General features: G+C 34.9%; 3 protein-coding genes across 3 annotated transcripts; 1 reads left to right on the top strand and 2 right to left on the bottom strand.

The window, feature by feature from the left end:
* Positions 1 to 10,148: 10,148 nt before the first annotated feature.
* On the bottom strand, positions 10,149 to 11,102 carry LOC127558692 (olfactory receptor 6P1-like). The gene has a single exon (XM_051991932.1). The coding sequence runs from the start codon at positions 11,100 to 11,102 to the stop codon at positions 10,149 to 10,151; it is 954 nt and encodes a 317-aa protein (XP_051847892.1).
* A 13,637-nt stretch (positions 11,103 to 24,739) lies between these two features.
* LOC127561308 (olfactory receptor 6Y1-like) lies at positions 24,740 to 25,717 on the bottom strand. Its single transcript, XM_051996590.1, is given in 1 exon segment — positions 24,740 to 25,717. A coding segment is annotated over 1 exon segment (978 nt).
* Positions 25,718 to 35,557: 9,840 nt separating this feature from the next.
* LOC127561307 (olfactory receptor 10R2-like) lies at positions 35,558 to 55,842 on the top strand. Its single transcript, XM_051996589.1, has 2 exons — positions 35,558 to 35,632; positions 54,874 to 55,842. Exons 1-2 carry the CDS (start codon positions 35,558 to 35,560, stop codon positions 55,840 to 55,842), a joined length of 1,044 nt encoding a protein of 347 aa, XP_051852549.1.
* Positions 55,843 to 72,089: the final 16,247 nt, after the last annotated feature.

Genomic DNA, 72,089 nt, shown 5'->3' with positions numbered 1-72,089 from the left:
AAGACCAGAGTTCAAATTCAGTATCAGACACTTATTAGTTGCATGACCCTAGGCAAAACATTTCACTGCTGTTTGCATTAGTTTCTTCGTGAAAATATTTGTAAAGTGTAATATGCTTTGTACCATGCCTGTCATGTAGTAGATGCTACATAACTGATTATTTCCTTCTCCCTTTCATAACATTGTTCTAAGGATCAAAAGCAATAAAATTTATAAAGAATTGAGCCCAATGATTAGCACATAGTAGATATTTAATAAAAGTTTATTCTCTTCCCTCCCTCCTCATTCTTTTTCTTCCCTGATAGGACTCCACCCTGAGCTATCATAGTAAAGGGGATTTAATAACATTTGAACATTCCTAAATGAGTAATGAATTCCTATCCATTCATATCTTCCTTAGTGATTCTGACCTTTTTTAAAACCAATATTCAAATTGTTTCCCCTTACTGTCCACTTCTTTATTCCTATATCCCTCAGCTTTTTTTGTTCACTGTGAAGTCCTCTTTCTCCTCTCCTTCTTTTCTCACATCATCAAGATGTCTTCTGCATTTATGACTACTTTCACTCCACTTCAGATAAAGATGTGGCCCTTCTCTTTCCCAAGGTATACTTACCTGCATAGGTGATTGAATTCTATCCTCACTTCTCTATTAGATTACTACCTGTGTTATTACACTTTCTCAATTATTTTTAATTCACTCCTGACTTGCTCCTTCCTGCCTGCAAAAAATGACCAATTAATTCCCACTCATCCTCAAAAACATCACTTGATCCAATTATCCCTAGTATCATTCATAATTTCAACTCCCATTTATGGTTTAAATTCATTAATAAGGTTGCCTACAATTGATGCATCTATTTCCTGTTCTCTTACTTTCTGTAGCTCTTTACATTTTGGCTTTTGACCTCATCATTCAACTGAAATTGTTCTCTAAAAACTCAATGAGTAAATAAAACATTTTAAAGCACCTATTGTTTGCCAGAAACTCAGTTGAGCACTGAGGATATAAAGAATATTAAAAGACAGTCCCTGCCTTTGAGAAGCTAAAAATTGAATAGATTAAATGACATATAACTGACAATGTACAAACATACAGGAAGAATTTGAGATAATATTTGGAAAAAAAAGTTAATAGAATGAGTAGGATTGGGGAAAGCATCCTGGAGAAGTTGAGATTTTAGATGGGGTATGAAGGAGGCCAAGGATGTCAGGGAATGAAGATGAGGAGGGAGACAATTTCATGCTTAAGGAACAGTCAGTGAAAATGTTTGGCATTGGAAGACAAAAAATACTTGGGGCATGATGGCAGCTGATGCTACACCCAGAGAATACCTAGAAGTCTGGTACCCAGACATGAACAATCAGCCAGTAAACCATCTGATGGGAGAAGGGGATTATACAATCAACTATCCAGGAAGCAACCTGATGGGAAAAAAGATTACAATTGGGGAGAGTAGAGTTGTATGCAGGTGGGACAATTGAGATACCGCCTCCCCCCCCCCCCCCACCCCCCCCGGTGAGGTGAATCTGTTCCTCTACAGCCTGTGGATCCCTTGCCTTCAGGCACAGTAGGCTTGACCATTTCACCTCCTGAGTGTACTTACAAAACAGTGTCCATCCATACACTGATGTGGGAAACTGGGGAATGTGTAGATAAGATGCCAGTCACTAATACAGGTACACAATGTGTGACTTATCAACCAAGAGAAGTAGTAGCATCAGGTTTACTGATACAGATTTCTAATAAGCAATCTGGTGATAGTTGCCCAAATTTCTGACTCCTAGCAACAAAATTCAGGAATATTCTAGACAGCAGCTGTGACAACTGACTGACCTATGTTCACTATCTATATAAATGGCATACTATTAGAAGGATTGGTAGACACAGGTGCAGTTCATAAAGTCATTAGAGGTGCCAACTGGCCCAGTCATTGGCCAATGATTAAGGCAGACACCTACATGTCTGGTGCAGGAGATCAATAACCGCTGAAGTTAGTGCTACCTCTTTGAGATGGACTTTTGAAGGCAAAACATGAGTTTTTACTCCTTTTATAGTTGAAAAAATCCCCATAAATCTGTGGGGAAGGGACATTTTACAATAATTAGGATTACACATGAGTTTTTCGGTTTTTTTAGGCAGGTTTTAGGCAGGGCTGCTGTTGAAGGCCTGCCAACACTGTTCCTATCCAACGGAAACTTGATACACCAGTGTGGATAGAACAGTGGCCCTTAGATAGCGATAAAATTCAGGCCTTATTATATATAATACAGGAGCAACTTGATCAAGGACACTTACAACCTTCTCTAAGTCCTTGGAATTCCCCAGTATTTGTTGTAAAAAAGAAATCTGGGAAAATGGAGGATGTTGACTGATTTAAGAAAGGTGAATGAACAGATGGAAACTATGGGAACTCTTTAGCCTGGGCTTCCATACCCTACTCCATAATAGACATTAAGGATTGTTCCTATCCTATCTGTCTAGATAAGAAGGATATGAAAAGATTTGCCTTTTCAGTGTCCAGCATTAACTTAGCTGAGCCTTATAAAAGATATGAATGGACAATTTTGCCACAGAGAATGAAAAACAGCCCTACTATGTGCCAAATGTATGTTGCTGCTGTTCTTACTCCAGTAAGAAAAGCATTTCCAAAAGTTATGTTATTACATTATATGGAAGATATATTAGGATGTGCACTTGAGGAATGAATGTTAGAAGCATGTCTACAAAAGACCATGGAAACACTAAAGAACTAGAAATTGCACATAGCTTCAGAAAAAATTCAAAGACATGCTCCTTTTCAATATTTCGGATATGAAATATACTCTAAGCTGCTTACAGAACAAAAGCTTTTATTAAGAATAGAGAAAAGCTAAACACCTTAAATGACTTTCAGAAATTGATAGGCAATATCCAAAGGATGTGTCCAGTGTTAGCCTTAACTACCTATCAATTGCAACCATTATATGACATTGTAAAGGGAGACAGTGCTTTAAACTCACCATGCCAGCTTACAAAAGAAGCTCAAGAAGCTTTGAGAGAAGTTGAACTGACTTTATCCAATGTGGTTGAAAGAGTCACCCCAAAACCCTTGGAAATTTCAGTTTTTGCTACAAAAGAGGCACCCACAGCATTCCTTCATCAAGGAGATGGTGTGATAGAGTGGATGAACCTTCGACACAACCAGAACATAGTCTTACTTACTTACAGAACAAAGCCCAGTGCTTGTGGCTAGAATTTTATTAAAGGCTACTAAGTGAGCAGTACAATTATCTGTGATAAGACCTGACAAGATATACATCTTTTATACTAATGCACAAATTAAGGTATACTGTGAAACGATCCCAGAGTGGCAAATTTTATTAGCCATGGCTCCAAATTTTATACATGGGTCTCCATTAAAGATAACTAGACTATTACATAGTTCACAATGAATTCTTGAAGAAAAGGTTTCTAAAGTTCCTCTTAAAGGACCAACTATCTTTACAGATGCATCCAAACATAATATTTGGGCTGTATACTCTCATGACTTAACTATAAAGAGAGTAGTCAGAACTCCTTTTCAGTCCACTCAGCAGAATGCGATCATTCTAGCTCTTACTTATTATTCAGGAGACATAAATATAATATCTGATTCGGCCTATTCAATAGATGTGGTACAAAGAATTGCCACAGCCCAAATAAAATTTGCAGCCTCTAATATATATCAGCTCTTTAAGAAACTTTAAGAGCAAGTGAGAAAGCATCCAGGTAAGATTTATATTTTGCATGTACATTCTCATAGTGGACTTCCAGGTCCCATTTTTGATGGTAATTCAAAGGCAGATAGCCTTCTAACCATGTTGTTCAATACTCCTTTATTCCAAGAAGCCCAGGAATCTCATTAAAAATATTATCAAGCTGCTCGAGCTTTATGTTTACAATTTGGAATAACAAGAGAGGAAGCTAGGAGTATAGTAAAAGCCTGTACGGCTTGCCTTCCTTTCCACGCTCCTACGCTGCCTCCAGGGAAGAACCCTTGTGGTTTGAGACCCAATGAAATCTGGCAAATGCATGTGACCCATTATAAATCTTTTGGTTGTCTGTCTTTTATCCACTTTGTGGTAGACACCTTTTCAGGATTCACTTTTGCAATACCAGCAGCAAAAGAGACAGCCCAAGTGGTCAATGGATTCCTCACACAAGCATTTGCAATTATGGATGTGCCACAAGCAATGAAAACAGACAATGGTCCTGCATATACCTCCAAACCTTTTGCACACTTTTGTGCACAGTATAAGATTTTACACACCACTGGCATACCTTTTAATCCTCAAGGACAGGCAATAGTAGAGAGGAGAAAGAGAGACATTAAAACACTGCCCCAAAAACAAAAGAAAAGGGGAGCCACAGGTACCCTAGAGAACTTTTAAATCTAACCCTTTATACTATTAACTTTTTTGATTTTTGACAAAGATGCACTGGCTACGGCAGACAAGTTTTATAACCCATTAGAAGGGCAGTGTCCAGTGCAAGCGGCTCCACTATCTTTAAATAATCTCCAGGTGATGTGGAGAGACCCAGAAAGTGGAGAATGAAAGGGAACAGATAGGCTAACTGCTTGGGAGATAGGGTTTTCTTGTATCTCTACAGGTGGAGAAGGAATCAGATGGGTGCCAACGAGCTGTATTCACCTTGTCCATCGCAGAGAGACAGAGCAGACCCTTGAAACAGGAGAAGACCCAAGAAATATTGGGTGGTTCTGTTGCTGATTGTGCTCACCATTGAAAGAGCGTGGCAGTTATGGCGTTTGACTCATGGACATTGAAAATTGTTTGACTTCAAAACCCTCAGGAATCTTTGGATTCTCTGAGACATAAGATTGTTGTAGGACTTGAAAACCCTCAGGAATAATTGGATTCTTTGAGACATAAGACTTGAAAGCCCTCAGGAATCATTGAATTTTCTGAGAAATGATAAGACTGTTACAGGACTTCAATATCTGCTGGAATCATTGGATTCCCTAACACATAAACAGACTTTTGCAGGACTTCAAAAACTTGGGAGGATCATTGGATTCCCTGTCATGTGAAGCAATGGACAATAGATTGGTTTTGGACTATCTCTTGGCTGCTGAAGAAGGCATAAGTGTGACTGCTGTTAACATACTCTCCTTCTAAGACTTCTGGCAATCTTTTACAACACCATGTTGATTTATATTGTTTGTTATACCATTACTTTCATGTACAATTCATGTTTGTTCCATCACAAACTGACTGTGGGGAGGGTCATCACTAATAGCCTCTGCATTATTGCTATGTGCTTGTGTAATACCTCCCATGCTGATGGGTTTGTGCATAATAAGACCCTTCAGCCCAGAAACCTGCTAGTAACCCCCACTTCCCTTTGGTGCTTTTCATCTCCCTTCCTGAAAAGTCAGGGAGGGTGTAATTATCTCCTTTTTAGTGCTTTCACCTCCTTTACTGAGAAGTCAAGAAGGGTGTGAACACCTCCCCTGGGGAGCTCTGACTTTCCTGAGGAATCAGGGATGGCATGACCACCTGTGTTCTAAAACAAAAGAAAGTGGGAGATGTAATGGGCTGAGGCTTGAGTTGATGCACTGAGGTCCAAGCACGTGAGGCTAAATAGTAATTGGACCATACTCTATTAATATATATGCTTGGAGAAAGAATGGCCCCCACCCACTCTTTGTGTAAGTCCTGATGTGTTGTATAGGAAATGACGATTTTGGTGGGTGGAGGCAGGGGAGCGGAAAGGGAAGTGAAAAGAGAGACTGCTGGCTGGCTTCTTGACATAGCTGCTCGCATTGCTATTGTGACCCCCCCTTCACCTCCAATCCCCCTTTCACCTGCAATCCCCTTTCACCTCTGCTGGCTGGCTTCCTGTCGCAGCTGTCCATATTGCTATTGCAAACCCCCTTCACCTCAAAAAGAATAAAGGTTGAAGATTCTTCCCTTAATCTGAATTCCTGACTCTGGTTGATTTTAAATACACAATCATCACAGGTTTATATCCCAAGGGGACCAAATAAAAGAAGAATGGACCTATCTGTACAGAAAAAAATTAATAGCAGCTATTTTTATGGTTGCAAAGCATTGGAAATTAAGAGGATACTCTCCCATTGAAGAATAATTAAATATTTAAATATGTTGTCAGAATGTAATAATATTGTGATATAAGAAATGACAAGGACAATGGCTTCAGAAAAATCTTAGAAGTCTGATATGAACTGATTAAAAGTGAAAGGAACATAATCAGAGACAACTGTATACAGTAATTGCAATTGTGTAACAATGATCAAATGTGAAAGATTTAGCTAATTTAATCAGGACAATGATTCGAGACAATTCCCAAGGTCCTATGATGAAAAATCTATCCATTTCCAGAAAGAAAATTGTTGAACATTTAGTGAAGATAGTAGCATCCTCTTTTCACTTATATATTTGTGTTTACATGTGTGTGTTTTTTTTTTTTTTTTTGGTAATATGGAAACATGTTTTACATGGCTTCATAATATATTTAGATTTATATTGCTTGCCTTTTCAAATTGTAGGTCAATTTCACTGGCAAATAATTGGGTAAAATAACTTTTAATAGTGGTTTTAATTTCATCTTCATTGATGGTACATTCACTTTTTTTTCATTTTTGATGCTGTTAATTTAGTTTTCTTCTTTCATTTTTATAGTTAAGCTAACCAATAGTTTATCAATTCTATTGTTTTCCCCCATAACACTAACTTCTATTTTATTTATTATTTCAATGGCTTTTTAACTTTAAATTTTGTTAATCTCTCCTTTGATTTGCAGGTCTTTCATTTTGGTGTTTAATTGGGTATTTTAAATTTGTTTTTTGTTTTTTTTTTCCCTTTTTTTAAGCTGCAAGGCCAATTCATTGATCTGCTCTTTTTTTTTCTCTTATTGATGTACATATTTAGAGTTATGAATTTTCCCCTAAGTACTACTTTGGCTGCAACCCATAAATTATGAAAAATTGAATCATTGAATCATTTGGTTTCTTTCTCTTTAATGAAATTATTGATTGTTTCTATGATTTATTCTTTGACCCAGCCATTCCTTTAGTTTCCAATTAATTATTTTAATAGTACTTTCCCAATTACATGTCAAAACAATTTTTAGCATTCTTTTAAAAAAGATTTTGAGTTCCAATTTTTTTCTCGCTTCATCTTTTCCCTCCTTTCTTAATAGAAGGGTAGCCAATTTGGTACAGGTTTTGCATGTGCTATCATATAAAACTTATTTCCATTTTAGTCACAGTTGAGAAACAAGAAAGATATCAAAATAGGGAAACATGAAAAAGAATAAAATAAGTGAAAAAAAGTATATTTTGATCTGCATTCTGTTCATTAGTGCTTTATTTGGATATGGATAGCATTTTCCCTTGTGAGTCCTCTGTACTTTTCTTGGATCATTGTAATGCTGAGAAGAGTTAAGTCTTATTCACAGTGGATCATCACACAATATTGATACTCTGTACAATATTTTCCTGGTTCTGTGTTATGGGCCAGAACTCTCGTACTTAAAACAAGGATTCTTATAAGGTGCTAACTCCGTGGAATTGATAATACAATGGTTATCTAGTTTAGTATGGTGATTAATAGTTCTCTAAGTTCAATATGATTGATTTAATAATTTACTTCCTAGTGATATAATAATTGGTTTATACTCAGTGTAGAGCATATAAGCTGGGACAAACTCAGACAGAGTCAGAGCCAGAGTCAATTCTATCTTTAGTCAGGCTCCTGGTGGCTCTCCTTGGGGACCAAGAGGCTTGGATACTGAACCAAAGAAGACAAGAGGACGAGGCAGGAGCTCAAACTCTGCAGCCAAGGAGAAACAAATTCATTCCATTTTCATCAGCCTTGTGGTGGCTGTCCTGTCCTCCTGCTCCCCCCACTGAGACCAAGGCTTGCCTGAAGGGCCTCAAGAAAGCTAACCGGGCCCCAGTCAAGGAGACAATAAAGAATTTGGACTTTAATACCTATTCTGGCAGTGATTACTCTACTGAAACAAAGGCTGCTCTAAGACCTCCAGAAAACCAACCAGGAACACTACAATTAATTTTTAATCTATGCTTCCAGAGTCATTCACTGAATTAACATTCTGAAAAAGCTCTATCCAATATTTCTGCTTTGTCTGCACCTCACTATGAGTTTTTTAATGCTCTAATATATGGTCATTTTTTATGAATATGTCATATAACAACTGAAAAAAGCTATACTCTTTTCAATTCCCCTTCATTTTTCTTCATATAGCTATCATATTAAGTTTTCTAAGATTCTATTCATTTCCTTAACTCTTTTCTTATTTATTTTATAGATTTATCTAGCTTTGAGAGAGGAAAATTGTTTTCACTACTAGTATAGTTTTATTCTCTATTTCCTACTGTAATTAATTTAACATTTTCTTTAAAACTTTGGATGTTATGCCACTTGATATATAAATGTTAATATTGATATTACTTCATTGTTTATGGTACCTTTCAGTGCAATGTATTTTTTCTATGTCTTTTAATTAAGTTTATTTTTATTTTTGTTTTATCTGAGATCATGATTCCTACCTGTACTTTTCCCACATTGTTCCAAGTTTAAGCCTCTTCTACACTGCTGTTTTCTGAGCTAGTTCTATGGAATTGAACATTTTTGGTGGTGTGATTAAAGGAGAATTGTAAGTCACTTCTTTTGTGTTCTGTGCATTGCTTCTACCCAGGAAAGGTCCTTAATCTCTTGACATTACAATTAATACTGATTTTTAGGGTCCCTGTTGCTTTTGGACTAGAAGTAACACTGCTTTTCAGAGCCTCTGATCTCTTTTGAGCAAAAGTGTTCCTCTCCATGCTTGAACAGTAACCTAGAAGGTTTATTGCCAAAACCTAGGATATATTTTGTTTCAGTCTGTTGACTTGTGTTCATTTGAAGCAGTTACATGTCCCCATTCTACCTTTTCTTATCCTGAATTTACATTTCCTATTAACCACTTTGAAAAATTATCAATTCCAGCCTAAAGATAACTCCATTTGAAATGGTATACTTCTTATTCATTGAAAATTTGGTTGTTCAGTTGATTCCTTGATAGATTTCCAGTCCCTAAACCCAAATTTCCACCTCAGAAAAACATTAAGAGATAGTTAATTGGCATGTTCCTTTAGCAAATCCTGGCTATGAGGAGGTATTTACTAAGGATCAGAATGGATAATGACAAAACTTAGTAACCTTTAGATGATCCTGCTTTTTAAATTTAAACTATGTGCTTGAAATTTGTCTTGGCTACATTCAGTGTCTATATTCAGAAAGGATGATCTTAATCCTGGATTGTCTCAGAATTAAGAAGATAGTGTTATTTTGTATATACTCCATCCCAACCAGACCATATATAGAATAAACTGTTTTTTTTTTTAATAAGACCCCAAGTTGAAAAGACACGGAGAAGCAAGAGTCATCTAAAGAAAAGTGACCAGGATGCTGAATGAGTCTTGAGATTGTGTGAAATGAAAATCTGTTGAAGGAATTGAGGATGTTTATCCTAAAGAAGAGAACATTTATCAGGCAAATTATAGATTTATTCAACATGAAACTGACACTGTCACACTAATGTGGAAATTAACATTTTACCATATTGCTTGCCTATGAAAGATATGTGGCTTAATTTTCCTGATGCCAAGAGAAAAGAATTTAAAGTAAATAGGGCTAAAAGTATGGGGCATCTTTCCATAAACTGGGGAAGAAAATTTTCAACATTTCATGACACTAGATAGTAATTAGGAATTAGGACTTTCCACCATTTGTCTGTCACCTCACTCAATAGGTAGCAGAGACATTCTCTACCTTGCAATACATACATCTCTAATGAGGAATTTTCCATTTCTTTCAGTATACTTCCTTTCCCTTCACTTACAGTGGGGGAGTGGAAATTTCTTGGTTAGTGGGAATAGATATATAAAAACCCATCCATGTATCTAAAGTACAATCTTACTTTACACTTTTTTTTTTCAGGACATGAGGAACAGCAATTGTTCACACTCCCAAGATCACCACCTGACAATGGGAATTCTCTCTTCTTGCTTTGGGGAGCTTCTCTCTTTTATCTTTTGTCCTTTTTAGCTCCTCATTCCTTCCCACAATGTGTTTACTTTCAATCTCGAGAATCCCCAAGATGGTGACACCGTCCCAGTACTGTTTTCTTTAAAGCATCTTTTATTTCCTTGTTCCTCAGGCAGTAGATGGCAGGATTGAGGAGAGGCACAATAACAGTATATAAAACAGATATGATTTTATTGTAGTTAAATGCATACATAGCCCGAGGTCGAGCATATGTGAAGAGGCTGGAGGAATAGAAAATAATAACTACTGCCAAGTGTGAAGCACAGGTTGAAAAGGCCTTTTTCCTTCTCTGAGCAGTAGGAATCTTAAGGATGGTCATAATGATGACAGCATAAGAGGATGCAACTGCCAGCAAAGGAAGCAAAATCATTATCAAGGCCAGGAGGAAATCTACCATCTCAGCTTGTTCCTTGTCTGTACAAGTGAGGTTGAGAAGAGGAGAGATGTCACAGAAGAAGTGGTTGATGACATTGGGTCCACAATAGGATAGCCGAGAAATGAATAAGAGCTTCACCATAGAGCTAAAAAAGCCACTGCCCCAGGAAGCTGCTGCAAGGAGGATAGCTAGAGTTGAAGGCATGAGGCTGGAGTAGCGAAGGGGCTCACAGATGGCCAGGTATCGATCATAAGCCATGACAGCTAAAAGGACACATTCAGTGCAGGCCAGCCCGATGAAAAAGTAGAGCTGGGTCATACAGCCCACAAAGGAAATCCAAAGATCTTGGTTAAGGAAGGCTCTCAATAGGCGAGGGACAGTAACATTGATGTACCACATCTCCAAGAAGGACAGATGCCCCAAGAAAAAATACATTGGACGGTGGAGGGCAGGTGTGAGCCATATAGTAGACACAATCAGAGCATTCTCCAGCACAGTAATCAGGTAGAAGATCAGAAAGAGGACAAAGAGAAACAGCTGAAGAGGTTGTGATGTAGGAAAGCCCACCAGAATGAATTTCTCTACATGGGTTCCACTCCAATTTCCCATGGTCTCTCACCTCATGAATGTAACTGGGAGAAGTAAAAGAAAAAGCAGGTGAACAAATAGATTCTCTGATGCTTTCCAGATATAAACATCAAGGAAGGTCATGGGAACAACTTTTAAATTAAGAGTTGTAATTGTCTATTGTTCCTGTTATAGTTCCTTTACTGCTACAAGAGGATCCTACTATGTGCATGAAATTAGACTTAAAATAAGAGTATGATGGAGTTGGTAATCATGCAAAAAGGGTTAATATTAAAGTGTGTCTTCTGCATTTTCTTGTATGAAAACATTCTCATTTCCATGCAACAAGAGACTGATCAATACATGTTTTAACATTTAACATTTATTAACAACTGACTCAAAAAGTAAAAATAAAATAAAAACATACCCAAAAGACACTTTAAGTTTAATTTGCATTATTAACGTTTTCTTCATCTCATTCTTAACAACAAAATAATCAAAGAAGCCTGATTTTCAAGATTTAGTAATTTCTGATGTATAAACACTCATACTGAAAATTTAACAATCATGCTTGTGACAGATTTCAGCTGATTCTATTCATTGTACCACAAACTGCCATTCTTTACCTATACACTTTCCTTTAGTCTTCACAACAACCCAGTAAGGTAGATGCCATTGATATTCCCATCTCACAGGTAAGGAAATATTGCATTTATTGAACAGATTACAAAATGTTTCTTCTACTCAATGTCTATATGGTACCTTCTAATCACACTGAGGGCTAAAAAAATGTATTTCAAAGTCTATGTAGTTTGTGCCTATCTCTAAGTTTATGTCTCTGGACAAAATAATAGTTTTTGATCCTTAAATTATTATGACAATATGTGGAAAATATTTTTATGGCATACTAGGTAAAAGTCAACTTTTACCTAGTCCTAGGTTCAAATCCTACTTTTCATACAAACTGACACACCATAGAGGGGTCACTTAATTTCTCAGTGCCTCAGCAAAATCTGTAGAATGTTAAGTTTCAAGTCACTTATTTATCTATGTTGGCTGAGGGGGCTTCCTCAACAGGCATTCTTTATAGCAATAAAATCATTCCAAAATACTGTATATGGGAGAAGGGAATAAGCATTTATTAAGTGTCTACTATGTGCCAGATGTTTTCCTAAATGAGGCAGGTACTATTATTAGTCCTATCTGTCAAGTGGAGAAACTGAAACAAACAGCAATTAAATGATTTTACCCAAGGTTATACAGATAAAAAACTCTCTGAGTCTGCCTTTGAATTCAGGTCCTGATTACAGAATCCACATTCTACCACCAGCTGCTACTTCTAACCTTCACAATCTTACTTAGTCTTCACAACAACTCCATGAGGTGGATGTTATTGTTATCCCCACCTCACAGATGAGGAAACCTTGCATTTGCTGAGCAGATTACAAAATGCTTCCTTCACTGCAATGTCTACATGGAACCTTCCAAATTTAAATCTGTGATGATGTAATTGACACTCTATGGAAAGGGAAACTATGTCTCAGAGAGACTAAATAACTTGGATGAACAGAGAGCTGGTAAAGCAGAATTTGAACACGTGTTTTTAACCTATCTTTCTGAGGTGTCTTCCTGTTATTGTGAATACATCTATCATTCTCTGTCTTTCTTGTTCTCTTATCTTGGACCTACTCTTGAACATTTGTGGGGTGGGGAGAGTGGGGATAAAGAGGAGAAGACATGGTCTCTTCAACTTCCATAGGGCATCATTTAATACCACCTGCTTTGCAAGTAAAAAGTCTTCCTGTCTCCAGGACATTATTCCTCTTCTTGACATTATGGCTAGGCTTACTATCCTAATTCCTGAGAGAGACACTACAGTAAAGAGGAAAACCTTCAAAGCTATGAATCAGCAGACATGAGTTTAAGACCACATGATTATGGGCAAGACTCTTGCTGCTCCAAGCTTCAATTCCTTCATCTATAAGATGGGGACAATAACACTATGGCTATCTTCCTTTAGTCTCTAGAGAGAAAAGTATTTTGCAGTCTTTATATGATGGAGAAAAGTGAACTGGAATTTTGCTCCTATCATTCCTCTACCTTGATTCCTTCAGGTATCATCAAATTGTTGACCAAGCAGTCCAAATGCTAGTATTTAAGACCCTCTAAAATCCAGCCCCACTTCATCTCACCAGTTTGATTTCATACCAATGCTTTCCACATAGCCCCAGACAAATTATACTACTCTCTGTTTCATATAGGTACTTACCTATCTGGGTTGACAAGGGGAACTTCCATATTAGAAGTTCTGTATAGCTATAAAATCACTTAGAAAATATGATGGGAAGGAAATAAACATTTATTAAGCATTTACTACTATGTGCCAGACACTTTATGAGGCAAGTAATATTATTATTTCCATTTTATAGTTGGAGAAACTGAGGCAAACAGCAGTGGCAAGACTTGCTAGATAAAATGTGTCTGAGAAATCATTTAAACTCAGGTCCTGATTCCAGGGCCACATTTAGTTCGTATGCATGCATGTGTGTATATGTATGTATGTATACATAAATATGTATGTATATGTGTGCACATATATACATATATGTATGTACATATACATGATAGATATATTCTGCACTTTTCACTGCCAAGTCTTTTCTCCTAGAGTTATCTGAACTCCCCTCTCTCTCCATATCTGAACTTTTGAAATCTCACCCAATCCAAATTAAATTACCCTCTGTTCTGGAGAAACCTTTTTATTAGGCAGAAACTTGATGTAATATAAATAGTGACAGACTTGGAATCAGAGTTACTGAGGCTGAATCTTGCCTTATACAATTTCCTGCAAATAATGTATAGTTGGATTTGGTTTTTTAAACCATTCTGCTATCTTCTTTCATTTTAAATGTACTTAGGAAGGACAGTGAACCAGCTGGTTTTGACTTCAAATTTAATCTCAGATACTTTCTAGCAGTGTGATCATGGGTAACTTATTTAAATACTCCTGGCCTCAGACTTCTCATCTGTAAAATGGGACTATTAAAGAATCTACATTTGCAGAATTGCTGAGATTTAATTGTAAAACAGATGCAAAAAGCTTTATAAATGCTAGCTATAATTATTATTATTCCTAACTTATAGGTACAAATATAATTTACTCATAGATAACTCAAAGAAGTACTTATCCACTCAAATAATTTTTTGGATGGCAGTTCTACATAAAGGGTTTCATGCTGAGTAGTTACATAATAGTCCCTGTTTTACCTGGGGGTTAGGAAGTATTTCTGTAGCTCTTCTAGCACATTTATGAGATTCAATCTCCTCTCCTGAATGAAATTTCACACACAGACACACACACACACACACACACACACACACACACACACACTCACACAAACACATATATATGGGAAAGTACATAGATATACCACACACACAACAGTAGTATCAGTAATAAAAACAAAACAATTCCCCAAGTAATTAATGGAAAGAGAAACAAGAAGCAAAATAAAGTGAGAAATTTTATTTAGAATAGTTTCACACATTCTCAGTATTGTTATTTTCTTTTTGAAAATCTTCTCTCATTCTAATAGAAAGGTTAAAAACAAAACAAAACAAACAAACAAACAAACAACAACAACAAAAAAACATGGCATGCTGTTCTGCTTATTATCTTCTTAAGATACTATCACATGCTAGAATTAAATTGACTTGGCTTTGGGCTTTGTAGATGCTGTAGTTGTGACTCTGGATGTGGCAATGAGGACAAAGTCACAAGGTGAACATTTAGGATATCTATAGGCATCTTGAACTCCATCTGTCAAAAACAGAACTCATTAGGAGCAGCAGGGTACAATGACTAGAGAGCTAAAGATGTTTTACTGTTGAAATGAGCTGATTGAGATTGGTACAGACTCTGAACTAGGTCATTGAGGTCTGTCAATCTAGATTTGTTGTCAAGGTAGACCAGGTAACCTATTCTGATAGTTAACTTTCTATCTCATTGGATGGTCTATAGGCATGACCTAATCTCAACATTGCTGCCTCTCAAGGAATAAGTTTCTAAAGCAATGACTACAGCAAACACATAATCCCCAAGTCTCACTGTTAATTATGTTTTCCACTTGAAAAGGCCCGATTCAATCACCAAAGAGTGGTGAGAAACCATATAATCAGGAACAATGAATAGAAGTTTTAAAGAGTCATATTTAGGCTTGATGTGAAGATAACTTTCCTAATAATAAGATTTACCCAAATTGGAAACAACCACTTGGAAGGTAAATACTTAATCCTCAATACAGGGTTTCAAATGATCAAATGAACAGACAATGGCTTCTTTTCAGTAATGCATAAGAGGGAATTATTATTCAAGCTAAGATATAGATAAATGAGTTGTGTATTTACTTCCAATGTCAAAATTCATAATTGTGTATTTCTCTGTGTGTGTGTGTGTGTATGTGTGTGTGTGTGTGTGTGTTCCCATTGATTTCCATAGTTGGCATAAAGACTGAGTAATAAATGGGCTCCAGCATGGTCGACTGCTTTTGTAGTTAAGGTATTAGACTGGGCCTAATAGCTGGTAATTACATTGCATTTAATCATATATAATCATTTTATCTTATCAATATTCAGAACAAGTTTTCAGGGAGATAATGTGGCTGTTATTTGCCTCATATTCAACCGAAGCAGATGCTTCTTTTGGTTTGTTTATTCTCAACTCTTCTGACCCCAAAATTGAATATTTGATAATGTAAAGATATTTGTGAATCAGAATGATCCAGTTGAAAAGTGTGAATTTGGAACCAGTTCAGTTATACATTTAAATCCTGCCTCTGACATTTATTGATGCCTTGTCCTTAATAAAATCATGAATTTGACTATCAATACTTGCCTTTCAAAGTTGCCTTGAAAATCAAAGATACTGTGTCTAGTCTTTGTAAACCTTTCACTGTTATCCAAATCTATAGTGAATCCAACTTGGCCATTTTGATAGGAAGAAATCTACTTTTTCATCTTGACAAAACTAAAAATAAATGACCCTGAAAGGAAAGAAACTGTGATGGTCCATCTGAATACCAGTCTCCTTCTTTCTGTGCTTTCCTTGCTCTATAATGCATCTGAACCCCAGATCTGCTGCTGCTGATACTACTTCTGTCTTTCCTGTCATCTGTCACTACCTTATCTCTACAAACAGTGATTCCTCCAGCTCTTTTTGAACACTGGTGAGATTCAAACCCTTCTCCCAAATGAAAGTTCTCACACACTCATAGACATATACCCTCACACATACACAAACACTTAAAGATACACATAGGCGAGTGCACACACATATAGCAGCAGCAGCAACAACAACAATAGCAACAACAAAACAGTTCCCTGAAAAATTAAGGGGAAAAGAAATAAGAAACAAAATAAGGTGAGAGAATCTAAGATAAGATTCACACAATTATAGTGTTGCTGCTGCTGCTGCTGCTGCTGCTGCTGTTGTTGCTGTTGTTTTTATTGTTATTGCTGCTATTATTGTTGTTAAACTCTCTCTGATTCTCCCTGATCCAATAGAGTGGTAAAGAGGAGTATGGAATACTATTCCTCTTTTTATCTTAAGATATTTCTTGATGTGGTGTCCCCCACTAGAAATGATCAGAATTCTAATTGGCCTTGGATTGTATACATGCTATTCAAATAAAGGATGTGATTGTGACACTTAAATATGGGGATGAGGGAAAAGTCACCAACTGAGCACTTGGGATAGAATTGTAGGAAAGAGGGGAAGAAGGGACTTTTCTTCTCAGCCTGATATTTGTCTTTTGGCATTTCCTTGAATTATTTGATACCCTCCTCCCCTCTCTACTTCCCCTTTTTCTTATCTGCCTCCCCCCCTTTTTTTTTCTCCTTCCCTTCCTTCCTCTTCCTTCTTCCTTATACTTCCCCTTCTTTTCCTATTTTTCTCCCTTTCTCCCCTTCCATCTCACTTTATGTTCCTGGGTCTCTGTCTACCTCATCTCTTTTCCATAAGAATCTAGACTAGTAACTATTTTTTGCCTAAGGCAGTCCTTAGCTCCACCAAATTCCATTTTATGCATGGATTCCTCTGCATAATCCCAGCCACTGTCTGCCTCAATGAAGCTTAATGTATTGTCTGAGGTTCATGCCATTCTTTAGCTAGGTTCTTCATCCCACTTACCAGAGTTCTGCTCTGTCATTGAGAAGTTCTGGGGCATACACACTTGAATTGATGTAATTGGCTCCAATTCTGAATCAGTTAGGACCTCAGATCCCTTCTCCTAGTCATTTGGGCCATAATCTGTTGGGAACAGAGATAGAAGGGCCAATACTCTTAGTTTATCTGCAGGGATTATGGCTCCCAAGGGTCATTGCTATGGTCCACCCAAACAAAAAAGTGGTCACCTCAGGGACCTAAAGCAAAGAGTGGCTCAGATGCACAAGAGGGAAGAAGTGTAAAACTTCAGAGTTGAGAGAATGACCATGTGATCTTGTGCAATGGGAATCAGTTTGCATCAGCAAATTCATTTCAAGGGCAATGAAGGGGACTGTTTACTGCTTAATTTAAACATACTGAGGAAAACCATTATTCCAATGGTTTCCAAAACCAACCTGAGAATTGAATAGTTTAATGCTTGAAATATGTTGACACAACCAGAAATGCCAATCTGGAGGCTCTAGAGTATGAAAATCCATTTGTTGTAATGAAAAGGGCACTGGATTTGCTGTCAGTAGACTTTGTTCTGTTACTTTTTTAATCTTTATTTTTTGTTTGTATATTACTTTCATTTATGAGTAGACTTTTCTTCCCTATTCATTGAACCATCCTTTAAAACAAATAATTATATTTAAAAGGAATTCAACAGGTTCAACACAACTAAAGAATGTATCAGCCAAGCCTAATGGATACGCACAAATTCAATATACCACTGAGGATAGATTTTTAAAAAGTATTTTGAAAAGAATATCAGAGTTGAAAGAACAGTGAAGTATTTGAGAACGCCAAAGACCAACCGACCCCAAATTCTTTATTTCTTATGTGTTTTTAGTGGTAGGTAGGTGGCATATTAGATAGAGTGCTGGACTTGGATTCAGGAAGCTCATCTTCATGAGTTCAAATATTGCTTTAGACATTTATTGACTGAGCAACTCTGGAAAAATCATTTAACCTTGTTAAGTTTGCTCATGTGTAAAAAGAGCTGAAGAAGGAAACGGCAAACCACTCCAATATCTTTGCCAAGAAAGTTCCAAATGAGGTTGGAAAAAGTTGGATATGACTGAAAACAATAAAATTATTTCTTAAGCCTTATTAGTAAAAAATATCTACCTTGGACTTACTTAATAGAATTATTTTAGTTGCCTCTTTTTTTTTTCTTTTTTTGTCAAGAACTTCTAATTTCATTATAGAGAGTGAAAAAGTTCCTTTTACCAGTGCAGATAGGCAACAATTATACAACTCAACAGACTTAGAAGCTTGTCTGGGGAAGCTGAGAAATTGCTACTTGCCCAGGAATTTGCAACCAATTTATGTCCAAGGAAGCCAGGACTTCCCAACTCTGTCTACTATATCATGTTGCCTATGTGTACTGTGTAAAATGAACTATTTATAACACTCGTATTGTCAGGAAAATGGCTCACCTATTAAATTTGATAATAAAAATAATTCTTATTTTTATAATACTTTTAAGGTTTATATAGCATATTTTTCTAACCTACATAGTTAGGTACTACAAATACTATTTTTCATATTTTTTTATCCCCTACGAAGTCAGGGAGAACAATTTCAGTGTTTCCCCTCATCAATTTCAGTCATGTCAAAATCTTCATGACTTAATTTGGGGTTTTCTTGGCAAAGACATGAAGTGGTTTGCTATTTCCTTCTCCTGCTCATTTTGCAAATGAGCAACTGAGACAAATAGAATTAGGTGACTTGTCCACATTCACACAGCTACTATGTCTCTGAAACCAGATTTGACCTCATTTTTCTGACCCCAAATCCTGCATTCTAATCACTACAATACCATCTATTTGCCCAGGTTTCATCATTAGTCCTCTGGAATAGTAGTTGGTTAGACTTCCTAAGTCTTTCAAAGTTATTTTTCTCTACAATGTTGTTATGATATAAATTGAATTCCTGATTCTTCTATGTACAAAGAAGATATGCACAAGATGAATTGGCAAAAATCAATAAATGAAAGAGATGTTGAGGAAAATCTGGAAATACTTCCTGCAGAAAGTATAACCTTTGTTGAGATTTAAAGGAAGTCAGGGAAATCAAGGTATAGAGATGAATAAGAGGAGAAAGTTCCAGGCATAAGAGACAGTCTATGAAAATGTTAGAACAGAGACAGTGTTGTGTTCATAGAATAGCAAATAGGCCATTGTCACTGAATGACAGAATACAAGGAAGAATATAAAGTATAAAAGTGGAAATGATAATGTCTAGATATGGGGTACCTAAATGAAATTAGGGTTTAGTTGAAGTCTAGTGGCAGGTTCAAGGTACAGGGAGTCAAATAGAGTTCCCCTGCAACCTCCTTGGATTAACCGTCGCAAGGATACTACGTTAAATGAAGTCTAGTAGTGATGCGAGTTCCCAATAAAAGCATTTATCGGCCCTAAAAGCTAGATTGCTAAAATAGGTTTATTATGGGGTTTGGGAGTAAGGAAATAGGTGAAGGTGGAGATAAGAAAGGTACTGGACAGAGGGTCCAGTGGACAGAGGGTCCAGTGGACAGAGGGTACTGTCATGGCTAGCATGTTCGGGACCTCTGCAAAGAGGGGGTCCCAGTGTGGCCCTTTTATAATGGGGGAATTTAGCTAGAGGGTCTGTGAATGTAGCCCCAAATTTGGCTCAGATCCAGGTGGAGGTTCGATAAGTCTAGATCTTTCATTGGAATTCAAAGGGACCAGGATTTGTGAATCAAAAGGTCAACTAGGAGGGGTTGGGAATCAGAAAGAAAGGAATCTTAAAAGGACCATACCCACATCAGAAATGTAGGAAAAAGTCAGGTTTTAAAAATCAAATGAGTATTTTATATTTTTAATTCAATTGTATTTTATTTTACTCTCAGACTTCCCTCCTACCTTTGAGAAAGCACATTGCAAACTTGTATAGATAAGCAAAACAAATTCCTACATTATCTATGTCAAAAAAATGCTTCAAACTATATTCTGAGTCTGTTACCTCCATTTTTGGAGGTAGGTAATATGTTTTATCATGAATTCTCTGGAATTGTGGTTGGTCATTTTACTTTTTCAAAGTTTATCTTCACAATATTGTCTTATTAAAAAACAAACAAACAAACAAACAAACTCGAGGTTCTGTTTTAAATGCTCACTGAATTTTATATCAGTTCTTACAAATCTTCCTAGATTTCTCCAAAACCATCCCCTGCGTTATTTCTTACAGCATAATATTATTCTATTATATTCATAGACCAGAACTTTTTAAGTCATTTCCCAATTAATGGACACCCCTTCAATTTCCAATCCTTTTCATAATGAAAAGAACTATAAATATTATTGTATCTATGGATCTTTTTCATGTATATTCATATGTTCATATGAAAAGTGAGAATGCAGAATCTTATTAGAAGTTCCTGCTGTGAGACACTTTGGCTCTTGGATACATATTTAGATTATTTAAACATAAGGATGTCTTTGTCACAAGACATTTGGTATTTTGTTCTTATAAAGCATGAATAGAACAGAGGGGACGCATACAATTAAATGTTATGCTGGATATAAGAAAGAAAACATGTTTTTGTTGTTTGTTTATTTTGTTTTTTAGTAATAACTGCATAATGGATTTGGAGTCAGGCCACTGGTTGAATTGCATATCTGCCTTTTTCTCTTAGGATATCAATCTCAGTTTCCTCACCTTTAATGAGAGGATTCAACCAGATCATTACTTAGGTCTTTCCTTGCTTTAAACCAAGGATTTTATAATATGAAATATGAGGCAGCTAAGTGGAATTTATTTCTTTTGTTTTATTTTTTCTTTTCTTTTTTTTTATAATGTTCTTTTTATTTTTTTAATTTGAAAAATTATTTTTAAGAAAAAAAGAAAAATACAAAACAAAATAAAGCAAAATAAAAGATAACATTGTCACTTGCACAGCAGAATATTAGGGAAGAGGCAAATATAGATAACAAATTACCAGAAAGTATATATACTAATAAAAAAAACCCCAATATTCATGAATGTCCATTTTTTCTTTACTTCCTTGTAAATTGTTCTTTAGTTTTCTGCTGTGCACTTTATTTATTTTATTTCACCCTTCCTTTTTACTCTCCCACTACCCCCAAGCCAGCTACAGTTAAAAGATTCATTTACATATACATATGTGAATATATACATACATACACATATTCACATCCCCCCCCCCCACATACACACATATCTTTCCTAAACCTGCTGATTATTTAATTAAATTCTGTTATAACTTAACATCACCAAGAATTCCAACCTTGTCTTCTTCCCTCACCCTTTGCCTTCCCATTCATCCATCCCCTCTCCTCTTATTTCTTTATAGATAAAGTGGGGTATATCCTTTATGGTATATATGTATAGTCTTGCCTATTGAATCCATTCCCAATGTGAGTATGTTTTCAGAACTATAAACCCTCTTCCTCACTCTAATGTCTTTGTGTCTATTATTCCTCTGCAGCTCATTTGTGTAACACAATTACTATTTTTACCTTAACTCTGTCAATTTTTCCTTTGAGCTACGCTATTGATGTAAATCTTAAACATATAGTACACATTTCCAGTGCAAAAAATAAATAAATAAACAATTCGTCCATGTTTAAACAGTTTGTCCATGTCGAGTTCCTTGAAATTCATCTCTAATATTGGCTCTTTTATGTTAAACTGTTAAGTTCTGGTTTGGTTGATAGAAAGTCCTGAAAATCTGCAAGGTCATTGAATATCCATTTTTTCCTCTTTCAAAATTATGGATAATTTTGCTGGATATGATACTTTTGGATATAGGCCAATTTTTTTGACTGCCCATAGATATTATTCCAGGACCTGCAATCTTTTATTGTACTTGCTGATAAGTTTTGTACAATTCGAATTGTAGCTCCAGAATATTTGAATTGTTTTTTTTTTCTTTTTTCTTGCAAAATTTTCTCTTTGATCTGGGAATTTTAAAATTTGGCAATAATGCTCCCATGTGTTTTACACAAAGAATCTCTTTGAGGTGGTGATCAATGGATTTTTTTCTATTTCTACTTTCCCCTCATATTCTATCATTCCAGGAAATTTTTCTTAGATTATTTCCTGCATTATCATATCATATTGTATCATATCAACATATAACTTGTTTAGTTATAACTTTCTGTCAATCCAATTATTCTTTTTTTTCTTTTTCTTTCTTTCTTTTGTTTTTTAATTTATTCTCTAGATCTGTCATTTTTATGTTTCACATTCTGTTCTATTTTCTCATTCTTTATCATGTTTTATTATTTTTTTGGTCTCTAATAGTTTCATTGGCTTCCCTTTGCCCAATTCTAAAGAATTATTTTCATCATTGAGATCCTGTAGCTCCTTTTCTAGTTGGTTAACTTTTTTTTTTTCATAATCTTGTTTTTCTGGAATGGTTTTTATTAATTTTTTTTTTAAGTTTTTCCTAAATGTCTCTCATTTGATTTTTAAATTCTTTTTTGAGTTCTTCTACAATTCTCTTTGGGCAGGGAGACATTTCACATTACTCTTAGGGGTAGAAACTTTTTTTTTTACTAAAATGTCCTCCTCTGAAGATGAATCCCAGTCTTCCCTATTCCCATAATATATATACATACATTATAGACATTTATATATTACACATGGGTGTAATTAGGTGTCCCATGACTTATTGCCTTTAAAAGGCATTCATCTTTAAAAGGTAAATCTAGCCTATTAAGATTCAAAGTTTTGATTGCTAAATTTGATTTTTCAAAATCATGTTGAGCTGTAGACTTATATTAGTAAAACATAAATTTCCCCTCATTCTCTGTGTAATTAATTTACCATAATCTAGAATCATTTTAATCTATTCATTTGAGAATAGCAGTTTGAGGAGCGGAGTTTTTTCTGGACTTCTCATTTGTGAAACAATATAAAAGCTTACCTTCCTCTAGCTCTTTAGAAAAATATGTTATATTTAAATTGAACTGTTTGATGTTTCATGCACATGGCATTCCATCTTTATGTCTTTGTAAGGCTTTCCATCAAACCCAGAATATTCTCTTATCTCTATTTCTTGGAAATCTTAGTTTCCAAGGCTCAACTTAAGAATTACCATCTTCAAAAAGCTTGGTCCTTTCTACTCTGATTTTTGGTGTCCCAAATTTCAGTCACCATATCTTTATTTTATAAAAATCCTATATTTACTTATCTGTGACCATGCTATATTTTCCTAATAGAATGTCAACTACTTGATGTTAGGGACTGGTTCAATTTTTGTCTTCCTATCCTTCCTATACCTTACATGGTACTCATATATTGTAGATAAGTAAAATATTCTTTTTTATTGATGGATAGAAAGATGGATTGATTGATCACTTGTTGCTCACAATGCTTTTATCAATTAATTAGTATACTTTTGTTCACATGTGTAATATGTACATAAAGTGCAGGCAAAGTGATCATGATAAAAACTTACATTTTTATAGCACTTTAGAGTTATAAAGTACCTTACATATATTTTCTCTTTTGATTTTTACAAACATCTCTATGAACATGACTAACATCAAATATATATTTTACATGATTGTATATATATGACCTAATACAAATTCCTTATTGTCTAAAAAGGAGGAAATGAGGGAGACATGGAGAAATTTTGGATTATGTACTGTTACTGAATAATGTTCCTCTGGTTCGGCTCACTTCACTAATCAATAGTTCATTTATGTCTTTCTACGTTTTTCAGAAATCCATCTGCTGAACAACAGTATTCCATTACAATCACATATCAAAATTTGTTCAGCAATTTCCCAATTAATTGGCATCCTCTCTATTTCCAAGTCTTTACCACAACAAAGAGAACAGCTAATATTTTTGTATAGATATTCCTTTCCCCCTTTTTATTATCTCTTTGGGATACAGATTTGGTAGTGGTATTTGCTGGACCAAAGGGTACAGTTTGATTGCCATTTGAACATAGGAACTCAAAACTTTTTTTTAAATGAATGTTAAAAGTTGCTTTTATCTATAATTGGTGAAAATATTATTTATCTATAATTGGGGAAATATTTAAAAAATCAAATTACTAAAATAAACGATATAGAACTAGAAAAAATTCTTTGTGAGTGGACAACACATGTTATCATTACATCTACCCTCACCTCTATTTTACAGATGAAGAAAAATAGATAGATTAAGTGACTTGTTCAAAGATAGTGGAAGAGTCATACTTGAAACACCAATCTTCTGATTTCAAGGCTAGTATTTCTTCACTATCCCACATCTTCTCCTTCAAAAGAAAAAAAAATAGGCATTCTTAGAAATTTCTTCTAATGCTTATTTTCTCTAATTCTTTATGGTGAGTACTAATTCCTTAGAAGTGAGAATTAACAATGAGCAATTTATGGAATAATGGAAAAAGCTAAGTGCAAGTGGGGCCAGGCAGCTATCATGCAAAGATTCAATGTGGAGACTGATTCATAAAGACTCTGTCTGACAGTCAAGTATGCAAAGCTCTGTCTTCCCCATTTCCCCCAACCCTGCAAAGAATGGTCTTTTTCAAGGCCACCTTTATCTCTCGATTCCTCAGGCAGTAGATGACTGGGTTAAGGAGCGGGACAATGACTGTGTACAGTACAGAGACCACCTTATTGGAATTGTAGGCATACATGAGTTTGGGTCGAGCATAGGTGAAGAGGGTGGTGGAATAAAAGAGAATGACAACTGTGAGGTGAGAAGCACAGGTGGAGAAGGCTTTGTAGCGGCCCTGGGCAGAAGGAATCTTTAGGATGGTGGTGATGATAGCAACATAAGATGCTACTACTATACAGAGTGGGACAGCAATAACCATTAGAGCCAAGAAAAAGTCTACCAGCTCAGCCTGGGAGGAATCCTCACAGGAGACATTGAGGAGTGGGGAGATGTCACAGAAGTAGTGGTTGATGTGGGGCTTGCCACAATAGCGGAGTCGAGCAATGAAAACCATCTTGATCATGGCAGTCATCAGGCCACAGAACCAGCAGCCCCCAGCAAGGGCACAGCAGAGCTGGTTGCTCATAATGGCTGGGTAGCGGAGTGGGTTGCAAATGGCTACATAATGGTCAAAGGCCATAACAGCAAGGAATATGTACTCAATACAGACAAAGGTAACAAAAAAGTAGAGTTGGGTCATTCAGCCTGCAAATGAGATGCTCTTGTCATGGCTGAGGAAATCCACCAGCATTTTGAGACTGATGACAGTGCCATACCACATCTCTAGGAAGGAAAGATGGCTCAAGAAAAAGTACATGGGCTTGTGGAGTTGCCCATCACTACGAATGGCAAGGATGATCATAAAGTTATCCAGCAAGGTCAGCAGGTAAGCTACCAGAAAGAATGAGAAAAGGAGTAGCTGAATGGTAGAATGTGTGGGGAATCCCAGAAGGATAAATTGGGTGGTAACTGTCCAGTTGTCCTCCCCTTGGAGCTTGGTATTCATAGTTAGCTGTGGGGATAAATAAGGTCAATTTATGCTACACCCTTAGTACTCATTCCTGCTTCTCCCTTCTGTTGCTGGTGACAGTTTTACCTGCTTTTAAAAGTTAATAATTTTTAGAGCATGATATATAGACTGCTAGTTCTGAAGTCATGAACATTTGAATTCATATCTGTCTAATGATACTTATTAAGCAAACTATTTAACCTCTCTCAACCTCAGTTTTCCCATTGGTAAAATGAGTATATAATAGCAACTTTGGTGGGGAGGGGCTTATTGTGAGAAGAAAAGGAGTTGACATATTTGTAAAGGATTTTGTAAACCTTAAAGTCCTATATAAATGTATTTGATGTTTTTAATCATTTCTTCTTAATCTAGTCTAAATCTCTAATTCTATAACTGAGGAAATTAAGAGACAATATGGTACCATATAAAAAGTATCAGAAAGAGCACTTGATTTGGAAAAAAAAATCTGGATGAGATTACTGTCACTATTATTAACCACATAACTATGCAAAATAACTTCAGTATTCTTATCTACAAATGAACAGGGCTATGGTAATATGGAATAACCTGAGTCAGAAAGACATGAATTCAAGTTTTACCTCATACATCTATCTCTTTAATGCTGGTCAAATTACTTAATTTCTCAGCTCTCCTAGGTAATCTTCCATAGACGATAAATTGAAGAGTAGGAGATGAATCAATCTGCATTGACAAATTGAGTTTTTTTTTTCCCCCACAAATTCCCTTTAACAAAGAAAGCACAGGCCTGACTCAAAGACATCCAAAATGGGAGAATTATATCTGTGTTAACCTACCTAACAAATGCAACTAGTAGAAGTTAATCTTATTATTATGATGCAGTTTATATTTTTCTTTGACAGTTTCCTCTCCCTGTTGAACTTTCCCATGCCTAATTAAGTACTTTATATACAAATAGTCACTAAATAAATGTTTGTTCAATAAATCATAGGGAACCATTATTACTCCTTCAGAAAATTCACAATGCAAGTTTACTCTATTCTCCCACCATTCCATCACAATCCAGACAATTCCCAGCACATACCTTTTGGGGATACCAACTTTAGTTATGGATCCTTTTGCATATTAGTGGAAAACAAGACAAGCTATTGTTTGATTGTTGGCAGTTGGCAGCATAAAACACAGAGTTTTTTGAAACCTTTTTTGAAAGCTGATAAAAGAAAATACCAGTTAGCTCTACAAAGAAAAAAGGCAAAGGTGGGGAATGAAGAGTACTATCCTTGTTTTTGATTTTTATAATCCCCAAAGTGAACAGGTTATTAGATTATAATACCCATTTGATAAATGAGGAAACCTTAATGAAATTAAAGGCATTTACCTTACTTCACAAAGCAAGTTAGAGAAAGGGGCAGGACTCAATATTGGATCTTTGTTGCATTTCCTTCACTACTGTGGAAAAAACAAAAGCAGAGAATCAGTCATTTTTGGTAGACATAGTATTTTGGATTATCTATACTCTCTAAACAGAGAAAGAACATGAGAAAAAAGGCAGGGAAATAGAGAACCATGGTATATGTTCAGAAAGCAATGAATAATTCCATTTGGCTAGATGGCAGGGTAGATCTTAGGAAAAAGTTGGATATGAAATGCTCTAGAGAGGTAGGTTAGAGTTAAATCATGAAGGTCTTGAATGTACTTATTTTAGCAATAGAAAACCACCAAAAAATCTTAAAGGAGAGAGCATGATCAGAGGCATTCTATAGGAAGATTCCTATAATAATGATAGCATGTAGGATGGATTGGAAGATAAAGATATTGGAGCACTTAAACCCAGATGAGTGATGATGAAAAGTTTAACTGGATACTGACAATATAAAAAAAATAAAACTTGCCAAAAATAGTAAGAAGGTAGAACCAGTGGGATTTGCATATGATTATAAAGCAAGTGGAAGACAGAAGCAAAGAAAGGGAGAAGTCAAATATGGGTTCCAAGTTTTCTAGGTTTAATTGACTAGGATAATAGTTCTGCCATAATTTTAAAAATGGGACAGCTAGAGTGGCACAGTGGACAGTGTGCCAAGCCTGGAGTTAGGGAGATTCATCTCCTTGAGCTCAAAACTAGTCTCAGATACTTACTAGCTGAGTGACCCTGGGAAAATCACTTAACCCTATTTGCCTTGGTTTCTTCACTGAGAAAATGACCTGGAGAAGGAAATGGCAAAGCACTCCAGTAAATTTGCCAAGAAAACCCTTAATGAGGTCAAAAAGAATTAGACACAACTGATTGTTGTTTTGAATAACTCAAGGGGTTGAAAATCAAGAAATACAGAAAAAGAGTGAGTTTAGGGGCACAATAATATGTAAGTTTGAGACATCTTAAATTTGGTGACATAGTCAAAAGGCACCTACTGAAAGAGAGGCCATAGAGAATGAATATAAGGGAGTTGTTGATATAACTTTATGGAATACTTATATTTAGGAAGTAGCAATAGAAGAATCATCAGAGGAGAGCGAGAGAAGGAAGTGACAGAAGAGTAGGCTATTATTATTAATATTATTATTTCTATTATTCTCACTAGATCATAAATTCTTTGGAGTCAGGTATCTAATTTTGCTTGTTTACATCCTCATGTGTAGCACAGTGTTCTCCATACAATGTGTGTTTTTTAAATACTTGTTTATTGATTTAATTGATATAACACTTTTTTCATGAAATTTTAGATGAATAAATGAATCAGAAGGCTCTATTGCTGTAATGATCGCGTATTTAAAATCAGCCGGAGTCAGGAACTCAGGTTAAGGGAAAAATCTTCAGTTTTTATTGAAGTGAAGAGGTGAAAAAAGATTGCGATAGCAATATGGGCAAGAAGGATTGAGATAGCAATATGGGCAGCTGCGACAGGAAGCCAGCTAGCAGAGAAAGTGGGGCCTGAGCTCTCCTCCCTTTCCTTTTTCACTCCCCTGCCTCCACCCACCAGAATCGTCATTTCCTATACAACACATCAGGACTTGCACAAAGAGTGGGCGGGGGCCATTCTTTCTCCAAGCTTATATATTAATAGAATATGGTCCAATTACTATTTAGCCTCATGTGCTTGGGACCTCAGTGCATCAACTCAAGCCTCAGCCCATTACATATTGCCATGGAAATAAAAGGTGGAGAAAATTTTAAGAGGGAGTAAGTCTTTGATAGAAGATAACATTTGATAACATTTGAGGGGGCATTTTCAGTGGACTAGAAATGAGAGGTAGATACTAGAGACTGAGGAGTGAATGAGTCGTAAGGAAATGGAGACAGCAATTATAGACAGCTTTTCCCCCACCCCCATTTAGATATAAAATGGAATAAGAAACAAGATGATTGTAGAAATGGTAGTGAAGAGGAGAAATTTTGTTTTGTTTTACTATTAGGATGTACAGACTAAATTGTATTTTGTAGGCAAAATACAAAGAACCTGTAGAGAGAAACTGAGTATACAAAAGAAGTAGGTATCATTATGGAGTAAGCTCTGGTGGTAGTAGATGAAGATAGGATTGAAGACACAGAGGAAAGGTAATTCTTAGCAAAGATGAGGAAAACTATAGCCTAACAGACAAGAGTAGAGGAGAAGAAAAGAGATTTTATAGGACAGAGATGAGGAAGGTATAGGATCTCATTTCAGATGGTTTTACATTTAGCAAAGAAATAATGATAACTAACATTCATAAATTACATTAAAGTTTGTAAAGTGCTTTACAAATTTTTCTTATTTGATCCTTACAACAGCCTTGGAAGGTAGGTACCCTCATTATCTCCATTTTTCAGATGATGAAACTGAAGCATACTGAGGTTAAGGGATTTGTCCAGCATCACACAGGTAGTGTCTGAGGTTCAGCTCCTCCTGACTCTAGTACTAGTATCAACTAGTTGTTCATAAGTAGAGCTTGTTTGTTTCTTCATAATCAGAGAAGAGATTTCTTCATAATCTGTAATATTCTTCTCAAAGATGGAATATTCTCTTGTTGGGGTTTTCATGGGGTCTCTGGAGGCAGCCTTCGTTTCAGTTCAGTAATCACCCCAAATGCAGCCAGGTGTTAAAGTCCAAATCCTTTATTGTCTCTTTCCAAGTCTTGTTTCTTTTCTTGTGGCCTGGTTAGCTTTCTTAGAGGCCTTCTGTAGTCTTGGTTCCTAGAGCTTGAGCTCCTGCCTGCCTTCTCTGGCTTCTGAATCTCCCTGACTTCTAAGGGTTTCTGCTTCAGCCCCCAGCCACAACAAAGGTTGAAGGTGGAATGAATCTGTGTCAGCCTCTGAGAGCTTCTAGTGTGCTTGTCTTCTGGCCCTGAATGCTTCTTGCTTATATGTCCCACACTAAGTATACACCAATCATTATATCACTAGGAAACCATTATGTGTTGTAAGATTAAATCAATACTAAACTAGATATAACCATTGTCTCCTCAATTCCACTTAGTACCTTGTTTCAAGTTCTGGCCCATAGCATCTCCTTGTAGGATTAAATCAATCATACTGAACCATGCCAAATTATATAACTATTGTCTCTATCAATTCCACTGATTTGTGGAACCTTGTAAGAATCCTTTGCTCCAAGTTTAGAGTTCTGGCCCATAACAATAATCAGAGAAAATTTGGAACAGTCACAATGTAAAATGGAATGAATCAACAAGAGATGAAGAAAAGATTTCTAAAAAGAAATGAGGATTGAAAATAGAGAACAATATACTTGAGGATAATGAGGTCAATGCTGGTGGCCTATGTAGAAATCTACTACCTGCTTTTTTTCCAGGGAGGAGATTCAAGATATGGTTTTAGACCTTGGAAGTCCTGCTTACTGACACCCTAAGGATTTTCCAGCCTATTCCAAAGAGATTGGTATTTTTTCTTTCCCCCAAACCCCCAAAATAATTCTCAAAATCTCAAATTGAGACTTGAGACTTAATGAAACTCAATGAAATTATTATTCAGGTTTCAAGTATCTCACTCAATCTTTCATTAGGAAGTTGGAAGATGGGAACAGAACTATGTTGTTTAACAGAAAATATGAACTCATCTCTCTAAAATCTTGAAGAGGAAAAAGAGCCAAAGCTAACAATTTGTGTATTCTGGGTCTTGTTGCAGAAAGAAATATTCAAAAATCGAATCAGATTTCTTTAGGAGATAATGAGCATGAGGAGAGGTGATCAAGCAGAGTCTATATAAACACTTAGTTGAGATGCTATAATGAAGAGTCTCTACTCAGGTAAGCAGTTTATACTAGGGACTAGTTACAGTTTCTCCCTACTTTGAAACTGTGATTCTATGAAATTTGTCTGTTTCCCTCTTTCTGAGTATTCAGGAAATTCCTGCGCCAAAGACAAAAGAATTCCTTATGATAAATATTTTCTTTAAGAAATCCTAGTTTGTGGTGGGATTTATTTATGTGCCACTTCATCGGGAGTGTAATCATTCCCTTTCTTGGGCCTATCTTCTCTACTCTAAATTTTTTTTCACTGGAGGGATTGGAGAGCTCAGGAGAAATCTGCTGACTCAGAATATTTGAACAGGGGAGTTTAAAACTGGAGACACCTTGAAACTCATATTCCAATTCCCTCAATTAAATGCAAAATACCTGTGAAAGAAAATCCAATTGTATTGCTTTTAGTGATCCTGCTTCCCCATTGGAACAATCCCACCCAACATAGGACTTTGACTAAGGATAATTAAATTTCCATTCTAACTTCATTTTCAAATTACAGTTTGACTGAATAAATTGTTTAACTTACTTGAATTTTATCTCTTTTCCACCTAGACATATCATTTAGGCTTTACCTTTTTCTCTGAAATTCTGGAACATGAAAGAGGAAGCTATGAAATGGCAAATGGCATGAAGGAAATTGAGACACCAAGGCAAAATGATGGGACAGAAAATGATATTTTATTGGGAGTCAGAAGACCTGGGCTTTTTTGTGTGGCTCTCTCACTAATTAGCTATGTAATTTTAGCTAGTTGAATTTGTCATTCTGGCTCTCTATTTCCCTAATAATGAGAATACTAGCACTCAGTGATCTTTTAAGATTTCTTTAGGCTCTAACATTCTTTAGGTCCAAATGAGTGGAGCAGAAGGCTCTCCAGAAAACCTTGTTCAAATGCAACCTCAGGCACTTACTAACTCTGTGATTCTGGGCAAGTCACTTCATCTTTGTCTGCCTCAGGCTCATCAACTATAAAATGGGGATAATAATAGAACCAACATCCCAGAGTTGTTGTGAGCATCTAATAGAACATTTACAAAAAAATACTTAGCACAATGCCTGGCACATTTTTCTTTGGTTGTTGTCCTTTATTCTTGAAGAGGACCAAAATGACAATGCTGGAGTTATGGTACAGTGACATCAGAACATTCTGCCATGGGTTGGGCACAAATACTGCAATGAACTGGCACATAGTAAGCACTATATAAATGTTAGCTGTTATATAAATTTGGCTATTCATATCATCACCATCATCATCACCACCATCATCTCATCATTATCTGTAAAAGCAGCAGGATTGCTATTCACTTCAGTCTTCCTCCCAAGTTGTATGCTTCATATATGTGCTATCCCACTCCATGTAAAGATAAGAAAACTTGACTCTGACTCAATTAGGAGCTGAAGAGGATGAATGTTTCCTGGGAGTATGCTGGGAATAGCTAAAGGAAGCAATTGACAGTCTCCCAGAGCTCCAACCATAGTTATTCCCTTTATATGAAAAAGCATCACCTTCTCTTCCACTAAAAATATGCTGCCTTGTATTGGGGATTCTAGTTTGCCATTTTCCATTTTTATCCCCCTAACATTAATCTTCATGTGCTCATGTAAGAAAAGTATGAACTAAAACAAGTAAATAGTAACAAAACAAATGCATTCTCAAGCCATTTAAAAATAATTTTGCATTATCCAGGTCACTCACCATCACTATTATTATGAATAATTGAGAGATAGCTACTCTGATCTTCTGGAAAGATGTGAAAAGTCTCTCTAGAACACTTTGAATATATTTGTTGAAATGTTGAGTCAATTCCCTCCTCATTTTTTTTTGCATGATTCAAATTCAACTAAGTTTTCATCCTATAAAGAATTTGGATATTAAACATTAACAATGTGTCTCCAAACCTGATCAGGGACTGCAGATTCAGTCTGAACAGTGATGAATTGGGTTGGGCTGAACTAAGCCGAGTTGGGCTGAGAATGATTGGTTTGGTCTGTGTTTTATTTCTCCTGAGTTAGAGTCAAGATTGAGGCAAACTAGCTTCATGTTTTCCTTTCTCTTTGTCCCAAGAATCTAATCCTTGATTTCTCAGGGAATCTCTCCTAGAAGAGATAACTGGAAAGATGATTTGGCCAATCAAAACTCCTAGGGGAGACTTGGGATAAGCATTTGAAGGAGTCAGGGATGAGGATAGAATTAAGTGGTACCTCAGGGAAAAGAAGGTACTTAGGTCAATTTGAACAGTGCCCAATACCCACTTCCAAACTGGGCTGTGAATTCAAATTGGAAGGTAAAGAGGATGATGGTAGGTGGAGGAAAGAGAAATGCTCCTTTTCCCAATCTCTGATTCGTCTCTACAGAGAGAAAGAACCTCCAGGTAGAGACAGAATCATAAAAATGCAGAATATAGCTAAAGGGATTAAAGTTATGCATATTTTGGACTTCCGGTTAAGATGGCGGAGAGGAGGCACACAGCTGCAAAAGCTCCACGCTTTCTCTCACTATCCATTTCATTACAAGCCTCTGAATTAATGCTTGACTGAAAAAAAACCCACAAATAGTTACCAAGAGAAGCCATCCTTGAGATCCGCCAAGAAAGGTCTGTCTTTACTGGAGGGCTGGGGCGGTTTTAGATCGGGCGCAGGCTGAGGGCAGTGGCAGTGAGAGCACGGGAGCAGACTGGAGAGGGGGTGGGGAGTGATTGCAGCCGTCTCTGTGGGGAGAGCTTCGCTACAGGTTTGGATACTTTGCTCCGGCAGCAAGTCAGCAGCCCAGCAGAGAAGCTAAAAACACTGGGGCTGAAGAATACAACCCCAAACAGCTGGAGTCTCTCAGGACCTGGCCGCCCCCCCCCCCCTTTCCCCCTACAGTGACTCAGCACGCTTTGGGATCTCAGAGCACACGTGCAACACAGTCCTTCTAGTGCCTCACTACTGCCCCCTGCAGTCTGTAGAGGAAGCTCGATAACACACCCAGCCCCCCTCCCCAATTAAGAAGCTTGAATGTAAATAAACATATGCTATGCTCATTTCTTTTTTCTGTTTTTTATCTCTCCCATGTTTTTTTTTTCTATTTTGCTCTGATTTTCTCTCCCAATATAATTCATAATGCATATTAAAAGTAAAGAAATTTACTAGGAAAAGAAAAAAAAAACTTATGTGGCAGTTTCTCAAAACTCTGCCTTCCATGAGATTTCTTCCCTGTTAAAATATATTCAACCCTGTCCCTCATTTTGGTCACACTAGTACTTTTTATGATAACCCTAGATTGCTATTACTTTGCTTTGGTTAAAACAATTAAGTTTTTACTGTTTTTCTTTTTTATTTCATTTTGACAGTTTGTTTATCATAGAACTAATCTTCCCTCTACCTCGTTTTTGGGTATAGTATATCCTAAAATCATCTCTTTTTCTTCAGTTTACTCAACCCTTTGCTTTGAATAAGAATTGCCTAAAGGAAACTCTCTGAGATCTGGGAAGAAAAAAAAGACAAAACTTTTCTTTTTAATTTAGAAAGAAAATTTCTACTGAACTTATTGATGAGACTGACAGCCTAAAGGGAAATAGTTGCAAAGGCTCTGAATGCTCTCATAAAGGTAAAACCAAATGTTACTTGGCATAAATGTATACAAACCTTAACTAAGATATTTGAGAGAGGTATATTGGTTGTTTACAAAACTGTGCTGTGCAAGAGCACAAAGAAAAGCCTACCGAGTCCCTTCTCACTGTGGAGAAATGAAAGTAGAGACTAAAATAGATAGTGTATCCTGAAATTGCAGGGAAAATTACTAGGTATTGCAGTGACCAGCTCAAATTCAGAAAGACTCATCTTCCTAAATTCAAATCTGGCTTTAGACTCTTACTAGCTGTGTGGACCTGGGGAAGTCATTTAGCCCTGTTTACCTTAGTTTCCTTTACTGTAAAATGAGCCAGAGAAGGAAATGGCAAACTCCTCCAATATTTTGTCAAGAAAATTCCAAATGGAGTCACAATGGGTCAGACATGACTGAAATAAATGAACTACAATTAAGACTGTTCCAGATCTTGGTATATGTCACTCACACAGGTAATAGCATAAGAACCACGAGGTAAAGAAACAATTGCCAATATGACCAAAGTGAAACCTGATATGTCAGAGCTGGTAGGGTTGAATGAGACTATTGGATGAAATTAGCTCAGTTTGAGACTAAGTTAGATAATCCCTATTCCCAGAATCAGAAGATGAGGTCTTGAGTCCTGGGATGCAGAGAGTAAATGAAGTTACAGGAAGTAATGTGACCCACAGGAAGCAGACACTATCCAGTGAAAAGACTTAGGTCTTTTCCTGTTTAAGTAGGTGTTCTACTTCCTGCTGGTCAGGTTCCACAAGCATATGGTGGGAGCTGGGATGCTTCTTGGATGTGCTGGTCCTCTCCCTGCAAGGACTAAATAACTGCTTTCTCTTTGTACCTGTCTCTGAGAAGTTAATTTGGGAAAGGGAGTTTAGTACCCTTACCACACAGTTTATGGGGGCTTATCTGGGATTTACGGCTTCCCAGATAGATGGCTGGGGTGTTGATTCAAGGCAGGCACCAGGATAGGTTTTCTCTGACCATCCTTGAGATCAGACTCTCAGCCTCCCTCTCTGTGAAGAATGGGCCTAAGAGAACTCTCAAACAGAAGCACACAAGCCTCTGAAGATGAAGAAGCCTTTCTAAGAGTGAGCCAGGTAACTTATGCATGCATAATCCATGGGAGTCCTGTCTGTTAATGTCCTTGGACTGTCTTAAGTGGTGTTGGCACTGGAAAGGAGTGAGCCAGGAAAGAGGTCTTGTTAATGACACATGACAATAGCTCTCTGAGATTGGCTGAGAAGATAGGAAACTCTTTCTGACCCTTGAGTCACTAAGGGGTCCAATCTGTGTATTACAGGAGATAAGGCTGTGATATTGGATGCTGTGGAAAGAGGGGGCAGTCCAACTCAAATCTTCAGAGCAAAAAACAAAGGAAAAAAGTGTACTTGATTGGGTATTTATGTTGTGTGTGGGGAAGGGATGTAATTTCTATGTAATTTTTGTCTGTGTGTCTTTGTGTGGAATGTCTTTGTGATGTCTGTTTTGTGAGCTAGAATTGTTAAAAAGAGAAAGACTTGATTTTCCTATAGATTCCATATCAACATTGGAACTGCAAGAAAGTCAGTTGAGAGTAATGATTGGGGAATTTGGCAATTGGTCATTTCAAGAGCTACAAACTATAGGTCTTTGGAGCTCCCTTCTCCTCTTCCTTTTGCTTGTTGAAACATTAATTATTTATATAGTTTAAAGGAACCACCTACATTTATATGGTGTTAATAACTGAATATTTTATTTTTATTTTTCAAATCTATAGCTGCTCTAAGAAGTTTGTTGGAATCTTAAGTTTTCTGAAAGCAACTTATTTCTACTTAAGTGTCTCATCTGTCTTCAGTAAATTATTTAATATTTATCTAAGTGTATAATGGCCTCCTTGTTTAAGGAAATGGTAACAAAAACCTAGAGCAGAATTTTAACCTGGTTTGATAAGTTGATGGGCTATTTCCAAAAAGTTTATAGGGACTCCTCAATTGAAGAAAGTTAAGTTAACGTTTTTTAGAATAAAGAAATTGTTAATTCTGATAAGATTTTTTATGTGAAATTAATATATTCTATATTCTATATGAGTTTTAATTATTTTGTATTGAGTCATCTTAAAGTTGTACCCATTATTTAAAGGGACTCTGAGAATAACAGTTTTTGCCTTTGTCATTTGAACATGTTTCTGTTATGGACAATGTGCTTTTTTTTTTAATATACATTGGGCATTTTAAAAGCAAAATGATCTGTGTAATGTGGAACTTAAAACCATCTACTTAGATATGAAAGATAAGTGTGAACTTTCCAGGATGAATCTTTTACTTGATTTTTGAGGTAGATTCATCTGAAGCTTTGATTAATGAAAATTGTTATTGGAGATAAAATCTCTTGGAGACTACAGCTGATATTTATCTGGAGTTTTAATTTCAAGTAGAACTATCTGAATTTCAAGCCAGTGATCCACCATCTGAAAGGAATATGCCACAAGCTACTCAAAAAAAATTGTTCCAGGTGGAATTTAGTATCTGGGAACAAATTGGAAGGAAGATCTTGGGCTCTGCTGAAGGTAGGATCCTTCTGACTCAATATCCCAGTGGTGTTTTTTTGGATAAGAACCCACCTAATTATTCCTTAGTCTGGCTTAAGATGGAATTGTTGAAAATGGAATTGTTAAAAAAAATAATAAAACTAGTAAAAGTAAAACTGAGCTCTCATTTCATGCTCTCAGGTCAAGATCTGTTTGTGCTCTCAAGTCAGTACCTGAAGGACCAATTTTGTTACTATTTAAATCATGTGCCTGGTTTTCCTCTTATAGTAAATTTCTGTGATCAGAGAAAGTAGCCAGTGGAAGATATGAGGCACAAGCATATAGATGATATTCTGATGTGCAACCCAGCCCTGGAGGATTCTCGGTGCTGCTATAAAATCTTTAAATCATTTGCTTCCTGGGGCTAGAGTTTCTTTGTCTGGGGGCCTACTTTTCCTAAGTATTTGGGGCTACATCCACTTTCCTTTTTGTTCAGGGGTAGAGGAAACAGACAATCTTAGCACACCCTGATCAGGCTAAGTTTTTTTTTTTTTTTTAAAGCTAAAATAATCTGCCTAGAGTCTTTTACACTGTATGTTAATGGAAGGCAGGGCTAGGGTTCCAGAGACCCCATCCTAGACCCCTTGCTCACTTTGCAAAGATTTATACAGACTTCAAATGCGTTTTCATGTTTTGGATGATCATGGGGGCTATATAAAAAAGAAGGGGATTTTTGACAGCCAAACAATTCCCCATTAAGTATGCAGGGAAAACAATTACTGTTAGCTATATATGGACCTAGAAAGGTTTCTGTTGTTTCCTAAAGGAAGGGGAATTCACTTCAAGTGAAGGGAAGCAGGCTTACAGATCAGCTGCCCATGTTGCTGGTTGTTTGTGCCTGACCATGGCACCTTTAATTCCCCAACTCCTGACTGCTGCATTCCCTCATATTTTCCCAGGCAAGTAAATTCTGAAAGGACTATAAAAGAAAAAAGGGCTGCACATGTGCTCCCTTGCAGGACCTTCAAACTACTTTTGGTTTTGTTAACTTCTGTACTAATTGGGTAAAAGCCCTCCCTTGTAAGACTCTAGAGTTTTGGCTGGGAGAAGAGCATACTCACTGAAAGGTACAATGTTCTACCCATTGCACTTACTCCTTTGAGGAAACAAAAGCAAGAATTTTGGGAAAACATTCTTTGGTATCTATCCTAGAAAAAACTGTTTAGACAAAAGGCATGTATGATAGCCTCATCCCCGCCCCCCGACCCCGCCCAGCCTTCCTCTGAATGGGGTTTCTGTTTATTGTTACTGTTCCTAGTAAACGTCATATTAACTGACACTTTTGTTTATTCTTTATCTTTTGCTCATATTTAGTCCTTGTATTTTAAATATAGTTGTGAGAATTGCTTCTTCCAGAATCCACAAGGTCAATATAATCTACAGTGTTCAGCCTCAGCAAGCTCTCAGACCTCTGTGGATATGGGCCATAGGAGCAAAGCAGTAGAGTTTCACCATTGCTTAGCTTCAGTCACAGAATGAGAGATAAAGAGAAAAGAGATGGAGTAGTATACAATCTCATTCTTCTTGGAAGGAATAGAAGCACTAAAGCCTGCCATTAAAATACTTTCATGAGCTAATTGTAATAATAAGAGATCACTTTTTTTGTTACAATTGTGGATTAGAAGCAGCATAAAATCATGAAGAAGTTAACATTTTCTGATTCAATTTTGAAAAACTGGAATGGGGCCAAAGCAGGAGGTCATCCTGATCCTCAAGGACAGTTACATTGACCTAATCATCAGTTTCTTATGGGTTTATTCCACTTAGACTCATGAGACCTTTGTGCAGAAATGATGATAAAAATTGAGAGTGTGAACCATAATGCTATCTTGGACTGTGAGTGTCAAATTACTATCATTTTTCAATTTTTATGAGAGGTATTTGGGTAAAATGCCTTTAAAGCCTATGATAGGGCTCAGCCTTAATTTGCATGTATTGATATCTGAGATATATATTGGTGACCCTGAAATTTCCCAAAGAAGTTGGTAGAAATAGAAACTGGCTCTGGAATTTCCAGACTCAAGCACTAAAGTAATAGCACAGAATATTAGTTTTATCAACAAGAAAAGAAAAAGTAATTAAGGGAACTAGAGTAGAGGAAAACAAATAATCATTCTTTGCAGATGATATGATTGTATACTTAGAGAATCCTAGAGAATCAATTAAAAAACTACTAGAAACGATTCTCTATTATAGCAAAGTTGCAGGGTACAAAATAAATCCACATAAATCACCAACATTTTTATGTTACCAACAAACTCCAGCAGCAAGTGATACAAAGAGAAATTCTATTTAAAATAACTATAGATAATACAAAATAATTCAAGTCTACCTGTCAAGGCAAAGTCAGAAACTATATGGGCATAATTATAAAACACTTTCCACACAAATAATGTCATATCCAATCAATTGGAGAAAGTTCAAGTGCTCATGGGTAGGTTGAGCTTATATAATAAAAGTGATTACATTTCCTAAATTAATTTACTTATTTAGTGCTATACCAATCAAACCACTAAGGAATTATTTTACAAAACTAGAAAAGATAATAATAAAATTCATGTGGAAGAACAAAAAGTCAATTGAAAATTATGTTATAAAGCAGTAATCATCAAAACCATTTGGTCCTGGCTAAGAAACAAAATAGCCAATCAGTGGAATAGGTAGGCTAACAAGACGCAATAGTCAATAACTATAGTAATCTAGTGTTTGATAAACTCAAAGACCCCAGCTTTTGGAATAAGAACTCTCTATTTGAAAAAAATGTTGGAAAAATTGAAAATTAGTATTGCAGAAACTTGACATTGAACCACATCTAATACTCTACACCAAGATAAGGTTGAAATCAGTTCATGATTTAGACATAGAGTGATAATATAAGCAAATTATAAAATTTTGATAATTTTGATTATATTAAGTTTAAAAAAATGTACAAATAAAACCAATGCAGAAAAGACTGAAAGGGAAGAAACATATTGGAAAAAAATTATATTTAAGGATTCTGATAAAGACCTCATTTCTAAAATATATAGAGAAATGATTTAAATTTATGACAACTCAAGCCATTCTCCAACTGATATGAGCAGACAATTTTCAGAAGAAGAAGTTAAAACTATTTATACTTATATGAAAAAGTGCTCTAAATCATTATTTATCAGATCTGAATATAGGCTTCAAAATTCTAACAGGATACTGTAAGTAAAAAGCTGGCAAACAATACCAACATAATTTGACCACCTACGCAAGATTGTGCTGAGGCTTACAAAAAGATAGAAACAAGAGATTCCAGTAAACACAACAGGAATTCCAACTTTATCTTTTGAGATAAATCCTGAGATATTTGACTTTGAGGATTCCTAGTAGTACAAGAGTGAAAAAAATAGGTTGTGGCTGGAACTCAGAAAAAAGATAGGCATCTTCTTATTGAATGAGTGGAATATGGAATATCTTTAAGATGCACCCATAGAATCTAGTGCACCAATTCCTGGCCATTCATGGAAAGTTCTAGAAGCATTTTTCTGTGTTTGATGAAAGACCTCAGAAACCATCTCAGAAACTAAGTTAATAGCTAGTTACAGACATCATCACTGAATACAGGAGCTCTTATGCATCACCATTGTGGTGGTGCCTAAGAAAAATGGATAGATAGGAATGTATAATTATCTCCTCCACATTATGGGAATTAGAAGTGTGATCTGGTGAAATCTGCATAAGATTTTTTTGGTTCTTCTGTCATATCAGAGAAGAGATCTAAATTATCATGGTATTAAAAGACAAAAAATGTTGACATTATACAATACTTTGTTCATTTCTGATTTTCTAAACTTTTTCTGTATCATCTTTTGGATTTCATTTATTATCTTTAAAACTCACAAAAAAAAGTTTTCATATTTAATTTTTTATGCTAACCCACACTATATAGAAACCATGATGGGTAAAGTAGCAATGTGAAAGGGATAATTGTATCTTGATTACTAAAATTTGACTTGAAGACTAAAATGGTTTTATCAATAATGAATAGAATGAGTTATACCCAGCGAAAGAACTCTGAGAAATGAGTGTGAACAACTACATAGCATTTCCAATCTCTGTTTTTGTCCACTTGCATTTTTTATTTCCTTCACAGACTAATTGTACATTATTTCAAAATTTGATTCTTCTTGTGGAGCAAAATAACTGTATGAATATGTATACATATATTGTATTTAACATTTACTTTAACATATTTAACAAGTATTGGTCTACCTGCCATCTGGGGAAGGGGGTGGGGAGAAGGAGGGGAAAAATTGGAACAAAAGGTTTTGCAAGGGTCAATGCTAAAAAATTACCCAAGCATATATCTTGTAAATAAAAAGCTATAATAATAATAATAATAATAATAATAATAATAATAATAATAATAGACTAAAATGGACCAGTCTATCTGTCTAGGGATTCAAGTTAGTTGATAATGAAAAGCTAATGCATACAAAATTATTAAGAGACTGGGCAACTTTCCTGTTTACAAAATAGCCCCAGAGAATAGAGAGAGTTCTATCAGGATTATTCTCTATAATTACCTGTTTCACATAGGAGAGTTAGTTGGCCTTTCTAATGATCAGAAGATAACTGAAGGACACTCATTTAGGCAAAGAGAAAAAAGGAACTATTCCAGATGTACAAAGACTTTTTGAAGCAAATATAGGTATTGAAAATGAGGAATCTAGTGAAGGAAACTGTATTACCACATGACAGAAGAACTGAGCCCAGAGCCAACTCTTTTCTACCCAAAACTGCTACAGAGATTCCTAATATAAATTAAATACAGAGAATTCAAATATAAGTGCCATGGATGCTAGGTCAGGTATAGACACAAATCTATAATGATCCTAACTTCTAGCTCAGAGCCAAATTGTGATATTACAGGTAAAGTAATAGATATAGTTATACATATCTCTAGATGTTAGCACTAAGAGATTGCTCATGTGAAATGTGCTTTTCATATAATTGCATATCTTTATTGTTGCATATGTGTATTTCTGCATGCTTTAGTGTGTTTGTTTTATTTTGTTGTTGTGTTCATTTGAATATATTTTGTGTTGTGTTCATGCTATAGCAATGACCATTAAGTATTTCCATGTTCACTATTGTCTATTTTAAATTTATATATATATATATATATATATATAAATATATATATAATATATGACTATTGATATTGTTATTGTGATATTTTTACCTTATTAATTAACATGCTTATTACTTTTGATAGATTGTTATGTACTCTAGATATTCATATACTTTTGGTAATGAACATTTGTTATTTCCAGTATGTAGTTAAGCATGTTGCCACTGTTATATCTTTCCATGTTATGTTCTTTAGAATGCCATGCATACTGTACGTTTGTATAGTGTTATGACTAATGTAATTTGTATTATTTCTGTTTCAGTGACACTGAAGATTGATTACCTGGGTTAATTACCTTTGCTATTTTAAAACACTGATGCTGGCATTTATACTGTATCATTATAGTATAATCTCAGCATTGTAAAGTTGTGGCACCAGGGGTGAATTTAACCCCAGTCTCAAATCTCATTGGTGTAGGACTCTCCTTTGTAGTAGAGATCACTATTTGTGTGAATAATTTATAGTTTAATGGGGATAGAAAGCACATAAGGGGAAGCTGAAAAAGAGGTGAAAAAGTTGCCCAAAAGAAATCATATTGGCAAAAGTCTTTTTAGGAATCTTCTACTTTGAACCCAACTTTCTTTGGAATACATTGGATCTGTGACCTCATCAATTGTTGATTTATTTTCTTTTGTCTTACATAATTTGTTCATAGATATATGGACTCATTTGTGTTGTCTGGAGACCATCTTCCCTTCTGCTAATCACATCCATCTATATGAGTTTATCTATTTGTGCTCAAGCTTAAATAAGTTTTCTTCCTTCAGAGATCTTTGGGGAAGTCTTTTTCTTTCCCTGATAGTTTCATGTCTTTAGTTTTCATAATCTTTCCATTTTTATGGCACTTTTCCAGGAATTTGGGCCTCCAAGCTCTCTTAGCCTCCCATTCTGAGCAATTCTTGCACAGAACTATGCCCAAATGGATACTATTCTCCCTTGTTTCAAGTCTGGTGGATTCACACATCCATCCACTGCTCTAGTAACACCTGTTCTTCATTTCTCTGACTATTGTCACAGCACAGATTGCTGCTATACTGCAGTCATAGACAGTTTCTGCCTTTTGGTTTTCTGTGACCCAAGAAAGAGAAGACCAGAATTAAATTCTGTGGCAAGCTTGTTAGCTTGTTCTTAGATACTAGATCATGATAGCTGATGTTGAAGTGAGCAGGGAATTCTAGTTTATCATGTTGTCACTTTACTAGGGTTCTTCCTTAAGACAATGAAGACAGCTGAAACTACTTAATCTTTTGTGCATAATTATGATTTTGGAGAGACTTTAGAAATCATGAGAATTTGAGAAAGTACACACATTTACTATCTTGGTGGTCATGTGACTTGGAAGCAAGACTTTATGTCTATAAACAATAATTTCATCTTATATTATATCTATTTTTTTAGCTTTCATGGTCTATAAAGAGATATTTGAACAATCCATTTTATTATCTATCCTACTGCTTTGTGTCTTTTAAAAAATGAACAAATATGCCTTCAACACCTTTCTCCAAATCAATTGGAGATTACAGTGTTTTGTAACACAGATCCCTAGGCCACTGTATACAGTCTTCAAATTCACATAAAATCATTATTAAATATTCCAGCTGTGAATGTCTCTTAACATTTTGGTCATAGATTGACAATGTTGGGAAAATTTTTGGTCAGGATATGAAAAAACTCCTCTCAGAGTACCATCTGCATCTGCTGGCATATATTAAAAAAATTCAGAATGTAGAAGTACAAATTCACAATGAATGCAATTCAGTGAGTGACTATAGCTAGACTCAGACTGTGATATGTTGATAGAATCATTGAATTTGAGCTAGAAAAGACTTAACTGGTACCAAATGGTTTTAATAACTCCTGTTTTATAATATAGTTAGAAATTTGAAAGTGCTATTCCCTCTTAATTCTTGCCTTTTAAAATTTTTTCCCTTGATATCCTAGAATTTCTGTTTTTACAAATGAATTTTCTTATGACTTTATTTAGCTTTCTAAAGTATCCTTTAAGGGTCTGTTTGTGTAGCATTATTTTTGTAAAGTTCCTAATTCTATAGATTTTTTATAATACTATAATTTTGATTCTTTAACATGACCCTATTATTGATAATGACTGTTTCTTTTGTTATTTAAAATATACTTTATTTCTTTAATAAATATTTTGTAAGTTAACTTATACAAATATTTGATAGATTGAATCACAAATGCTTTATGCAGCTTTATGCAGTTATGTTGAATTGAATTTCCCTTTCATTATTGCTACCTGAATCAACATTATCATCAGTATCACCATAACCACCACTACCACCATTCCACTATCAACAACATCATCATTACCATCATCACTTTTATAAATGTTGATTTTACGATACATTTTGTGGTATAAAATTTTGCTAAAGCTAGGATTTGTTTCAATTTTTTTTCAGTTTCACTAAGATTTTCTAAGGATTATCATTAGCAATTAGATATAGTTTTTTTTTTCTCTTTGCTCTTCATTATAATTTCTTTTCTTATATCCCAGACAACTTCATTTTTCAGGAACTACATTACTTGGTTTTGAGTCCACCATCACCACACCTTGCTATTTCCACCCCACTATTCCAGAAAAAGCTCATCACCAGGAAACATCACCATAAATATAGAATCAGTTTTGGTATTCATATCTCATAAGTACCCTGAGTTATCTCCATTCCTCTGATTGAAGTGTTGGAACAAAAATGTCCCAAACCTATTTTAAAAGGTCTCAGAGGTTCAGATGTCTTTCCACCCCACGAGCTGAACTCCTGGATTACTCTTACATTTCTCTTCCCCACTTAAACTTCTTGTAGATTCCCTAATTTTAGAGATTTACTAAATATGTTGATTTATTTTTCTTTCTTTAGCTATATAATTCCCTCTCCTCTCCCCCTTCTTTTTTAAGTGAAAATTATTCTCCTTTTCTCTTCTACAACTTTTGTTCATTATTCTTTTGTCATCCCCTTTTCAAAGAAAGGCTTTCTTTACCTTGATATCTTCATTGTACTTTCACCAAATCTAGTTTCTAGTCAGTACTTTTGTTCTTTGATTAAAGGAATTATTCTTATTTATTCCTTATTTAATCTATTTTTGTGCCTTATTTTTTCTCCCCCTTCTAATAAATGCCTGTATTGCTTTCTTCATAGATCTTGTCCCACCATGTCTTTGCTTTAAGTTATTTGTAGCTTTTAGAATTATCAATTTATGATGGAAGTAATGAGTACAGATGCATTTATCACATAACAGAAATTATCCAGATGTCTGTCCAAAATCTGTTTTCTGTTTAGCTTATGATTAGTTTCCTTCCCATGTATGATGAAATCTATTTTCTGTATCCATATCCTTCCATTCTATTAAGTACCAAGTATTGTCCCAGAATTTTATTTTTTTAATGTTGAGACAGTATGCTATTCAGAGAAGCATGCTACTCTCACAAAGGACATGTTTCTCCTATACACCAATACCCTCAACTTAGAATAATTGTAAAGTTCCCATCTCCCATAACAGATATTTAGCTCCTCCTTCCTACCAAAATTTTTCTTCAGTGGAATGATATCTTCACATTGGGTTGAGAGCTAGCCCTTTATATTCCTTTTTTGAGTCCTTCCTCTGGTACCAACTTACTATTCTCTTATAGCTCCTACAGTGTTGGGGGTCTTTGTCCTCTCATGTTTCTTAAGATTAAGAGGATTTTATCTTTACAGATTTTGAAATTAAAACCCAAAAAGTTATGTTTTGTGAATTAATATTCATTTAGTAGTATAGCTGGAAGTTGACCCTGAAACCAAGTCCAAATCACCACAATGTGATGACTGAAATTTTAAAACTAACATAGAATATAGGGTTTTCTTTTCTCTAGTTACCTAGAAATAAAGTAAATTTCTTCTTTGGAAAAGAGAACCTAACTGTGAACACATTGAGATTGAAAAGTAATGAGATGAGTCAATAGATAAAGACTTGGAATTAGGATAAAACTGAGTTTTTATATGGCCTTACACAATAAAAATTGTGTGAACAATAATAGAATCTACCTCCAAAGATTATTATGAAGCCCAAATGAGACAATATTTGTAAAGTACCTTGCAAACCTGAAAGCATTATATAAATACTGTGTGAATATATATACATATGTAGAAATATAAATATGTATGTATTATATATATGTAAAATATATATAATATAAAGCACTATATAAATACTAACAATAATTTGTTTTCATCATTATCAATATTATCATCATCTGTAACAGAGGTATGGATGATGAAACAGTCAAACTAAAACTTGAATTTATTTCACCATCACTGATAAACTAGCTCTTGAAAAGCAGCTTCCTGTCAAAATGATTGAAAAGCAATTGAAAAATTTACAATATGCTAAGTAAAGTGCTGAGCAGGCATGCAAATAAAAAAAACAAAGATGGTCTCTACCCTCAAGAAGCTTACATTCTCCGTGGGAGACAATGCTGAAAGTATAATAATGACCACAAAAGTGTACTTTTTTCATAAATTTGCAGGGATGGTGAATAGAATCTTAGGAGATAAAATTGAGATACTACATGAAAGAAAGAAGAATGAATTGGTGATGGTTCGTGGTTACAGAATTAGTTGTATAGAGACATGTAAGTAAAGGAGCTCTAAGGAAGAAGGTGACTGACAAGAAAAAGAAGGCTGGAGAGTTGGTTGGAAAGCATAGAATAGGTTGAGGCTTTTCCTCAAAAAAAAAGATATGACAAGTTACTGACTAGGAGCAGCAAGAAGAGCTAGATAAGACATTCCACTAATAATGACTGATATCATAGAATATTTTAAATTTATAAAAAATCTTTACTCACAATAATCCTGGTATGTGATTATCCTCATTCTAAAGAAGAAACAATTGATGTTCAGAAAGGCTCTGTATCACAAGGTTCTAAAGGAGTGAATGGGTTGGGATTTAAAATTGACTCTTTCAACTTAATGAGAAATGTTAATTCCAGTGCATCAGGGTGCTTTGTCAGCCTAAAAAAATTATCTGCCTGGTGATACAGATAAATATGATGTACTACTTTTCATACGAGCTCATTAATAGCCAGAATTTTGGTCCCTATGAACATGAAGAAAATACCTATTCATTACACAATTTTACTTTAAACTTTTATTCCTCTCTGTATCTTGGAATTGCTTGTCCCTCCAAGGATATCTCAAATGGATTTGGAGTTCTTCTGCCTAAAATTCATGCTTAATGCTCTTATAATTTGATGTGAGGTTGTGTCCTTGTTTAGAAAGTGGAAAGGAAGTTGGAGCCTTCCTGATCTTCAGAGGAAGACCTGTGTAAAATTCTATCTCCAGCTAATTTAATAGAAAGGATTTCCTGGACATAAGGTTCTATTATTCTAAAATGAGGGAAAAAATTAGTGATCTCTTGGGTGCCCCTTGTAACTTGATCTGAGTATTTTCTCACTATCCTCTGCTCCCCAAATGGGCTTTTTAATTATTCTAACTGTAGAGTCCCTTCTCCATTTGTTTATCCAAACTCTTACTTTCATCCTTCACCACTGCTTCCTCACAGGAGAATTCATAGCAAATAGATTGGATGAGGGTGACAAAGACTGATGCAGAGAAACTAAGAACTTAATGGTAGGTAAACTTGAAGGATAAAAATTGTTGGCTCTATTGATGGTCTCCTCTATCTGCCAGCTCCTTAATGAATCCACAGGGAGCTTTCAAGAGGAGACCAGCTGATTTTTCCAATCTGTCTCTCAATTTCTTCAACTTGGGCATAGAGTTTGAGGTCATTGTCCCAGTTTTGGTTATACGTAATGAATTCTATTAGATAATTGTAGATATTAGGATCACTATCAAATTATCCAGGATAATAAGAACTTCCAAGGTTCATGATAACCCAATTTCTGATAAAGGTACTAAGGCTACCACTGATAGAAAAAAGAAAAGACCATTTACAACCTCATTTAGATGAGAGTTTGGAGAAATATCCATAGAAAAGAGGTCAAGGGGATCCTGTGTGAAGACTTAAGGTGAAAACAGAGATAGAGGGATATCTGGAAGAACTTTGATCTCCTTCAATGAGGTCATAGATCTGGAAATTATGGAAGGATCCTCAAAACATAGCAGGTAAAGATGATTTAGGACAGTTTTAATTGGGAGATCCTTTGAACTAATAGAATAATAATTAAATGAAAGAACATCAGCAGGCATAGGTCCTCATTACTTATATTTGAGGTAGAGCTTTGGAGTTTATTATATAGAATGTGAGGTGCAGACATCATGAAGAACAAACAAATTTTAAATCATCAGAACCTTCCTGACTATGAGGTCACAAGACCAGTGCCTCAAAACTGATTTGCTCAGTTAATGGATAGCCCAAATCTCCTCTGAGCTATAGTCTATTTTTGCCATCTTTGAGTAAGGAGATGAGAATGATAGGCATTAAGGTGAAGTCATAAAGTACTTAAAGACTAAAAAATTAGAAATAAGGGCTGATAGATGATGGGAATAGCTTAGGAAATAAAAAAAAGGAGAAGAGGCAGTACTTCCATTGAAATGATTGCTGAGAAATCATTGTTTTATAAAAATCAGCTATATAGGTAGCTAATTTAGTTTAGAAAACTAAAGAACAAGTGAAGAGTGACTTTATGTCTCTCTTGGAACCTTCTCTATTTCAGAAGATTCTGTGACCTGTATGTCATCTACTCAGTTCTACCGCTACTTTTCAAGCAAACATTCCAATTATTCTATTTGACAACTCACTTTCCTCTCACCTCCTATCTCTTTCCAAGCCATTCATGTGCTTGCAACTGACTACCTTCCTTTTTCAGTTTCAAGATTTTGCATCCCTATTTCTCTATTAGTTCCTTCTTTTCTGCCTGATCCTCCATTCCCCAAATACCATCTTCTTCAAACAGCCTTCCTGGAGTAAATGGGAAAAAAAAGCTTATTCTATACTTTTGTCTGAAAAGAATTATTCCCCTAATTACACATTTTCCTGTGTTTTTTTTGTCTCTGGAACACAGAAAAATTACCTGTGTACTTGAAGAGAAAAAAAAAACGAATGAGAATAATAGAGACAACTATTAAGTTAATAAAACATTTATTAAGCATTTGCTATGTACCAGTCATTCTACCAAAAACTGAGAATACCAAAAAAAAAAAAAAAAAAAGGAAAAATATTTTTTCTTTTACCTCATATTTTAATGAAAGAGAAAGTTTATTAAAACATATAGTTTACGTGTGTGTGTGTGTGTGTGTGGCTGTCTGTGTCTGAGAGGAGAAAGAGACATACAGAGAGAAAGACAGAGTGAGAGAGATACAGAGAGAGAGAGAGAGAGAGAGAGAGAGAGAGAGAGAGAGAGAGAAAGAGGGACAGAGAGAATCAGAGAGAGACAAAGAAAGAGAGAGAAAAAACAAAATGTAACCTTATAATCTCAGAGAGAAAGCATTAGCAATTATGGGGGCTATGAAAGGCTGCCTTCAGAAAGTGATGTTGAGTCTTGAAGGAGTTCAGAGGTAATGATGAGGAGGGAAAGTAGTCCAGTCACAAGGTACAACTAGAATAGAAATAAACAATGGCATGTCATATGAGAGGAACAACAACTAGGTCAGTGCATCTGCATTATGTAGTACCTAGTATAAAATAACACAGGAATTCTGGGAAAGTAGGAGAAGATGTGTCATAAAGTGACTTAAATTCCTGGATTATAATCCTGAAAGGAATAGGAAGCGAATGGTATTTGTTAAGTAAGGGGACTGACAAGGTTAGAACATATCACTATGGGTTTTGAATGGAAGATGGATAGTAGTAATGATTTGAAGCTAGAAGGTGAATTAGAAGGCTGTAACAATATTCTGGGAGAAAAGTATTAAGAGTTTGAATTAGAGTGTTAATTACATGTTATAATTAACATATGTCTTTCATCTCAACCAGGAAGCCCAGTTCTCTTTGGATCTAATTTTCCTGTGTCATTCTGGGACATTTTTGCTACAATTTCCAGAATGAAGTGCCTGAGCAACAATGAGGTAAGACTATCAGGCTAGAAAAGATTCTAGGGTTATTTGCATCATGCAGTCTGTCCTTTAGTCAGTCACCTGACCATTCATCCAGTAATGGCACAAATTTCATTTTCCCTGGTCATATAGCAAGCAATTTTGGTCCTTTGTTGAGAGAGGAATAGAGAAAGCAAAGCACTTACTGTCAGAAAATGTTCATAGCCTGAATTGCTAACTCTCCAAACTTGGATAAGTTACTACTTACTACATCTGGGCCTTAATTTCATTATCTATAAAATAGGGTTCACAGATTTTTGAAGTTAGAATGAATCTCTGCTAACTCTTAATCTAACTCATATCTGACAATGAATAATTATATACTACTCAGCATTATTGTGGGAATCAAGATGAAAGGTTTTATTCAATATTTGGTCTTAAATGGTATTCTCAGTAGATAATATGATGTAATATGTAATATAAAACATAAGTGTCTATTTATATAAGTGTTGTATGTGAATATTCACATATATTTAAACTATTATATATTTAAAATATATTATCCTTACATATATGTTTATATATCCATGAAAATGAAATACTTATATATCTATAACTTTATAAACACATAGCTACATACACATATATCACTATCTTTCTCTATTTTCAAGTAGTTAGCATTTTTACAGAAAAAGCAGGATGAGATATTCATTCAAATCAAATTCAAATAATACCACATTTACACAGTAGTAGAACAGGAAGAAAGGGGACCGGGTTTTGTTCCTCTTATTCCATCTGGATTGGTGTCATTAACCTTGTGACTAGACAGTGAGGTAAAGAACTATAAAATTCAGAGCTGATACCTTTAAAGATCATCTCCTCTGACGTCCTTATTTTCTTAACTCAGAAAAGAAGACTAAGACATTAAATACTTTGTTGGAGGCATTCAACAAAAAAGGCAGGACAATTAAGATTTTAAGATAGGATCAAACTATCTAATAGTCATTCATTTATTCACCTATTAAAGTTATTGAAGTCTTTTTTTCCAGATACTGTATTATGTACCAAGGATGAAATAATAATTAAGATGTAGTCTCCATCTTTAAAGAACTTACTACCTATTTGGATAATTAAGACATGAACACAGATACATATTTTCCATATAGGGCATCGTGGACTAAATTCTATAAACAATAAAAACATAACTTGAGAAAAAAATTCAGAGGAGGAAGAAATCACTGAGTAATTGGGAATTTAAAGGAAGTAGAAAAGGTGACATTTGAAATAGGCCTTGAAGAATATGTTACTTTTTCGTAAGTAGAAATTGGAGAAAAAACTATTGGGAGAAAAGAGAATTGTTGTGAGTCAAAGAGTGGAATTAGAAAGACAACTTGTTAAGAGAAGGTAATACATTAAGTACTTAATGTCTATAAACATAACAGCATTTATCCGTGGGTCAAGCTGCTACATATCAAGTAAGATGAAAAAGGTAGTAAGAAGTTTGGAAATTTGTTGTAGATTGTTTAATATGTGTTTGTAGGCTTGAATTGGGGAAAGACAAAACTGTTTTTGAATATTTGAAGAATGATCTTGTGGAAGATGGATTATACTTTTCTATGGTCCCAGAGGACAGAATCAGGAGCAGTGGATATAAGTTAATGTAAAAAAAAAAAAAAAAAAAAACTTCTGACAATTAGAGTATCCAGTATTGAAATGTGGTGCCTTAGAAGATGCCATATTTCTTGAAGTTTTCAAGCCAATACTCCTTGATCTGTGGATAGTGATGCTATAGATTAATTTATCATTTAGATGTAAGTAGGATTATTATTAGTCTGTGACTTTATTAACTGAAGTGAAGAACTTGTATTTTCAGCTTCATTTTTATTACTTTTCTTTTATTGATGAGAACAGGTAGGTGGTGCAGTGGATAGAGCACTGGGCTTGGAGTCAGGAAGATCTGAAGTCAAATTTTGCCTCAGACACTTATAAACTCTATGAACCTTAGCAAGTCACTTAACCTTTATTTGCCTCAGTTTCTCATGTATAAAATGGGGATATACTGGAGAAGGAAATGGCAAACTAATATCTTTGCTAAGAAAACCCCATCATCAAAGTGTAGGAGTCACATACAATAGGACAACAGTTTGATAGATGTAGTAATTACCTGGTATTTTCCTTCAAGTATGTTTTCTTCTGTTTATCCTTCTCTCTGTCTTCCTCTTCTGTCCTTCCTCAAAAGTCTATTTTGCTTCTGACATCTGCTTCTTTTATCTAACGTATGTCTTCTTCAAATAAACCAATAAGGAAAAAAAAATAGAAGAGTAATAGACTGCAAACACACGATAATTAGAGATGGAATTGAGAAAGCATTCACGAACATTATATATAAGGCACATTACTGAACATTGTGTATATAAAAAAGAAAAACAATTTTATTACTTACTTCAAGGAGTATACAGTATACAATCTACAAGTGAGGAAATTATTGGAACATCAGGCAGTTGGTGATAAGGTAGACTCTTAGAGGTGTCAGGAAAAAAAAAAGGTCAGTATTTTTTTAAAAAAAGTGAGAGAATAATTTTTAGCTAATTGGACTGGATGAATCCTGGAGAAGAAAATGACACCTTAGCTGTCAACATTGATGGAAATGAAGAATTTCAAAAGACATATGAGGAAGAACATTCTGGACATAAAGAACAATAATTTGGGTGAATTTATGGAATTGTGGGGAAATTGGATAAAACCGAGGAGTAGTCAACAGTCCTATAAAAACCAAAATTTGGAATAAATCAAGTAAAGTACTATTAACTGAGCAGGAAAGGTAAATGGGAGCCAGATAGTGGAGGATCTTAAAGGTGAGATTTAAAGAAACTGTATTTTATCTGATAGTTTATAAAAATGCGCTGAAACTTCTTCTTCGAGGGAGTGACTATTAGAGTGAAAGGTAATTTCTATTATTTGATGAATGAGGATAAAAACAACTTAAAAAACACTTGGCAAGAGGTCCAACTAAGCAAGATCTTAAAATATCTAAGGATGAAATATCTAAGGATGAAACTATAAAGAAAACAGAGAAAAGAACGATGGAAAATTTCTGCAAATACTCACTTATATGTGATATAAACATATATACATATGTATATAAATGTGCGTGCATACAAACAAATAATTAGAATTATACATGTATACTGTGTATGGTGGTGTAGACATGCATACACAAAAATACACACACACACAGACCTCAGATTCTATCATAGTATCAGATTGCTTTTGGAAGAGTTAGAAATGACCCAGGATAGATAAAGCAAAATTTTGAAAAATAAGTAGAATAGAGCAATTGTATAGGTAAGATATCTTTGAGAGAAGTGACACAATATTTCATGGAATTGAGGGATTATTTCTTATGTATGAGAGGAAAGGTAATGTACTAAAAGTAGAGTGAAAAGCCTTTGATTTTATTCTATTACAAAAATAGTGACTAACAATTTTTCACATATAAGGTTACTATCTATTTCCCTATCTCTGTCACTGACTCTCTAACATATAGATAGGCAAATTTTGGGGAAATAATGTAAAAACAAATCTATAGCATTTCTCATGACAGTATTAGAAAAGAAGAGGTAAACTTTTGCATGCAAAATATTAGAGTTGACAATATCTCACATGAAAATTATAAAAACTCTGTCTTGTTCTCAGAATAAGTCAAAGACATCTTTAGATCCATGTCCTAGATTCTTTTCTTTCCATCCCAACCCATGAACTGAAAAGTTTAGCCAATAATTACTATTAATGGTATGTAATTTATTAAGAATATTATCAAGTAACAAAAAAATATAATTAAAGACTTGAAGTGTTTATTGGGCTGTGACAGGGATGCCAGAGACAGCTATCACTGCTTTGGGAAATGTAAAGAAAGAAGCATTACCAAGTGGACTCTATTCAGAGTATCTCTTCCTAATGTCCATAAATTGCTTGTCTAATTTCCATATTCTCAGATACAATCCACTGCTTTACCACTAATCTATCTGGCTTCTCTCTTTTTACTCTTAGGTCGATACCCTCACCTTCTTGTATCTTAATGTCCCCTCTCAGCTTTGATGCTTATTATAGCCCAATTCATTAAAGAAAGTCTTCCTTCTGGCAACTAGAACCTTTAAACCAATCAAATTCTTCTGAATGCCTGTGACAAATCTCAGACCACAGAGCTACTATTTTCAGCTCTATGAAGAGAGTTTTCCTATGTAAATCCTAAAATTGCCCTCTCTAAAGCTTTTGAATATTGGTACTAGTTCTTCCCTGTGGAGTCAAGCAAAATCAAGTGAATCCCTCAATTATAATATAGCTTTCCATATATATATATATATATATATATATATATATATGTACCTATTATTTCTTTTCTCCAGGTTACAGCACCCAAGCTATTCACATTCCTTTTAGGGACCAGAATAATTTCTGTTGTAGTTACCTTCCCTTTTGCTTTCTCTTCCTTCTTTGTTTTTCCTTGTTTAGTTGCTTAATGAATGAACATAACAATTTTCTAAACAGTTAAATATAAATGTAATCTGATTTCTTCAGTCCACAGAACTGAGCATCCTTCTCTCCTCTCACTCCTTTTAGCACCTCATTCCCTGGGAACAGCTTTCTCCAGAGAACTTTACCATGGTCACTGAATTTCTTTTGCTGGGTTTTTCAAAACTTCAAGAACTACAACTTGTGCTCTTTGCTGTCTTTTTCTGCCTCTACATAATCATTTTGTGTGGAAATATCACCATTGTTACAGTCATCCTCCTTGAGAACAACCTCCACACTCCCATGTATTTCTTTCTAGGTGTCCTCTCTGTCTCTGAGACCTGTTATACATTTGTCATTTTGCCCAAGATGCTTCTCAACCTGCTCTCTGTGCTGAGAGCCATCTCCTTTATCAGCTGTGCTATCCAAATGTTCTTATTTCTTTCCTTTGCTATCAATAACTGCTTATTATTGGGTGTGATGGGTTATGATCGCTATGCTGCCATTTGCCAACCTCTGCGCTACCCAATCCTTATGAATTGGAGGACCTGCAGACTACTAGCAGCTACCTGTGGGGTGAGTGGATCCTTGATCTCAATGATTGGCACAACCTTGGTCTTCATTCTCCCTTTTTGTAAGTCTAACAAGATTAACCACTATTTCTGTGACATTTCACCTCTTATTCATATTGCTTGTGGTGACACTTATCTCAATGAGATGATTATATTTATCTGTGGTGTTCTGGTACTTGTGGTCCCCTTGATATGTGTCTGTGTCTCTTATGGATTCATTGTCAATACCATCTTGAAGATTCCATCCACTGAAGGGAAGCAGAAAGCCTTCTCTACCTGTGCCTCTCATCTCACAGTAGTTATAGTCCACTATGGCTGTGCATCCTTTGTCTATCTGAGACCCTCATCCAAGGTCACATCTGACAAAGACCAGTTGGTTACAGTGATTTATACTGTTATCACCCCCTTATTGAATCCCATGGTTTATAGCCTCAGGAATAAGGATGTACAGGCGGCCATCTGGAAAGTTATCAGCAGAGGAAAGTTTTCCCACAAAATTCTATGACTTTAGCATTTCAGAACTGCTGGCAAATGATTGCATGGATATATATTGTTGATGTAGCCAAGGCCATGGGTTGAGTGTTATTCTCAGAGCTAAATGTTTTTCAAACTTATATTTGCATTTTTTTCTGCCCTCTGTTCAATAGAAATATTTCAGAAGGTCTCACACACACACACACACACACACACACACCCCTTAAAGAACATACAACACTTCCAATAAAGTAATGATTCAATTCAATACTTCAACAAAAATCTATTAATCACATTGCTTCATTGATGGAATCACAAATCTAGTCCAAGGAAAAATTTATAAAATAATTAGGTTAAATATTATGTTCAAATTGATTTGGGATTTCATTAATTTGGTTTTAAAAATAAAAAGCTTTAATTAAAAAAATGATTTCCAAATTTTCCCCTTCCTTTAGCCTCTTTGCTATCCTTTTAGAAGACAAGCAATATCCTACCACTTATACCTGTGAATTCATAGAGAATATATTTATATATTGGCTTTGATTGAAAAAAGCAAAAAAAAAAATTAAGTAAAACAAATAATTCTTCAATCAGTATTCAGAGTTCATTATTTCTCTCTGTGGAAGTAGACAGAATTTTTCATTGTGATTTCTTTGAAACTATCTTGGATCATTCTTATGATTAGACTAGCTAAATCTTTCACAGTTGACCATCATTACAATATTGCTATACTATGGACCATGTTCTCTTGGTTCTGCTCATTTCATTTTGCATTAATTTATATGTCTTCTTTGATTTTTCTGAAAATAACATCCTTATACTACAATAGTATTTGATCACAATCATATAACACAGTTTGTTCAACCAATCCCCAATTGATGGGCATAATTTCAATTTCACATTCTCTTCCACTACTATGCTATGAATATTTTTATAATATAAATCCTTTTCTTTTTCATTCATCTCTATGGGATATAGTAAAGCTAGTACTGGATCAAAGGATATGTATAGTTTTACAGACCCTTGGGCATAGTTTCAAATTGTTCTCCCCAATTCACAATTTCACCAACAAATGCATTAATGTTTCTATTTGTATATATTTCTTCCAATACTTATCATTTTTCTTTTCTGTCATATTAACCGATTTGATGTCTGAGGGGTGTTTTAATTTGCTTTAAGCTGCCTTTTTCTAATTAATAATGGTTTAGGAAACGTTTTCATGTGACCATAGATAGCTTTGATTTGTTCTTCTGAAAATTGCCTATCAATATCCTTTGATCTTTTATCAATTAAAGAATGACTGTTTTTTTTAAAATAAATTTGGTTCAGTTTGCTATATATTTGAGAAATTAGACCTTTTTCAAAGAAATGTTCTGTAAATGCCTTTCTCCTGATTTCTTGCTTTTCTTCTAATATTGGCTGCATTGGTTTTGTTTGTGCAAAAGCTTTTTAAATTTCATGCAATCAAAATTATTCATTTTACATCCCATAAACTTTTCCATCTCTTGTTTGGCTATAAACTCTCCTCCTATAGAGTTCTGAAAGGCAAAGAGAAATGATTTGTTTTTAATTCTTATTATTTATGATTCATTTATTTAATCATGATTTAAGCCCACATTCTTTGTACAAATTTATTCATTGATTTTAATTTTAATTTTGCTATAACCCATAAATAATTTAATTAATATTTCTTCCTTTCTACATATATTTATGAATTTTTTTCTTAAGTACACAGTTTTTGTAAATATTGCTAGTATGAGCAGTTATACTTGTTTACCTATTAAGATTTTTATTCAGTAACTGCTAATGTTCAATAGTCTTTATTTTTTTTTTTAAGTTTCTAGAGAAAAGGCAAAAGGGAAGTATGGAAGCCTTAGAGAATCCAAGAATTGGCTTCAGAATTCATTTTGCACTGAGTATCAGAGACTCTTACTTTGGATTACTAGTACTTAGTGCAGATTCTGGAATATAGTAAGTAATTAATAAATGTTTATTGACAGAATTATTGTTTACAAACATGCCCATGTCTCTCTTATCCTCAACACCCCCCTCCACTCAATCCCTACTATTGTTCCACATCTCTCTTACTTTTGCAACTAAACTGCTTGAAAAGGTTCCCTACAGTAGGGTCCTTTATTTCATTTCCTCTTATTCCCTCCTCAACTTTCTATGGTCTAGATTCTGATGTCATTATTCCAAAGAAATTGTTTTCTCCAAAGCTGCAAATTATCTCTCAACTGACAATTTTCATGGCCTTTTCTCTATAGTTATCTTCATCCTCATCCTCAATTCTGTCTCTGCCTCTTTTTGCTTGATCTTTATCCAAGTCATGTGCACAAATCACAAGTGTTCCTCAGGACTGTATCCTGAGCCCTCTTCTCTCTTCATAGTATTTCTTTTGGTGACCTTATTATCTTCTCTTCTTTCAGTTATGATATATAAGTACATAACTCAGATTTTTTTTCTGCAGCCCTAATCTCTCTCTTGATTTCCAGTTAATTATCTTCCACTATTGTATTGAGATGTATATTGGACATCTCAAAATGTTTCCCAAAAGCATCTTAAGCTCAACATATCCAAAATAGAACTCATAATCTTTCGTTTTCAAACCCTTGCTTTTTCCTAAGTTCTCCATTATTGTGGAGGATACCACTATTTCCTTAGTCACTAAGGCATAAAACCTTGATATCATCCTTGAGTTCTTACCTTCTTTCACTCCCTCAAAGCTAATTAATTAAAGTCTTTTTATTTCTACCTTAACATCTCTTGCTTATGGCTCCTTTTCTTCTCTGACACTGCCATCATTCTGATGCAGGTCTTCATCACTTCACTTCTAGACTATTGCAAATCTTACTGGTTGGCTTCCCTGCTTTAAGTCTCTCCCCATTAAAATCCATTCTCTATTCAACTCTCAAATTTATTTTCCTAAAGTGCAAATCTTACAATGTCAATTCTTTATTCAATAAGTTACAGTGGCTCTTTATTTAGTTATCAGGATCAATATTAAAATTCTCTGGTTTTTAAAGCACTTCAAAACCTAAAATCTGCCTATCTTTCCAGGTTTCTTATATCTTATTCTTTTCTGCATATTTTTTCTATTTAATAACATCAGTTCTTTGCTGTTCCTTAGAGAGGATATTCTATCCCTCAACTATGAGTATCTTTATTGATTATCATACCTGGAATTTCCTCCTTCATACCTTCTGGATTCCCTTAGCTTCTTCCAAATATCAGTTAAAGTATTGTTTTCTGCAAAAAGCCTTTTTCATCTTCCATTAATATTAATGTCTTCCCTTTGACATAATTCCCAAAATATCCTTTGTTTTGCTTTTTTGGTGGATAGTTGTTTACTGCTGTCTCCCTCATAAAACTTGTGAGCTCCCTGATCATAGTACCTCTATTTCTCTTTTCTCCATTTCTCCAGCATGTGGAACAATTCCTGACATACACTAGGCTTTTAAGGATGATAGTTGACTGACTTGTATAGTAAAAGGTAATTTTAAAGTTCCTAGGCAACATGATTCCAGAATGTAGTATTCTAGTTAGTCAAAGAAGGAAGATTTCCTAGTGAGTGGTATCTCAATAAAAGGAAGCATCTTGGGCACTGAAAGATATGCTGAAGATCACTTGGTAAAAACTATTTTCAAAAGTATAAAAAGAAATAGCTCTTCCAAAATTGTTATATGATATATACATAGTCTTGATACACAAGAAGAGAAAAAAAAAAGAAAGTTAAAATATTAGCAATTGGGCTACAACAACATATTTAAAAGATTATCAACTATGATGAGGTTTGATTTTTACCAGGAATGAAGTGATGTTTCAATACAAGGAAAATTATAAATCTAATAGAATGGATTAATAAAAAAAAATAAAAAGCCACATAATTATATTAATAAACACTGAAAATATTTTTTGACAAAACCCCAACATCCATTTCTTAAAAAAACAAAAAAACAAACAACAACAACAACAACAACAACAACAACAACAAACCTCTTAGGGAATATAAGACTAAATGGACTTTTCCTAAGCATGGTGAATGGTATCCATATAAAATGAAAAACAATCATTATATATAGAGGGGGGAAATGGAGATTTTTTGTATAAAATTAGGAATGAAACTAGGATGCCCATTATCATGATTACTCTTTAACATGTTCTTGTTCAGTTGCTTCAGTCATGTCTGCCTTTTCATGATCCCAACTGAGGTTTTCTTGTCAAAAATACTGTGTAGTTTTTCATTTTCTTCTTTAATTCATTTTACAGATGAGGAAATTTAGTGACTTGCTTACTATTACAAAGCTAGTTAATATGGGAGATTGGATTTAGATTCCAGTCTTCTTGAGTCCAGGCACCAGGCACACTATCCACTGCACTGCCTTGCTGCCCCTCCTCTTTATCCTAGTTCTTGCTGACTTCCAGGAGCCAAGATGGTGGAGTAAGTAATAAATTTCCATAATTCTCCCTTTTTTACCTCCAAACAACCATAAAATAGTATACCCAAAGAAATTCTGGAATGTAAGAACCAATTAAAAAGTCAGAATAAAACAGTCTTTGAGCCCAAGAAACTTGGAGATCAAACAGAAAGTTGTTTCTTGCTTAGGTTAAAGGAGAAATTTTCCAGAACACTAAACTTCCCAGCAAGCCAGCAATAAGCCCCACCTCAGAAAACCAGAAATAGATCCTGAGTCCCAATGAGATAGAGTAAACAAATGCCAATACCAAGATCCATATGCACCAAGAAGTATAGCATCCATACTCTTAAAGGTGAGATTAAGTGAGTTACAGGAATAAATAGACAGCAAAGTATACTCATAGAGCTCCTCAATTGTCCCTAAACAGAATTTGATGATTCCAACCAAAAAATAAACAAGAAAGAAGCAAATAGATTATTAGAAAAGTTGGATATGACAGACATTTGGAGAAAACTAAATAGGAACATAAAGGAACATTTATTTTTTCATCAGTACATTGCACCTACACAAAAACCAACCAAGCAATAGAGAAAAAAAATGGTGGAAAAGGAAAGCTAAATTCCTTTTATGACCCAAATATGGTGCTAATGTCCAAACCAGAAAGAGCTAAAAAAAAGAGAAATAAAAGTAAAGACTAATTTCCTTAATGAATATCAATGCAAAAATTTTGTACAAAGTACTAGAAGTGATTACATTAATAAATCACAAGTATTATACACTATGACCAGGTAGAATTTATAGTAATAATACAGAGTTGGTTCAATATTAGAAAAATTAATAACACAATTGACCATATCAATAATAAAACATACAGAAATCTAATGATTATTTCAACAAAAAGCTTTTTGACAAAGTACAGCACTCATTCCCATTGAAAACCTAGAGAACAAAGAATAAAAGAATGCTCTTGAAAATGATAAGCAGTAAGTATCTGGACCTATCAGTAAACATTATATGTAATGGACATAAGCTAGAATACTTCCCAATAAGATCGGGGGTGAAGTAAGGTTGCCTATTATCACCACTATTATTAATATAGTACTAGAAATGATAACTTTAGCAATAAGAAAAGAAAAATAATTGAAAGCTATTAGAATAAACGAGGAAACACCACCAACACTCTGTGAAGATGATACGATGTATTTAGAGAATACTACAGAAGCAATTAAAAACTACATGAAATAGTTAACAATTGTAGCAACCTTGCAACATATAAGATAAATCCACATGTATTATTAGCATTCTTATATAACCAACAAAGTCCAAAAGCAAGAGATAGAGAAATTTCATTTAAAATAACTGTAAACAATATAAAATACTTGGGAGTCTATCTGCCAAGACAAACCTACAAACTATATGAACATAATTATAAAACACATTCCCAACAAATAAAATCAGATTTAAACGTTTAGAAAAATATCAGTTGCTCATGGGTAGGCCCATAAAACTATTTGCCTAAATGAACTTACTTATTCAGTGCCTTATCACTCAAACTACTAATAACTTTTTGATAGTTTAAAAAAATTCATCTGAAAGAATAAAAGATAAAGAATATAAGGAAAATAATGGGGGGAAAACCACAGAGAAAGGTAGCTTAGCAATATCAGAATTCAAAGTATATTATAAAGTAGTAATCCAAATTAACTGATACTGTTTAAGAATAAATCAATGGAATAGATTAAGAACATAAGGCACAGCAATCAATGATCATAGTAACATAGTGATTGATAAACTAAAGACCCCATCTTTTAGGATAGTGTTCACTATTTAACAAAAACAATAGCTCATGAACTAGGCATAGATCACTATCTCATACTGTATATCAAGATATGATCAAAATGGGTTCATGATGTAGATATAAAAGGTAATGATCAATAAACAAATTAGAAAACCATGGAATTGGACCAAATGAGATAGAGAATATTACAAAATATAAAATAGATAATTTTGATTATATTAAACTAAAAATGATTTGAACAGACAAAATCAACAGAGTCAACATTAGAAGGAAAGCAGAAAGCTGAGAAACAATCTTACAGCAAATATCTTTGATAAAGTTTTCCTTTCTCAAATACATAGAAAACTGAGCCAAATTTGTAAGAATACAAGCCATTCCCCAATAGATAAAAGATAAAAGATTGTGAATAGGCAGTTTTCAGATGAAGAAATCAAAGCTATCCAAAGGCATATGAAGAAGTGCTCTAAATCATTTTTGATTAGAAAAATGCAAATCAATCTGAGTCACCACTTTATATCTACCAGACTGGCTAATATGATAAAGAAGGAAAATAACAAATGTTGAAGAGGATGTGTGAAAATTGGGACACTAATGGTGGTGGAATGATGAACTTATCCATTCCATTCTACAGAGCAATTTGGAACTTTGTCCAAAGAGCAACTAAGCTGTGCATACTCTTTGATCCAGAAATACCACTAGTAATCTCATGTTTAATAAACACAAAGACCCAGCTTTTGGAGTAAGAACTCATTATTTGAAAAAAAAAACTCTTGGGAAAACTGAAAAACAATAGGTCACAAACCAGCAAATAACAAGATAAGGTCCAAATGGGAGCATGATTTAGACATAAAAGTTGATATCATAAAAAAATAAGAATAGCTAGGAATAATCTATTTCCCAAATCATTGAAAAGAGAAAAAGTCCTACATATGCAAAAATATTAATAGTGGCCCTTTTGTGGTAGCAAAATATTGGAAATTGAGGAAACTCCTATCAATTGGAAATGACTAACAAGGTATGATATGATAATGCAATAGAATGCTATTATACAACAAAAAAATGATGAATAGACAGATTTCAGAAAAACCTGGAAAGACCTATATAAGCTCATGCAAAATGAAATGAGCAGAACAGGAAAACATTGTACACAGTATCAGCAACATTGTATGATGACAAGCTATGAATGATTCAGCTTTTCTCAGTACCAAAATGTTTGAGTATAAAAGACTTATGGAAGAAAATGCTACCTATATCCAGGTTGAGATCTGATGTACTCGAAATGCAGATTGAAGCATATTTTTTTCATTTATTTTATTCTTTGTTGTGATTATTTTTTTCCTTTTGATCTGTTTCTTCTTTCACAGCAGTGACTGATGTGGAAATATACATTTACATGATAGTACATGTTTAACCTATATCAAATTGCCTAATATTTTAGGAAGAGAGGAAAGAAGCAAGAAGAAAGGAAAATCTGGAACCCAATTTTTTTTTCATTAAAGCTTCTTATTTACAAAACATGCATGGATAATTTTTCAATATTGACCCTTGCAAAACTTTCTATTCTAAATTTTCCCTCCTTCCTCCCATCCTCTTCCCTAGATGGAAGGTAGTCCAATACATGTTAAATATGTTAAAATATATGTTAAATAAAATATATGCATACATAGTTATACAATTATTTTGCTGCACAAGAAAAATCGAATCAAGAAAAAAACTGAGAAAGAAAACAAAATGCAAGCAAACAACAACTGAAAGAATGAAAATGCTATTGTGTGGTCCACACTCAGGTCCTATAGTCCTCTCTCTGGCTGTGGATGGCTCTCTTCATTATTGAACAATTGGAACTAGTTTGAATCATCTCATTGTTGAGTAGAACCACATCGATCAAAATTAATCATAGCATAGCCGTTGTTGTTGTGTATGATAATCTCCCTGTACTGCTCATTTCATGTTGCATCAGTTCATGTAAGTCTTTCCAGGCATCTTTGGAATTATCCAGATGGCTGTTTCTTACACAATAATATTCCATAACATTCATATTCCATAATTTATTCAGCCATTCTCCAATTGATGGGCATTCACTCAGTTTCCAGTTTCTTGCCACTACAAGAAGGGCTGCCACAAACATTTTTGTACATGTGGGTCCCTTTCCCTTCTTTAAGATCTCTTATATCGAAGATGGCGGAGAGGAGGCTCACAGCTGCATAAGCTCCACACTTTCTCTCACTATCCACTTCATTACAAGCCTCTGAATCAATGCTTGACTGAAAAAAACCCACATATAGTTACCAAGAGAAGCCATCCTTGAGATCTGCCAAGAAAGGTCTGTCTTTACTTGAGGGCTGGGATGGTTTTGGATCGGGCGCAGGCGGCGGGCAGTGGCAGTGAGAGCACGGGAGCAGACTGGAGAGGGGGTGGGGAGTGATCGCAGCCGTCTCTGCGGGGAGAGCTTCGCTACAGGTTTGGATACTTTGCTCCAGCAGCAAGTCAGCAGCCCAGCAGAGAAGCTAAAAACACCGGGGCTGAAGAATACAACCCCAAACAGCTGGAGTCTCTCGGGACCTGGCCGTCCCCTCCTTCCCCCCCACAGTGACTCAGCACGCTCTGGGCTCAGGCGCACACAGTCCTGCTAGTGCCTCACTGCTGCCCCCTGCAGTCTGTAGAGGAAGCTCGATAACATACCCAACCCCTCCCCCAAAGAAAGACTCCAGTTTTTTGTGTTTTTCTTTGGTAGTCTGTCTCTGAATAATAGACAGAATGAGCAAGAAGCTGAAGAGGACTTTAATCCTTGACAGCTTCTACACAGATAGAGAGCAGACTCTAAATCCTGAGGAGACTAAAAACAGGCAGTCCCCAGGTGAATCCCCAAAGGAGGAGATCATCTGTTCCTCAGCACAGATGAACCTCATAGAAGTGATTAAAAAGGCTCTCACAAGGGAGCTAGAAGAAAAATGGGGAAAGCAGAGTGAGGCTTGGCAAAAGGAGAGGGAAGCTTGGGAAAATGAGAGGGAGGCTTGGCAAAAGAGCCTGGAGAAAGTTAAAGAGAGAGTGGATAAAGAAGTAAAATCCTTGAAAAATAGGATTGGTGAACTGGAAAACAAAATTGGCGAAATGGAAAAAAATTCCACAGAACAAAAGAACTCAATTGGACAATTAGAAAAAGATTTTTAAAAAGTGAGTGAAGAGAATACTTCACTGAAAATCAGACTTGAACAAGTGGAATTGAATGACTTGAGGAGACAAGAAGAATCAGTCAAGCAAATCCAAAAAAATCAAACAATGGAGAAAAATGTGAAATACCTTCTGGGGAAGACAACAGACCTGGAAAACAGATCCAGGAGAGACAATCTGAGAATCATTGGACTTCCAGAAAAACATGATGAAAAAAAGAGCCTGGACACTATTTTCCAGGAAATTATCAAAGAGAACTGCCCAGAAGTCATAGGAACAGAGGAAAAAATAAACATTGAAAGGATTCATCGATCACCCACTGAAAAGGATCCTAAAATCAAAACACCAAGGAATATAGTGGCCAAATGCCAGAACCCTCAGATGAAGGAAAAAATATTGCAAGCGGCTAGAAAAACCCAATTCAAGTATCAAGGAGCCACAATAAGGATCATCCAGGATCTGGCAGCATCCACATTAAAAGATCGAAGGGCCTGGAATATGATATTCCAAAAGGCTAAGGAACTTGGTATGCAACCAAAAATAACTTACCCAGCGAGAATGAGCATCTTTTTCCAGGGAAGAAGATGGACATTCAACGAAGTAAGCGAATTTCATCTGTTTCTGATGAAAAAACCAGAACTTAACAAAAAGTTTGATCTACAAATATAGAACTCAAGAGAAATCTAAAAAGGTAAAGATTAATCTTGGGAACTATATTTTGACTATATAGATGTATAAAGAATACATGTATACCTTGTTCTAGAAATTGATGTGGAAAGGACATTGTACCAGAAAAAGGGTAAAGTGGGGGTAGTACATCTCATGAAGAGGCATAGGAAACCTATTATATCTGAGAGAAAGAAGGGAGGGGGATGAATATAGTGGGTATCTTACTGCCTTCAGAATTGGCTTTAAGTGAAAAATCTTAAGACATATTCAATCTATAGTGAAACTTCTCCCACCTCATTGAAAAGTGAGAAGGGAAAAGTGAAAAGGGAAGGAATAAGCTAAGAGGAAGGGAATACGGGAACTGGGAGGGAAAGGGGTAAGATAGGGGGAGGAACTCTAAGGCGGGGGAGGGATACTAAAAAGGGAGGGCTGTGAGAAGCAAGTGGTGCTCACAAGCTTAATACTGGGAAGGGGGGGGAAGGGGAAAGAAGGGAGAAAAGCATAAACCGGGGTTAACAAGATGGCAAGTAATACAGAATTGGTCATTCTAACCATAAATGTGAACCGGATAAACTCCCCCATAAAGAGGAAGCGGTTAGCAGAATGGATTAAAAGCCAGAATCCTACAATATGTTGTTTACAGGAAACACACCTGAAGCGGGGAGATACATGCAGGTTAAAGGTAAAAGGTTGGAGCAAAATCTACTATGCTTCAGGTGAAGTCAAAAAAGCAGGGGTAGCCATCCTGATCTCAGATCAAGCTAAAGCAAAAATTGACCTAATTAAAAGAGATAAGGAAGGACACTATATCTTGCTAAAGGGTAGCATGGATAATGAAGCACTATCTATATTAAACATATATGCACCAAGTGGGGTAGCATCTAAATTCTTAAAAGAGAAACTAAGAGAGCTGCTAAAAGAAATAGACAGTAAAACTATAATAGTGGGAGATCTCAACCTTGCACTCTCAGAATTAGATAAATCAAACCACAAAATAAATAAGAAAGAAGTCAAAGAGGTAAATAGAATACTAGAAAAGTTAGATATGATAGATCTCTGGAGAAAATGTAATGGAGACAGAAAGGAATATACTTTCTTTTCAGCAGTTCATGGAACCTATACAAAAATTGACCATATATTAGGACATAAAAACCTCAAACTCAAATGCAGTAAGGCAGAAATAGTAAATGCATCCTTTTCAGACCACGATGCAATGAAAATTACATTCAACAAAAAAGCAGGGGGAAGTAGACCAAAAAATAATTGGAAAGTAAATAATCTCATACTAAAGAATGATTGGGTGAAACAGCAAATCATAGACATAATTAATAACTTCACCCAAGAAAACGATAATAATGAGACATCATACCAAAATGTATGGGATGCAGCCAAAGCGGTAATAAGGGGAAATTTCATATCTCTAGAGGCCTATTTGTATAAAATAGAGAAAGAGAAGATCAATGAATTGGGTTTGCAATTAAAAATGCTAGAAAAGGAACAAATTAAAAACCCCCAGTCAAACACTAAACTTGAAATTCTAAAAATAAAAGGAGAGATCAATAAAATTGAAAGTAAAAAAACTATCGAATTGATTAATAAAACTAAGAGTTGGTTCTATGAAAAAACCAACAAAATAGACAAACCCTTAGTAAATCTGATTAAAAAAAGGAAAGAGGAAAATCAAATTGTTAGTCTTAAAAATGAAAAGGGAGAACTCACCACTAACGAAGAGGAAATTAGAGCAATAATTAGGAGTTACTTTGCCCAACTTTATGCCAATAAATTCGACAACTTAAATGAAATAGAAAAATACCTCCAAAAATATAGCTTGCCCAAACTAACAGAGGAAGAAGTAAATATCCTAAACAGTCCCATCTCAGAAAAAGAAATAGAACAAACTATCAATCAACTCCCTAAGAAAAAATCCCCAGGACCAGATGGATTTACATGTGAATTCTACCAAACATTTAAAGAACAATTAACTCCAATGTTATATAAACTATTTGAAAAAATAGGGATTGAAGGAGTCCTACCAAACTCCTTTTATGACACAGACATGGTACTGATACCTAAACCAGGTAGGCTGAAAACAGAGAAAGAAAATTATAGACCAATCTCCCTAATGAATATTGATGCTAAAATCTTAAATAAAACATTAGCAAAAAGATTACAGAAAATCATCACCAGGATAATACACTATGACCAAGTATGATTTATACCAGGAATGCAGGGCTGGTTCAATATTAGGAAAACTATTAGCATAATTGACTATATCAATAACCAAACAAACAAAAACCATATGATCATCTCAATAGATGCAGAAAAAGCATTTGATAAAATCCAACAGCCATTCCTGATAAAAACACTTGAGAGCATAGGAATAAATGGACTTTTCCTTAAAATAGTCACGAGCATATATTTAAAACCATCAGTAAGCATCATATGCAATGGGGAAAAACTGGAACCTTTCCCAGTAAGATCTGGAGTGAAGCAAGGTTGCCCACTATCACCATTATTATTTAATATCGTATTAGAAACATTAGCTTCGGCAATAAGAGTCGAGAAAGGTATTAAAGGAATTAGAGTAGGCAATGAGGAAACCAAACTATCACTCTTTGCAGATGATATGATGGTATACCTAGAGAACCCCAGAGATTCTACTAAAAAGCTATTGGAAATAATTCATAATTTTAGCAAAGTAGCTGGCTACAAAATAAATCCCCATAAATCCTCAGCATTTTTATACATCACCAACAAAACCCAACAGCAAGAGATACAAAGAGAAATTCCATTCAGAATAACTGTTGATACCATAAAATATTTGGGAATCTATCTACCAAAGGAAAGTCAGGAATTATATGAGCAAAATTATAAAAAAGTCTCCACACAAATAAAGTCAGACTTAAATAATTGGAAAAATATTAAGTGCTCTTGGATCGGCCGAGCGAACATAATAAAGATGACAATACTCCCTAAATTAATCTATTTATTTAGTGCTATACCAATCAGACTTCCAAGAAAATATTTTATTGATCTAGAAAAAATAACAACAAAATTCATATGGAACAATAAAAAGTCGAGAATCTCAAGGGAATTAATGAAAAAAAAAATCAAATGAAGGTGGCCTAGCTGTACCTGATCTAAAATTATATTATAAAGCAGCAGTCACCAAAACCATTTGGTATTGGCTAAGAAATAGATTAGTGGATCAGTGGAAAAGGTTTGGTTCACAAGACAGAATAGTCAATTATAGCAATCTAGTGTTTGACAAACCCAAAGCCCCTAACTTCTGGGAAAAGAATTCATTATTTGATAAAAACTGCTGGGATAATTGGAAATTAGTATGGCAGAAATTAGGCATGGACCCACACTTAACACCATATACCAAGATAAGATCAAAATGCGTCTATGACCTAGGCATAAAGAACAAGATTATAAATAAATTAGAGGAACATAGAATAGTTTATCTCTCAGACTTGTGGAGGAGAAAGAAATTTGTGACCAAAGATGAACTAGAGACCATTACTGATCACAAAATAGAAAATTTCGATTACATCAAATTAAAAAGCCTTTGTACAAATAAAACTAATGCAAACAAAATTAGAAGGGAAGCAACAAACTGGGAAAACATTTTCACAGTTAAAGGTTCTGATAAAGGCCTCATTTCCAAAATATATAGAGAACTGACTCAAATTTATAAGAAATCAAGCCATTCTCCAATTGATAAGTGGTCAAAGGATATGAACAGACAATTTTCAGAGGATGAAATTGAAACTATTACTACTCATATGAAAGAGTGTTCCAAATCATTATTGATCAGAGAAATGCAAATTAAGACAACTCTGAGATACCACTACACACCTGTCAGATTGGCTAAGATGACAGGAAAAAATAATGATGAATGTTGGAGGGGATGCAGGAAAACTGGGACACTATTGCCTTGTTGGTGGAGTTGTGAACGAATCCAACCATTCTGGAGAGCAATCTGGAATTATGTCCAAAAAATTATCAAATTGTGCATACCCTTTTATCCAGCAGTGTTTCTATTGGGCTTATATCCCAAAGAAATACTAAAGAAGGGAAAGGGACCTGTATGTGCCAAAATGTTTGTAGCAGCCCTGTTTGTAGTGGCTAGAAACTGGAAAATGAATGGATGCCCATCAATTGGAGAATGGCTGGGTAAATTATGGTATATGAATGTTATGGAATATTATTGTTCTGTAAGAAATGACCAGCAGGATGAATACAGAGAGGACTGGCGAGACTTACATGAACTGATGCTAAGTGAAATGAGCAGAACCAGGAGATCATTATACACTTCGACAACGATATTGTATGAGGACATATTTTGAGGGAAGGGGATTTCTTTGACAAAGAGACCTGAGTTTCAATTGATAAATGACGGACAAAAGCAGCTACACCCAAAGAAAGAACACTGGGAAACGAATGTGAACTATTTGCATTTTTGTTTTTCTTCCCGGGTTATTTATACCTTCTGAATCCAATTCTCCCTATGCAACAAGAGAACTGTTGGGTTCTGCAAACATATATTGTATCTAGGATATACTGCAACATATCCAACATATAAAGGACTGCTTGCCATCTAGGGGAGGGGGTGGAGGGAGGGAGGGAAAAAAAAAATTGGAACAGAAACGAGTGTCAATATAAAGTAATTATTAAATAAAAATTAAAAAAAAAAAAGATCTCTTATATCTTTGGGATATAAACCTAGAAGAAACACTGCTGGGTCAAAGGGTTTGCACAGTTTGATAACTTTTTGAGCATAGTGGAATGCAAAATCTTATAAAAATGAATGGTAATAATTGTCTTGAAATGTAATTGTGAAAAAATAAAATAGTATAAGATATCCTTTATTCAAAAACAAACAAAAAGCACACACACAAACACAAACACAAAATGAACACAAATATTGTCCTATGTTACCAATAGTAATAAGAGAGGGAAAAAAACAAAATATCAAACACAGGCAATAAAGAAACATGTTTACTTTTTTTTTTGGCAGACAATTGAAACTAATCGAGACAATGAATAAATTCAGCAATATAGTCTGATATAAAATAAATCCCATACAAATAATCATCAATTTTATAAATTGCAAACCAAAGTCATCAGGAAGAGATTGAGAAAGAAAATTCATTCAAACTAATCATATAGCATATAAAATAATTTAAAGTCTATTTAAAAACATACACATGAAAACTAAATGTACAAACTACCAAAACAAGAATAAAGGCAATCCTAAAAGATTGGAAAAATATCAATTATTTGTTAATACATGCTTCTATGGCTAACAAGGTGGCAGTGGATGATTGCTGGATCTGGAGTTTAAAAGACTCATCTTTCTGAGTTCAAATGACTCATCTTCCTGAGTTCAAATTTGGCCTTAGACTAACTTTGTGTCCCTGGGCAAGTCCTTTAATCCTCTTTGCCTCAGTTCTTCATCTGTAAAATGAGCTAAAGAAAAAAATGACAAACACTACAGCATTCCCCCCGCCACTCTCCACTAAACAGACAAACTCAAAAGTGGTCATGGAGAGTAGCACGTGACTGAAAAATTATTTAACAACAGTAAATATACTGTGATAATAAAATGATAATACAACCTAGATTGTTTTATTTATTCAGTGATACACCAAACTATTAAAATATGAACATATAGAGCTAAAATGTTAATAAAATTCGCTGACATTCAAAAGTTCATGAATTTAGAGGGAATTTATGAAAAAAAGTAAAAAAAAGTGTCAAATCTCAAAATATGATACAAAACATTAAAAAAGATTTGTTACTAGTTGAAATAATAGAGAAGACAGTGAAATATATTAGGAATAGAAAATAAAAAAGGAAATAAATATTGTAATTTACTATATTAAAAAGATTGCACCTCTTGAAATGGGGACTCACTGTTTCAAAAAAGGCTGAGAAAACTTGAAAGCAGTTTGGCAAAAAGTAAAGACCATCATCTCACCCTATATAATCAAAGAGATTCCTAAGGAATAGTAGGTTTATACATAAGATCATTAACAAATCTGAGAAGGAGAAAAATATATGTCTTTCAGATCTGTAAGTGAGAAAAAAATTTCATAAATTTTTATTATATAAAATTTAAAGAGTATTTGCATAAAAGGAACAAAATCAGTATAGTTAAATATAAGATTATGAAGAAAAATCTTCATGTAATAAATGTTTAATACCCAAGATTTA

Source organism: Antechinus flavipes, chromosome 4 (assembly GCF_016432865.1).
Source record: "Antechinus flavipes isolate AdamAnt ecotype Samford, QLD, Australia chromosome 4, AdamAnt_v2, whole genome shotgun sequence".
NCBI classification, from domain to species: Eukaryota; Metazoa; Chordata; class Mammalia; order Dasyuromorphia; family Dasyuridae; genus Antechinus; species Antechinus flavipes.
This window is presented reverse-complemented; position numbering and strand designations above follow the sequence as displayed.

Excerpts from the sequence above, each read along its gene's own strand:
- LOC127558692 (XM_051991932.1), bottom strand. The coding sequence starts at position 11,102 with ATGGGAAATTGGAGTGGAACCCATGTAGAGAAATTCATTCTGGTGGGC.
- LOC127561307 (XM_051996589.1), top strand. The coding sequence starts at position 35,558 with ATGGGCCTAAGAGAACTCTCAAACAGAAGCACACAAGCCTCTGAAGAT. Across the intron at positions 35,633-54,873 it reads CCTTTCTAAGAGTGAGCCAG|CACCTCATTCCCTGGGAACA; the intron begins GTAACTTATGCA and ends CACTCCTTTTAG.